At 35.8% G+C, this 72,089-nt stretch overlaps 1 protein-coding gene and 1 pseudogene across 5 annotated transcripts; both read right to left on the bottom strand.

Annotated features, from left to right (window-relative positions):
* Positions 1-13,398: 13,398 nt before the first annotated feature.
* On the bottom strand, positions 13,399-44,960 carry YTHDC1 (YTH N6-methyladenosine RNA binding protein C1). Of its 4 annotated transcripts, none has more exons than XM_081303570.1 (17): positions 44,560-44,960; positions 37,101-37,202; positions 36,473-36,801; positions 35,925-36,351; positions 32,354-32,443; positions 31,835-31,888; positions 31,113-31,207; positions 29,616-29,724; positions 29,416-29,533; positions 24,785-24,869; positions 23,587-23,753; positions 20,999-21,081; positions 19,725-19,761; positions 19,589-19,652; positions 19,417-19,479; positions 17,617-17,751; positions 13,400-15,245 (listed from the first exon to the last, which is right to left on the bottom strand). In XM_081303570.1, the coding sequence occupies exons 1-17, from the start codon at positions 44,585-44,587 to the stop codon at positions 15,021-15,023; spliced, it is 2,211 nt and encodes a 736-aa protein (XP_081159696.1). In that variant the 5' UTR covers positions 44,588-44,960; the 3' UTR covers positions 13,400-15,020. The 4 variants fall into 4 exon arrangements, with proteins under 4 accessions (XP_081159698.1, XP_081159699.1, XP_081159696.1 ...); XM_081303571.1 differs by having other exon boundaries at positions 19,589-19,628; XM_081303572.1 differs by lacking the exon at positions 31,835-31,888 and having other exon boundaries at positions 13,399-15,245.
* Positions 44,961-61,523: 16,563 nt separating this feature from the next.
* Positions 61,524-62,078, bottom strand: LOC308654255 (small ribosomal subunit protein uS2-like; annotated as a pseudogene). Its single transcript has one exon. The product of its transcript is annotated as a small ribosomal subunit protein uS2-like (transcript).
* Between the last annotated feature and the right edge of the window lie 10,011 nt (positions 62,079-72,089).

Raw genomic sequence — 72,089 nt, 5'->3', positions numbered from 1 at the left:
AAAAGAAAAAAAAAATTGCGATTAGACAGGGGAAGGGAAGATGCCGGCGATGGGAGTGCATCACCCCAGTACGCCGTGTCACTGTGCGAGAGAAAGGCGAGGTGAAACGGCTGAAGGATACCTTGTTGGGAATTTCCAGTGAAATTGAGGTGCTCCAGAATCTAGAGGACGGATTTACATCGCGCGGGGTTCGGCTGCGGGGGCTCGGTTGCAGGCGATTTCTCCACACGGAGGGTAGCAGAGCCTGGTCAGCGGACCGCCCCGCGGATGGAGTATGCGGTGCCCGGCGAGGTACCGGAGCGGGAGTACAGCGATGCGGATTCTGGGGGCTCCTGCCAGCGGTGCAATGGCTGTGCTTAGTGCTGAGTTCCGGCTTTGAGACAGAGGAGAGAAGCGTTCCAGTTCGGTTCTCGACACCGGTCGGACCACGGAGGACAGCAGCCACCATCTTGGAGAGCTGATGTAATCATCCCTGTTTTCCATTGATCTCAGCTCATTCAACTACGGAACAGGTGATTTCAGGCTGGTATTTGCCTGCGTCTCGCAGACAGATCGCTCAGGCTCGGGGCTGGAGAACCTGAGAATACTCCTCGGGGCTCGCTCCTGGCAAGGCGTGCGCCGGGCTTTGAGCGGCTGGATTCTGGTTCCCCGGGCTGCTTTGGCCCAGGGCTGGGGAACCTGCGGGGACTGCCTGCTGAGGCCAGCTCCAAGTGGAATGTGCGCTGAGGGGCAGCTGGGCTCGGACTCCCGGAACAGTTTTGGCCCGGGGCTGGGGAGCCTGCGGGGACTGCGTCTTTGGGCCTGCTCCTAGAGGAGCGTGCACTGAGCTGGGAGAGTTTGGAGCGGCTGGGCTCGGGCTCCCAGGGCTGCTTTGGCCTGGGGCTGGGGAACCCGTGTGGGTCGCTCTGTGGAGCCTACTCCTAGTGGAGCGTGGCCGGGATCGGAGAGGCCGGGTTATGGCTCCCGAAGCTGCTTTGGCCCAGGGCTGGGGAACCTGCGGGGACTGCTTCTCGGTCCGGGTCCTGCTGGGTGCTGTGGGGTCCTGGGGGGCAGAGTGGAGCTGCCGCCTGCGCCCAGAGCAGGCCAAGTGACCCGGGGCATGGTATCACGACACCCCAACTGCAGCTGGGGCCGAGGAGAGTAGCCGCCCACGCCTGGAACAGGACCAGCGACCCGACGGCGCGGTAGCCAAATCACCCCATTTGGAGTGGGGGCTGTGCAGAGCCGCCGACTGAGCCGGCAAGGTAGGCAGACCTGCGACCCACTGGCAGGACAGGCCTGGCAGCCTGCCAGTGTGGTGGACGAGTAGCACCGAGGCAGTCACGTCACACTGGTTGGAGTGGGGGTGCAGCAGAGCCGCTGCCCGTGTCCGGAAAAGGACCAGCGACCCGTTGGAGAGTCAGTCAGGTACCCCCACTGGGAGTGGGGGCTGAGCAGAACCGCCGCCCGAGCCCGCAAGGTAGGCAGAACTGCAACCCACTGGCGGAACAGGCTTAGAGGCCGACCAGCGTGGTAGACACGTCACACCAATTGGAGTAGGGGCGGAGAAGAGCTGCCGCCCACGTCCGGATCAGGACCAACGACCCGAGGGCGTGGTAGTTACGTCACCACAATTGGAGTGGGGACAGAGAAGAACCGCCACCCGCACCCGCAGGGTGGGCAGACCTGCGACCAACCAGCGTGGTAGATAGATCACCCTAATTAGAGGAGGAGCACAGCCACTACCCGCCCTGCAAGAAAGATCTCCCAACTATACAAGAGCAATATAAATAAATAGGGGGAAAATTTCAAAAACACAACAGTTTCACCAAGCAGAAAGAAATGCGAGCAGTATGAAAAGACAAGGAAAGAAAGGACCACAAGCAATGCAGGTCAACTCAACTTTAGAAGAGGTAATAGCTGCAACAGATGGAATGTCAGATAAAGAGTTCAGGATATAAATGCTTCAGATGATCTGGAGTCTCAAGGAAGACATTAGACAGCAAAATCAGACAATGAAAGATCACTTTGACAAGGAACTACATAAACAAATACAGGAAGTAAAAGATCAATTTCACAGGGAGATAGAGGTAATAAAAAACAAATAGAAATCCTAGAAATGCAGGAAGCAATAAACCAACTTAAAACCTCAATTGACAATACTACCAGCAGAGTAGATCACTTAGAAGATAGAACATCAGACAATGAAGACAAAGTATTTCAACTTGAAAAGAACATAGACAGCAAAGCAAGACTGGTAAGAAACCATGAGCAGAACATCCAAGAAATATGGGATAACATTAAAAGACCAAACTTAAGAGTCATTGGGATACAGGAAGGCACAGAGCTCCAAACCAAAGGAATAAACAATCTATTCAATGAAATAATACGAGAAAACTTCCCAGACCTGAAGAATGAAACAGAATCCCAAATCCTAGAAGCCTACAGGACGCCGAATGTGCAAAATCATAAGAGATCCACACCTAGACACATTATAATGAGGATGTCCAACATACAGAATAAGGAGAGAATTTTAAAAGCTACAAGAGAAAGGAAGCAGATTACATTTAGGGGTAAACCAATCAGGATAACAGCTGATCTCTCAACACAGACTCTGAAAGCTAGAAGATCCTGGAATAACATATTTCAAACACTGAAAGAAAATGGGTTCCAACCAAGAATCGTGTATCCGGCGAAATTAAGCTTCAGGATGGAAGATGAAATTAAAACCTTCCATGATAAACAAAAGTTAAAAGAATTCGCAGCTAGAAAACCATCTCTTCAAAAAATCCTTGGCAAAATTTTACAGGAAGAAGAAATGGAAAATAACATTGAAAACCAACAGTGGGAGGTAGGACAATAAAAGGGGGGAAAGTAATCAAAGAGGAAAACAAATCAGGTTTAGTAACATTAATAAACAAATATGGCTGGAGAAACAAACCATATCTCAATAATAACCCTAAATGTTAATGGCTTAAACTCACCAATTAAGAGACACAGGCTAGTTGAATGGATCACAAAACAAGACCCAACAATATGCTGCCTACAGGAGACGCATTTGATAGGAAAAGATATACATAGGCTGAAGGTGAAAGGTTGGGAAAAATCATTCCACTCATATGGACTGCGGAAACAAGCAGGAGTGTCCATACTCATATCTAATAAAATAGATTTCAAGCCAAAGTTAATCAAAAGGGATAAAGAGGGACACTGCATACTGCTCAAGGGATCCATACACCAACAAGACATAACAATCATAAATATATATGCCCCAAACAATGGTGCAGCTATGTTCATCAAGCAAACTCTTCTCAAGTTCAAGAGTGTAATAGACCACCATACAATAATCATGGGAGACTTCAACACACCTCTCTCACCACTGGACAGATCTTCCAAACAAAAGTTAAATAAGGAAACTATAGAACTCAATAACACAATTAACAACCTAGACTTAATTGACATATATAGAATATACCACCCAACATCAAGTAGTTACACTTTTTTCTCAGCAGCACATGGATCCTTCTCAAAAATAGATCATATATTATGTCACAGGGCAACTCTTAGACAATATAAAGGAGTAGAGATAATACCATGCATCTTATCTGATCATAATGGAATGAAACTGAAAATCAACGATAAAATAAGGAAGGAAAAATCATGCATCACTTGGAGAATGAACAATAGGTTACTGAATGATCAATGGGTTATAGAAGACATTAAGGAGGATATTAAAAACTTCTTAGAGTTAAATGAAAACACAGACACAACATGTCGGAATCTATGGGACACATTGAAAGCAGTTCTAAGAGGAAAATTCATTGCTTGGAGCTCATTCCTTAAAAAAAGAAAAAAACAACAAATAAATGATCTCATACTTCATCTCAAAATCCTAGAAAAAGAAGAGCAAAACAACAGCAAAAGAAGTAGAAGGCAAGAAATAATTAAAATCAGAGCTGAAATTAATGAAATCGAAACAAAAGAAACAATTGAAAAATTTACAAAACTAAAAGTTGGTTCTTTGAAAAAATAAATAAAATCGACAGACCCTTAGCCATGCTAACGAAGAGAAGAAGAGAGAGAACCCAAATTACTAGCATACGGGATGAAAAAAGCAATATCACAACAGACACTTCAGAAATAAAGAAGATAATCAGAAATTATTTTGAATCCTTATACTCCAATAAAATAGAAGATAGTGAAGGCATCGATAAATTTCTTAAGTCATATGATCTGCCCAGATTGAGTCAGGAAGATATAGACAACCTAAACAGACCAATAACAATAGAGGAAATAGAAGAAACCATCAAAAGACTACCAACTAAGAAAAGCCCAGGACCGGATGGGTATACAGCAGAGATTTACAAAACCTTTAAAGAGGAACTAACACCAATACTTTTCAAGTTATTTCAGGAAATAGAAAAAGAGGGAGAACTTCCAAATTCATTCTACGAGGCCAACATCACCCTGATGCCGAAACCAGACAGAGACACTTCAAAGAAAGAAAACTACAGACCAATATCTCTAATGAACCTAGATGCAAAAATCCTCAATAAAATTCTGGCGAATCGGATTCAAAATCGTATCAAAAAAATTATACATCATGATCAAGTAGGATTCATCCCTGGGATGCAAGGCTGGTTCAATATACGGAAATCAATAAATGTTATTCACCACATTAATAGACTTAAAAATAAGAACCATATGATCATCTCGATAGATGCAGAAAAAGCATTCGACAAAGTACAGCATCCCTTTATGTTCAAAACACTAGAAAAATTAGGGATAACAGGATCATACCTCAACATTGTAAAAGCAATCTATGATAAGCCACAGGCCAGCATCATTCTGAATGGAGAAAAATTGAAGGCATTCCCTCTAAGATCTGGTACAAGACAGGGATGCCCTCTCTCACCACTTCTGTGCAACATAGTCCTCGAAACACTGGCCAGAGCAATTAGACAGACGAAAGAAATTAAAGGCATAAAAATAGGAAAAGAAGAACTTAAATTATCACTATTTGCAGATGATATGATTCTATACCTAACAGACCCAAAAGGGTCTACAAAGAAACTATTAGAGCTAATAAATGAATTCAGCAAAGTGGCAGGATATAAAATCAACACGCATAAATCAAATGCATTCCTGTATATCAGCGACAAATCCTCTGAAACGGAAATGAGGACAACTACTCCATTCACAATATCCCCCTAAAAAATAAAATACTTGGGAATCAACCTAACAAAAGAGGTGAAAGACCTATACAATGAAAACTACAGAACCCTAAAGAGAGATATAGAAGACCACCTCAGAAGATGGAAAAATATACCCTGTTCATGGATAGGCAGAACTAACATCATCAAAATGGCGATATTACCGAAAGTTCTCTATAAGTTCAATGCTATCCCAATCAAAATTCCAACAGCATTTCTTGTAGAAATAGATAAAACAATCATGAAATTCATATGGAATAATAAAAGACCCAGAATAGCAAAAACAATGCTAAGCAGGAAGTGTGAATCAGGCGGTATGGCGATACCAGACTTCAAACTATACTACAGAGCAATAGTAACAAAAACAGCATGGTACTGGTACCAAAACAGGCGGGTGGACCAATGGTACAGAATAGAGGACACAGTAACCAGTCCACAAAACTACAACTATCTTATATTTGATAAAGGGGCTAAAAGCATGCAATGGAGGAAGGATAGCATCTTCAACAAATGGTGCTGGGAAAACTGGAAATCCATTTGCATCAAAATGAAACTGAATCCCTTTCTCTCGCCATGCACAAAAGTTAACTCAAAATGGATTAAGGAGCTCGATATTAAATCAGAGACACAGCGTCTGATAGAAGAAAAAGTTGGCTATGATCTACATACTGTGGGGTCGGGCTCCAAATTCCTCAATAGGACTCCCATAGCGCAAGAGTTAACAACTAGAATCAACAAATGGGACTTACTCAAACTAAAAAGTTTTTTCTCAGCAAAAGAAACAATAAGAGAGATAAACAGGGAGCCTACATCCTGGGAACAAATCTTTACTCCACACACTTCAGATAGAGCCCTAATATCCAGAGTACACAAGGAACTCAAAAAATTAGATAATAAGATAACAAACAATCCAATCATCAAATGGGCCACGGACCTGAACAGACACTTCTCAGAGGAGGACATACAATCAATTAACAAGTACATGAAAAAATGCTCACCATCTCTAGCAGTCAGAGAAATGCAAATCAAAACCACCCTAAGATACCATCTCACTCCAGTAAGATTGGCAGCCATTGGGAAGTCAAACAACAAGTGCTGGAGAGGATGCGGGTAAAAGGGTACACTTGTTCATTGTTGGTGGGACTGCAAATTGGTGCAGCCAATTTGGAAAGCAGTATGGAGATTTCTTGGAAAGCTGGGAATGGAACCACCATTTGACCCAGCTATTCCCCTTCTCGGTCTATTCCCTAAAGACCTAATAAGAGCATGCTACAGGGACACTGCTACATCGATGTTCATAGCAGCACAATTCACGATAGCAAGATTGTGGAACCAACCTAGAAGCCCTTCAATAGATGAATGGATTAAATAATGTGGCATTTATACACAATGGAGTATTACTCTGCATTAAGAAATGACAAAATCATAGAATTTGGAGGGAAATGGATGGCATTAGAGCAGATTATGCTAAGTGAAGCTAGCCAATCCTTAAAAAACAAATGCCAAATGAGTGCTTTGATATAAGGGGAGTAACCAAGGACAGGGTAGGGACGAAGAGCTTGAGAAGAAGATTAACATTAAACAGGGATGAGAGGTGGGAGGGAAAGGGAGTGAGAAGGGAAATCGCATGGAAATGGAAGGTGATCCTCAGGGTTATACAAAATTACATATAAGAGGAAAGGAGGGGTAAGAGAAAAATAATACAAGTGGAAGAAATGATTTACAGTAGAGGGGGTAGAGAGAGAAAAGGGGAGGGGAGGGGAGGGGAGGGGAGGGGAAGGGGGATAGTAGAGAATAGGATAGACAGCAGAATACATCAGTCACTAGAATGGCAATATGTAAATCAATGGATGTGTAACTGATGTGATACAGCAATCTGTATACAGGGTAAAAATGGGAGTTCATAACCCACTTGAATCAAACTGTGAAATATGATATATTAAGAACTATGTAATGTTTTGAACGACCAACAATAAAAAAAAAGAAATTGCGATTATATATATATACATACACACACACATAAAATGAGTTCTACTCATTCATTTAAAAAAAAAAAAGCAATGAAATTATGGCATTTGCCAGTATATGGGATGGAAATAAAGAATGCTCAGTCAAATTAGCCAAATAAAAAATGTTTTATCTCATATGCAGAAGGTAGAGTAAAATAAAGGGGGAAGGAAGGATAGGACAGCATAAAGAACTAATCAAATATAAACTAACAGATTCTACTAGAGGAAGGAGAATGGGAGAGGGGAGGGATAAAATGAAATTTAGCAGAAGAAAGAAAAAAATAAAAATCAGAACAAAGAAATCAAAAGGAAAACAGGAAACTGCAGGAAAAAAAATTAACAAAAGAGTTAGATTTTGGACAAATAAAACTGAAATTTAGCAAGACTAAGACTTAAAGGAAAGAGAATGCACAAATAGAATCAGAAACAAAAGTGGAGATATTACTAAGGATCATTAAAGACTATTATGAATAACATATGTCAATAAATTGGATAAACTAGAGGAAATAAATTTCTAGAAAACGAACAAGAATGAAACGATAAGAAACAGAAAGTCTGAATAAACCACAAACAAAGAGATTGAAGTAGTAATTAAAAATCTCAACAAGGAAATGCCCAAGATTAGATGATTTAATGGCTAGGTTTAACCAAACATCAAAATAATTAATACCAACAGTTCTTAAACTCGCTCTCAAAAAAAAAAAAAAAAAGGTAGAAGAAATAATCCAAATTCATTTTATGAGCCACCATAACCCTAACCCCAAAAATATTAACAAATTCAACATGCCAAAAAGTTACAGTATAAGCAAATAAGATTTAATGCCTGGCATGGGAGGTTAACATAAGCAAATTAGTCAATATGATATACTATATTTACAAAATGAATGATACAAACTACATGTTCATCCCCTAGATGCAGAGAACAAAGTTCACAATTTTTCAAGATAAAAATCTTGCAACAAATTGATATAGGTGGAAAGTTCCTATAAAGGCCATGTATGAAAAGGTCACAGCTAACATCATCATAAATGGAAAAACTGAAAGGTTTTCCTCTAAGATTCAATGCTAGGCAAGAATGCCTGCCCTCATTGCTTCTACTTACATGGTACTGGAAGTATTAACAAGAGCAGAATGACAAGGAAAAAATAAATAAAGGCATCTAAAATCATAAAGGAAAATACTGTTCCTATTTGCAGATGAGATGATCCTAAATATAGAAAAAACACACACAGGAAACCTCAAGTAATTCAATAAAGTTGCAGAATACAATATCAACACACTAAAACCAGTTAAATTTTACACTAATAATTACTTACCCAAAAAATTAAATACAGGGAAAAAAAACATAAAAACCACTTCTCCAAGAGGAAAACATAGGAGAAAATCTCCTTGACAATAATCTTGACAATGTTTTGGATAAAACACCAAAGCACAGGCCACAAAAGTAAAAATAAACAAGTGGCACTATATTACAGCAAAATAAACAATTAACAAAAGGAAAAGGTGGCCTATAGGACAGAAGAAAATTAGAACCTGATAAGAGTTAATATCCAAAATATATAAGGAACTCAGAATTCAATAGCAAAAATCATCATCCAATTAAAAAAAAAAAGGGCAAAGGACCTAAATTCTCCAAAAACATAAATAAGACCAACAGGTACATGAAAAGGTGCGGAACCTCACTAATCAGGGAAATCAAAACCCAAAATGTGATACCACCTGTTACACAGCTACTATCTAAAAGGCAAAAGATATCAAGAGTTTGTGAAGGTGTTTAACGCACTGCTAGAATGTAAATTGGTACAAGTATAATGTAAAAGATCATGAAGTTTCCTGAAAAAATTAAAAATAGAATTACTCCCTTTCGGGCTGGGGATGTGGCTCAAGTGGTAGCGCGCTTACCTGGCATGCGTGCGGCCAGGGTTCGATCCTCAGCACCACATACAAACAAAGATGTTGTGTCAGCCGAAAACTAAAAATAAATATTAAAAATTCTCTCTCTTTAAAAAAAAAAAAAAAGAATTACTCCCTTTCTCTTATATAACCAAAAGAAATAAAATCAGCACCTTGTAGAGATATGTGAACTTCCATGCTCACTGCAATATTACTCATAATAGCCAAGGTATGGAAACATCTTAAATGTTGGTTGACAAAGGACTGGATAAATTGTTACACACAAACAGAATGGAGTATTACTCTTTAAAAGAGGACAATCCTGCCATTTGTGACATGGATAAACATGAAAGACACGCTAAAGGAAATAAGCCAGACACAAAAACACTGCATGATCTGTTATGTAAGAAATCTAAAGTACAAGTCTAATACATAGAAACACGATAGAATAGTGGTCACTGGAGGTGGTGGTGGCCGGCAGGGGGGGGGTGGGTGATGGGAAATAAGATGTAGGTCAGAGAGTACAAAATTGAAGTTATATAGTCTAGAGATCTAAAGTACAGCATGAGGACCATAGTGGGTATTTTATTATATACAGAAAATTTTCTACGATTTTGAGGAACTCTAATCACACAGAGAAAAGGTAATTATGTGAGACGATGAATGTTAATTGGCTTTACCAATCCTTTCACTATATATACATACATACCAAAACATTCTGTTGCATGCCTTTAAATATATATGTGGTTTAAAAAAATGAAAAAAATTCCTTAGTTTTAGGAAAAAAACCTAAAATATTACAAAAATTCACTAAATAACAGAAACTATGAGCAAATAAAAATAACTACAAAAATGTATGAATTATTTAGAATAAAAGTTTAAAAAAAAGATTTCCTTGAGAACATAAAGATGTGAAAAATTGGAGAGATATACCAATTACCTGGATTAGTAATCTTGACATTTAAGTTACTCTCTCTAAATAATTCTATGAGCTCAATGCATTTATTTAAAAATAAAAGTATTTTCAAGAGACACAAAAGAATTACACATATTATAGAATTGCATTCACAAAAAAAATAAGAAAAACATTGAAACTGAAGAGCATCCTAATAAACTATAGCTATTAATATACTGTAGCGCTGGTATAGAAACTGATGTGCACATCAATGAACAGACTAACATCCAAATTAAACCCACATTAGAAACTGCATATGTAAAAAGCGGGGGGGGGGCATCTAAAATCATTTATAGAGACATAATTGCCATATTTATAGATATAGTTAGGGTACATTCAATAAGATCCCCATGTCAGATCATCATAAAAATAAGTTTCATACTGGATTTCACATTTAAATGTTAATATACTTTAAATTTTAAAATATCCATAGAACACTTTTCAGAATCTTCAAAATAGTACAAATCCTAAAAAACCATAACAATTTACATATTTGCATTAAAGATTCAAACTTCTGGTGGGAGGGTATTGGGGATTTAACCCAAGAGTGCTTTTACCATTGGGCTACATATTCGGCTTTTTTTTTTTTTTTAATTCTTTTTCAATTTTGAGACAGAGTCTAGCTAAGTTGCTTAGGCCTTTGCTGAATTACTGAAGCTATCCTCCAACTTGCAATCTTCCTGCCTCAACATCCCCAGTTGCTGAGATTACAAGTATGGACCACTGCTTCCAGTAGAGGCAAACTTTTATATGGAAGAAGATATCATAAACAAATAAAAAGACAACCCATACATTAGTAGAGAACATTGACAACACATATTGCAAACCAATAATCAATATCCGTATCAGTCATTCATACATACAAATTATAAAAAGTGAGCAAAGAATGAGAAAAAGGCAATTATCAGAAAAAAAGAAATACCAATGGTTAAGTTTGTGGGAAAAATACTCAAAATTTATAAATCAGGGAAATGCAAATAAATACAAAAAGCATTATGCTTTTGTCAGGTTGGCAGGAATTTAAGTGGTTTATAATTTCCCATGCTGATAAAGACTATACATAGTAAACTACCAAGGCTCACAGACTGCTAGTAAATTGTATGACTATTTGGAAGACAATCTGACAATATTCTGTCAAAATGCAAAATAACCAAACCACATTTCTAGATCTCTCCCTGACAAAAAGTGTAAGCATAAAAATACATGCACAAGATTATCCATTTTAACACTGTTCTGACAGGAAAATTTTCTAACTGCCCTAGAATCATTGAATGAATGAAGATATTTTGATACAAAGAGATGTGAGTGGAAAAAAGCTTTGTGTAGAAATATATTCATGTTCATGTGTTGCTTATAATAGATTTAAAAAAAGCAATCAGGCAATTTCTTCATGGTGTGATCCATCATGAAGAGTATTTACATGAACTAAGATGACTACAACTTTGCCAGGTGATATAACCTTAAGAACAGAGTCATATATGCAGTTCATCATTGACCAAAGCATCCTAATGTGGTGTATGACTGTATATGCCATATATATCACAAACATAACTATATATGCATACAATGATTATATAAGCTTGGAAAGAAATCTAAGGGGAAACTATCACATCCGTTACCTATGTAAATTAGAATGGAAAGTGAGACTATGACTTTTTTTTGTACTTTTTAATATTTGTTCAAGGCCATGTGTATTACTATCAAAATCTCAACAGGTATTGCTTTTGAAATTTTCCAAGGCATCACTTTACATAAAGGGAAGTAAAATCACAGCAAATAATTTCAGGCAATCTGGTCCTAACAGTTTAATTTCACTTTCATCTACACTCCTTTCCCAGTCCCATTACCCCTTTTTTATCTTCAGCATCTCTAAATCCCAACGATTTCTCCAATCAATCCTGCTTCACCATCCAAATTCATGGTCACAATTGTCCATAAGTATTTATCTCCATATGAAAATCAATCTTTAAAGGTAGAGATTCTTTTGTATGTATAATCTCCCCCAAAATGTCCCATTGGAAGCACTTAATACACTTGCTAAATTTAACATAAATTGACTGACATGCTTATTAAACATACTTTCAAAATCTGTATTGGTTCATATTTTTTAACTGGAAGCTCTACGTTTAGATAGAACCATTTTTAAAAACACGATGAAGCCAGGTGTGGTGGCACACACCTATAATCCCAGCTACTCAGAAAGGCTGGCAGGATTTCCAATTTTGAGTCCAGCCAGGGCAGCTTAGTGGGACAATATCAAAATTAAAAAGGGGATAAGGATGTTGCTCAGTGATGAAGTGCTTGTTTGAGGTCCAGAGTTCTATCCCCACAAATAAACAATAATTTTTCTTTCCTCCTTTCCAGAACATCCCATCTGGAGTATTTCCTGGATTATACCAGAAAACAAACAGAGAAGAAATGTTTTCTTTTAAGAAAATTGTGGACTAGTCAAGTAAAACAATGTGGCTCAAAGTCTGACTCCACTACATGCTAGCCTTTGTTAAGTCTACAAGCAACTACCAGAAAGATGTGATGAATGTGACACCATAGAAGTTCTGCCCGTTTCTTTCTTCCTCTACTAGATTTGTCCTTTCCAACTCCAATATATTCTGAGCATCTTTCCCCAAGTCAAAACTAGAGTCAGAAAAATTCAGTTGCACTCTATATATCCCTGTGTGACTGAAGGGCACTACTTAGTTATAAAAAGATCTACTTGTCCCTATTGATCTTATACCTTGTTTTATTCAGATCTATGGTCTCCCAATGTTCTGCTATTATTTTATCAATGACTGTACTTATAGGGTCTTTTCTCTCCCATGAAGTAGAAAAGTGACCAAAAATATCTATCTATTCTATCATACAAGTAGTTCTGGTTTTATCTATTTAATTATTCTTAAACCAATTCCCTGATACTTTGTATTCACATAATTTAGTGCCTGGAAGTGAAGGGAATCTCTTCTACTGGACCTCTTATAAGCAAGTAAAGCTCTTTTCCACAAGTCCTCAGAAAAAGTCTCCTACAGACTCATTAGCCTAAGTACCATAAACTTCCTAGTCTTAATGATCTTGCAAAAGATCTTGCCCTGATTGAATCAGAGTTCCTTAAAGGAACATGGATTAGTGGTTAAGTGACCCTGGTTGACTTCCTGGTACCTTAAAAAAAAAAAAAAAAAAGATCAGGATAGATGATCTCTGTGTCACACTACCCTTACTCTTGGGGTCAAGGAATTATAACATTACTGGAAAAGTGCTCACAATTATTCACATTTCTTTCTTCATCTATTAAACACACTTGACATGTTCAAAAAAAGACTTTTTAATATTAAAACAAGAAACAATCTAAATGTCTTTCAGAAGAGTGAAAAAGGCGTAATTTTACCACTACCAGCTTTCAAAATCAAACAACAAAAGGCAATTCCAAAGCTAGAACTCTGGTATCCTTAAGAAATAGTTAATGTACTTTCCTGAACCACACTGCACAGAGTTGACATAAATCTATAGGCTTTATTTTTGAGATAGGAAAAATAAATTTACTCATTTTAAATGCAAAGAAAAATATTCTAAATGCTGATGTGAATATGAAGGCAGTAAAACTAGAGCTTTATATATTACAGAGTAAAGCTCCTATGTTCTCCTTTTCAGACCAATAAATACAGATTAAATGTAAAGCTGCATTATCATCTTGTGGCACAGACTCTAAATGTTTAAAAACCAAAACAAAGTAGTCAAATATTCAAATAGCCCTTACATTTAGATAATTCAACTTTATACAGGACAAAATTTCATATGTAACTCAAGAAATTGAAATGCAAAATATTCTTCAACAAACTGTTAGCTTATGTTGATCTATTTCTATTATAGCTTATTACCAGTGGGAGGGACTGGCAGTTAATATATGGAAATAAGTAGGAGGGCTAAATTTTAAGTCAATTTAGGAAGTAAAATAGAAAATTCTACAAAGTACCTCACTTATAGAAGACAAAAACAGATTGAAAATCTGAAATAAATAAGAGAACAAATCAGAGATCAAATAGACCCCAAAATGTTATCAAATGTATAAATACTTAACCAAAATACCAACATAATTCTACCTCATCGCATAAATTCTTAGAGAAAGTATTCTTTTATGTCCACTAATGCATGATAAGAAACTGGCAATCAGACAAGAAAAAAGTAACAACAGGTAAGTGTCAATCTTTACCAATTTATTTTATACAAAACAGTAGCAATGTAGAATATGGGAATTATCTTCTGCTGCCACACACGCCAAGTTGTGAACATTCCAAGCCAATGTATACAGTTTAGAGGGAAAGGCTAAACAATAGCATCAATCATGCTACTGAACATAGGAATCTTTTCTTTAAAAAGATTAAAAATTAGATAGCAATGTCTTCTTAATATTGCTCTCATCATTGAAGACTAAAAAATAAAAAGTGACTTTATAAGTTTTTTAAAAAAAGAGGGAAAAGGAGAAACCAAGAGGCTGCTACAACACTGCCATATAGTCAAACCATCATACTTCAATATTTGCATACTTGATAGCAGCATTATTTTTACTGAACCGTGTGCAACTACATGTAGAAACACATCAAAGCAAAATACCATGGCAGTTATCAAGATCTGAAAGAAAACAAACAAAAAATATAACTCTAGATGAATAAGCTATAAGATGAACATTTTTGGAGAATGAATCAATATCTACATTCTTGGACTGTTCCCATTCTGCCCCAATAAAAGTGTTAACTGTCAACTGTGCATTTTTGGAGGATTTGAGATTTTCCAGTTCTTATTTTACTGCATGCTTGAAACGAAGGGGGTAATAATAAATCCTTCTACACAATGGACTTTAAGTAGACAGCTGAAAATAAATTTACTACTTGTAAACACACACCAAAAAAACAAACAAAAAAAAAACCAAAAAAAAAAAAGATTTTTTTTTTTGTATCTTCAATCAGAGCTTCCAAAAGCACATTATCTTCGATATCGACCTCTCTCCCCTCGGTCTCTGTCCCGATCACATAATCGCTCTCTTTCTCTTTCTCTATCACGTCCTCTATCTCGCTCTCTGTCTCTTCTGTTATCTCTAGGGCGATCTCGTTCTCGCTCCCGGTCTCTTTCACGGGGTCTACTTCTCCGACCACTGACAACAGCTTGTGTGCGACGAAGGAAATCATCCACTCTCATATCATAATCATGCTAAAAAGGGAAGAAAAGAAAGAAATGGGATAAACATGCCAAAATATCTGAACAACACTTATTAAGTCTGGTAGAGAGGAAGATTTCAGAAAACTATAATAATTAATTCACAGAAGATATATTTTGACTGTTCAGAGAAAAAGAATTTTGATGGCTCACTAATTAAGACATTTACCACAGATAACTCAAGCCTCATCATTCAATTTCCTTGTATTCAAGTTTAATGATTCTTCCATCTAATCCCTTTAAAGAGATTTAGACCAAAGTAAACACCTGGTCATGACAATCAACCATCATATTTTCCCATTATGCGAAACACTGTCAATGTTTTTGATGCAAGACTAATACTTTTTAATCTTCCTTCAACTCCACAAAATACAGCAAACTCTGCCCTCTTCAGGTGAAACTAAGAAGTCTTATGCTCCAGATTTTTGTTAAAGTATATTGCTAATGACAATTTACAGATAAAATTTTTAACAAATAATTTATGGAATTTAATGAACTGTAAGAAAATAAGCACTCAGTAAGACTGAAGTCTTGTCTCACACAGAGCTAAAAATGTACTTAAGGATTAAATGAATAAGGAAGGGTAAGGTGAGCAACTAAGTGAAAGGGAAAGCTGTGGTTGCTTTTAAAAGCTTAAACCTTGCTCTAGTTTTAGCTTTCTACTCTCATTTCTCAGCTCACCTTTAGTTACTGAATTATGTTTTGTTTTAAAAACAGCTTAAATATATAGAACATAAGATTCAAAACACAATCCCATAGCATATGTATTCTATGCTTATAACATCACATATTCCTTTCATATGTAAGGAGTATGTGATGTTATAAGCATACAATATACACACACACAAATTAGAAAACCTACTACAATAAAATTCCATGAAACAGAACTTGTTAAAAAGGTCAACTGTATTTCAGTAAAAGAATAGGAAAGACTTCTTGCTTTAAAAATTAGGCTATCACTTAAAAAAGGCACTTTTTAAAACACCACAACCCATCTAGTAAACTAGAATTTCATCCGACACAGGCTATATGTTTTTTTGCGTGACTAACTAAAAAAAGTCTACCAGTTTCAGGTCCATTTATTAGAATTCTCAAATTGATTTATATCATGTTAAAGAATACTAGTTAAGATTTTATTTTGAATGATTACTATTCTTATGAGAATAAGAAATAACAATACATGTCTCAAAAGATTGCCCAGGAATCTATTATCCTGGCCAACTAGAATTCTTAGTGGGAAGATAAGAGATACTTGGCCCCTGTACAAACTCCTCATCCTAACAAGACTTTTTATTGGGGGGAGGGGGATTTTGAGGAAGACACTGCTTTTGTTCTTTGTAAATAAGTATCAAACTTACAAGTATATGAATTACACTTCTAGCAAGTACCAGAAGACAATTTCCACTTTTAAAAAAATAAAGAACCGGGATCCTAATTAGAATCAGATGTATTCCATGTCTGTATAAACATGTCAAAATGTACTCTACTGTCATATGTAACTAAAAAGAACAAATTTAAAATTTTTTTAAAAAAATCTAATTCTAAAAACAGAAAAATAAATTTAAATAAGCCTGCTATACAATAAAAACCTGGAAACCTCAAAAGTAGAAATTATGGGGCTGGGGATGTGGCTCAAGCGGTAGCGCGCTCGCCTCACATGCGTGCGGCCCGGGTTCGATCCTCAGCACCACATACCAACAAAGATGTTGTGTCCGCCGAGAACTAAAAAATAAATATTAAAAATTCTCTCTCTCTCTCTCTCTCTCTCTCCCCTCTCTCACTCTCTCTTTAAAAAAAAAAAGTAGAAATTATCTTTCATTTATTCTGAAGTGATTAAAAAAAATACCTTTTATATATCAAGTACATTGAATATTTATATAATTATTAGAACCAATTACTAAAGGGAGTTATTCTCTATTTATTAGCATCTCATTGCTATTTCCTAATATCATAAGAACCAGATGAAAAGGAGATTAAACATACCTGGTTATTAATCCAAATAAAATTTGTTAAAAATTTATATAACAGATAATGAGATTATCTGTTAACATAAACCATCAATACTATAAAAATTGAGACAGAACATACAAAAAACTTAGAAATACCTAGTAGTAATATTAATTACATAGTTACAGTGAAGATTTTAGTACAGAAAGAAAATATCCTAGGTATTATTTATCTTTGATAGATTATCTAATTTGAGCTGTCTTTGATTAACAAAAAGAAATATCTGTCTAAATAATCCAAAGGCTTGATCAGCCATTTTTAAAGCTCATATATTAAACACAATATGGTATCCCCATATTTAAATTACCTACAGAATTCTAAGTAGTTCCCTCACACCTTTGCATTCTCATGCACTTACTACTCGTTTATCTCTGTATCTTGCTTCATGCGGTACTGGATGATGTCCTGAGTAAGGGGGATGGGCTTGAGGAGGTGGAGCATGGTGCTGATAGTAAGGATGGTGTGGAGGCTGTTCCATTCCCGGATAGGGGGGCTAAAAAAGAAAACCGCTTCCATAAGATTCTGCCAAGTACCCTTGAATATAAGCCATTGTTAGAATTATCCTACCCAAACCACCAACCCCAATTAATTTAATCTTCTGTACTAGCCATTAAGGTTCTTCAAAATCTCCATTTGTTGAAAACAAAGTATTTGTGATAGTCTCTCTAATCACACATTTTTAAAGATCCAACATATTTATACTTTTTAACTTATATCATTTACATTCTAATAGAAATAGCAAACATGGTATTTACTGAGAGCCAGGTAGTATCTTAAAGCACTTTAAATATCATTCATTTAATTGTCACAGAAAAACCCATGAGGCACAAATTCTTAGTTTATAAGATGGGGAAAAAAATGAGGCACCAAGTAACCTGCCTACAGTCACAGTGCTAGTAGTTAAGGGGCACCCCGCAGGAACTATCTTGAGGAAACTGTAACAGGTATACAACATCAAGCATCCTGGTACTAAAATCACTGATCATCACTTGGTAATATTGTTCATCATAGTATTTTTGGTGTCTCCAGTCCTGTTTGAGTCACTCAATTTTCAAAAGAATTTCAAATGTTAACTGTTTTTCTTTGTGAGCAGGGTAATGAGTAGACGCTCCATCTGAACACTTGCTTTCTGAGCATTCTCCAGATCATCATTAAGAGCCCCATCCATCATCACCTGCTTAAGTACTATGCATACATTTATTCTCAAGAAATAAAATAAATCCAGAAAATAATGAACCTTTGAATGCCATTACAAAATGAATAAAGTACAGAAGTTACTTTCATAGTATCAAGCTCATATATTAAATATTTTAATTTTACATTTTCATAGACACCAAAGGAAAGAAATCTCATAATTATCATGATCCACATATCTGTATATGTAGTAAAAAATTCTGTATCTTAAGTGGAACAAAAATCAGATGAAGAGGTCACATAATATAACACTTAAAATAAAATAAGAAACAAAAGCCACTTAAAGTACCAAGTTTTCCTTTCTTGAAAATTAACACTTCAGTTAACCCTTATATCTTAAAATAAACTCTAAGAAGAATATCCAGTTTTCCTAAAGAAAGGAAATGATTAAAAATCAGTAATTATCAGGATTTAATCAATCTTACTTTAAACAGAAAACTAAATTTATATCAGACACTATACTAAATTTTAGATATCTCTGGCAAATTTTTCTTCTCAACAATCCTATGAGACTGATACTATTCAGTAAATGTTAAGCTATAAATGAACAGGCATAATGTCTATTTCATTCACCATTGTATACCTAAAGAAAGCTCTGCCATGTACAGAGTATTAAATATGTTTGATGAGCCAAAGAATTTTTTTAATTTTACAGATGAGAAAGAGATACATTATGAAACTTGTTCAAGGTCAGAGTTAGAGAAAAGAATATCTGAACGTAGGCAGAGTTTACACTAACCATAATACCCTATTATTATACATCTCAATTATGCTTAGACTGTTAACACAAATCAATGTACTCATTAGTCTATAGCTTTACAAACAGCATGCAATTTACTTATTAGCTAAAGTTTGTATTAAGTCTCTTAATAGATAACTATAACCATCATGTTACAAGTAAACACTCAAAGCACTAGGAACTGTAAATTAAATTCATTGAAAAAAAAAAAAAAGGAATACAAACCATTCCTTGCCATGGTGGTGGTGGTCCCATGTTATGAAATTCCCTCACATAATCATTGTAGGACTAAAATAAAACATGATAATGTCAATAATGAATAAAAATCATCCCAGGACTACAAAACAAACCAGACCCTGGTTTTATCTACATTAAATATATAAAAGGTAATGCTTACCCCATTTAAAAACACATCTCGGCGAACTCCTGAAAATCGTCTGTTGGGAATAAGATTTGTGAAACTAAATTCAGGTAATTCATAAACTAGTTCCAAGAATGTAATTCAAAGCTAAGGAAGAGTGAACCCAACTTACCTGTCTACTTCCTGGTATCGTGGATCCTTTAAATACCCTGTTCAAACATCAAGCATTTTAGTAAATCAAATTTATATATTTTTATTATGGCACTATAATTAAGCCTTCCTTACCAATTGTTTTAATTCTTTCCATAAAATATGTACTTTAAGTGATACTATTATTATTTATTCCATTTTCAAAATTTCTTCTTAGATAACATGATAATCTAGGCAGTACCTAACTTAATGATATCACAGAATTGTTAACTAGTGGAGGGGTTTTCATGTACATCTTCTACATTCATGGCCCAAATCCTGCTATAGAGAAAATTTCTTCATTGTGTACCACAGGAAAGGTAAAGAGAAGAGGAACTATCTTGAGGAAACTGTAACAGGATTTTTCTTAAAGCAAATGTTTACCTTTCACATTGAATACATACAAGTCTTGCTAAGTAAACCACAGATATGTTTTAAAAAATGGGAACTCAAAAGGGGAGGGAAACAAATTGCAAAAGTTGCAAAAATGTATATATTTTAAATGAAAAAAACATGGTAGTAAGAGAAAGAAACAGCCTTTTTCCCAGCTTCTTTTAGTAAGAAGCCAGCAAACTGAAGCATAAAATATTGGAGTGGCCATGTTAATGGGAAAAAATTACTTGCACTACTGCAACACAAGACCCCATTTTAGGAAAGAATAAGGCTTGTATCAAAAGCCACTTGTTATAGAAGAGTACTATATTGCTAACACCAAGTCCCAAATTGCTAGTTTTAAAAATGTACCACTGTGTTCTAAATATGATATCCTTTGTTGAATAAAAAATTCTTTTATAAAAATTCCAGTGAGGAATAGACTAACTGAAAGCTGCATTTAGATTACAGACCAAGTATTTTCCATTATTCTGCAAAATCATGAAGTGTTTTTATTTAAAAAAAAATAAAATATAACTTCAGTTTCCGATTAAAGCTATATAATACATAAAACACTAAGTATCACAGAAACAAAAAACATAATAAAGTATACAGTCACTATTTACCCTAACTACATTTAAATCTTGAACTTGTGTGCAGATATATTTCCATTTTTGCAAAATTAGCAATTTCGGATAATTAAGAGATTATGATGACTCACACTGGAATAGATTAAACCATCTTTGAGAAATATTTCCTAATGTTTAAGTAGTCATGTCTTAAATTTTCTTCATTTTTAAAACTACAGGATTATGACAGAAATTTTTTGTTTTGTTTTGTTTTAATAATTTAAGTCAAATATCTGCAGGATTATAAAATATTAACCTGGTCTCTGGTGAAACTCAGGGGGATAGTCAATCCTTGGTTTCTTTCTGCTGTTATGAATATCATAATCTTCTGGTCGACGCCTACACAAATTAGACACATTAGAAATTAAACCAAAAACTTCTGGGAGAACAAACAGCAAAGCAAGAGTTTTTGATAGAGATAAGTACAAAGAATAGCCCATTACTTCCTTTAAATAACATTAATTTTTAGCAATCAGATTATCTTAAAAATTCTTAATTTTAATTTCAAATTATGTCCTATAAACCAAACCTTGAAAGTACCACTGGAAGTAGGCATTCTCTGCAATATCATGCTATGATGAGACAGCCACAGAGTAATCTGATCAAAACATGTAAATCATATTTTAGATGTCTAATCAAATATATCCAGATTAACAATAAAAACACTTTCCCAAATAAAGCCACCATTCAGGTGAAAAAGAAAGGTGGGTGGGTGGGAGAAGCATACCATCATTATACAACAGGTAATTCTAAAATCTATATATTTAAGTTATTAATGTCACGTTAGTTTAAGTCTAAACAAAATTAAAAACTGCATAAATATTTTCCCTCTGCTTTGCACAAAATTACACTTTTCATATGATCATACAGAAAGTTTGATATTTAGAAAGAGCTACTGTACAGGAAAGTTTTAAATAAAATTTAGTATTTTGAAAAACTAATTTCTTAATATTTCTTAATAGCATTTATTCTATATTTAATAACATTAAGAAATTAAGGAAATTTTTTTCCAGAAACAATATAAATTCGCAAGTAATGCTCATGAGCTTTAACAGAATTCATAGAACTAGTTCAAAGTATATTCTTTATAAGGTGAAATTGTACTGTTTGCAGAGGGTTGCTCTTTATTGTCTTTCATAAATCTTAATGGCTAATGTAACATAATAAAATACACTGCAATTTATTTGGCATTAATAAAGAGCTAAACAAAATTTTTAAAAATCCAAAATATCTAGTAAATTTGTCTTTTTAACATTAATGTCAAATAAAAATTGTAGTAACCTAGCATCACTAGTTTTTCAGCTATTTCTCTGAACACTGACTGCTTTTATTAACGTTTGCAACACAAGTTCACTCAAACTTCAGTTAAGTGCAATAACCCCAACCTCCCCCAACAGAATAAAAACAGTTGAATCTACAATAAATACTATGAAAATTAAAAGCTGGTTTAAAAAATAAACATACCGCTTTCTTGTAGTTTGGGGAGTGCATTTACGACCGGTATAAAACATGATAGTAACAGTTCATATAGTAGTCCAACTACTGACTTTAAGCTGTAAGCCACATACATAAATGGAGGCCCTGGCAGGCTTGAGAAGGTGTAGTGGTGTAATAAGTATAGTTTGCAGTCCATTGCAAAACTGAGGTAAAAACTTCACTTGTATAAATTGTATTGCACAGGAAACCTCTTAGCTTAAACTTCAAAAGACATCTTGGTGCTCAGTCCTTTTAGGCCAAAAATAAGGGGCTCTGCCAGGTTTCCTCCTACCTACTCGACAGTGTCCTTTTTAAGCTCAAAGAAATGGGGCTCTTGTTGTATTATCTGTACCTACCGCAGGATGTTTCCACCAAAAGGAAACTTAACCAAAGGTTTCATCCCATCAACCACATATCCAATAGTCTTTAGCAGAATATTTTAGATTTAGCTGTATGCAAATCTATACAGGGGAAGGTGTTGGGTAGAAGGGCTTAAATCAGTCCTTTGCAAAGACTTCTCTCCAATTCTGTAACAAGTTAAACCCCCTTTTCCTGGAAAATGCTGTTAAGTTCATAAAGTAGTGATCAATAACCATGGCGATCCTCTAAAAAACACTTTAAGTCCACCGGTACTGCCAGCATCTGGAAAAGTTGTAAACAGACACAGCAACAGCCCTTCGTTTTGGTTTGTTGCCGGGTCTCCCAGGGCCACTTGATTCCCTTTGGAAAGAACCTATAGTTTTCAGAAGCTCAGCAAGATGTATGATTTCACTGGGTACATGTTAGAGAATATTTGGCAATGGGGTTAACACATCACGGTGACAAAATTTCAAACAGTCCCAATAATGCTCTTCTTGAATATCAAAATAACTTAAAAAATATTTTATCCTCTAAATGAGGCGTCATCTTCTGAAAAAATATTAGTGATCCTTTATAAAAGTCCCATATCTGATAAGGATTATCCAGAGACACACCTGAAAGAAAAGGCTTTTTACAAAATATTAACAATTTTTGCAAATAAAGACTTCCGCCTCTTCCTCCTTTCTAGCCTGTTCTTAGCAACAAATGCCTACCTCATTTCACTTGTGTACTGTGTTATCAGAGTACTAACTAATCTAAACTGGTTATCACTCTTTAGCAAATAATTTTTTTCTGCATAAGGTAAGATCCCCATTTTCCTCTTGAAAAATGACTGAGACCAAGGTGACCATGTGAAATCCTCAATGAAGCCACAAACTAGTCCATGCAGCTTGATTTGAGGATTTTCTCTTTCTTCTTTACCGCAGGAAAAACTTTTGACGAATCATATTCCTCCATCATGTTATCCTGATACATGTGCCTATTATCAGTCCAAAGAACGTTTCTAACCTTCCCACATCCCGGACTGGTTCTCGACGGGATGGACGTCCTCTTGATCTGGGCTGAGAATGCATTCTTCTCTTGTGACGCATTTTATGAATGACCTGATACAAGTCAATACTTTCATCGGGGGGAAATAGAAGACAAAGCTGGGTTCCACATTCAAGTTCAATTTCCTGGAATAGGAAAGTAGCAATTTTTAAGACAAAAACAGGAGAACCCTTTTTAAGACTTGCATTTTCCTGATGTATAAGAACAAAACTTGACTTGGAGGATTCCTTCCCAAGGCTGACGATAATGAGATTCCAATAAAATTTCAAAAAGTATTACACAAAAGATTCAGAAAACCTTCTCAAGGTATTTCATGAAGGGTAAATTAAAAGTATAGAATCTTCACAGTAAAATACACAAATGCTACTGCTTAACTCTTTTAACAATCATCCTCTAAAATTAAAGGAATATTTCTTTGTGTAAAATATAAATACATCAGGACAAAGCCATCAATCTTAATACAGTAAAGAAAAAATACATGTTAGTGTGTGTGTGCCAACAACTTTGATAATTATGCACTGAAATACATCAGAATAATTATAAAGGCAGACAAACTTGCAGGCTTTTAAAAAGTCAATGCTATTTTCAATTAATATGCTGAAATAGACTAACCACAAAGCAGATTTAATCATAATTTCAAAACTTTAGTCTTAGTTTCAATTACCAACATTTTCATTTCTGAGGATGAAACATTCAGTATCATCTGTGAAAACTACGAGGATGTCAAAGGTTTGTTTAGAAATCACTATTTACATCACTACATACTCTTTTAGACTTTAATATCTGAGTGTGTGTCTTTGCAGAAGCCTACTCTCTATTCAAAAAACATCAGCAAAGATGTTAAATGGCCATTCTAAAATGTGTTATACAAGTGTGGAATTTGTTTAAAAAACGACAATATTATGAAAAAAATTAAAAACATGCCACATCAATCATTTTCCTTTTAATTTTATCAATGAAAGTACTACATAAAGATACCTATATTTCAACATAGATGTCTTCTTAGTTAAAAATCATCATAAACTCCAAATAAGATTTCTCCTTAATTTTTTATAGTTCATTTCTTTCAGAAATGGTTTTAAAATATCCTTCAATCAAGATTTCTAAAGCAGTTGGTTAAATTTATGTTTTTAAAGAATTAATCAAAACAACAAACCTGTCCATCGCGTCCTATCTTTACTGGCTTATGTTCATTCCAAGGATTGGTGAGATGAGCCGACTTAGTAAAGGGTAATTCACGCCTAAATACAAAATAATATCAATTACTTTCTTTTGTGTAATCTAGTAAGGACCTTACACTACTACAGTAATGAATCCCTATTTTAACTGTGACTTAAATGTGACTGAAATTTTTAAAAATCACAGCAGTTCTGCATATCCCCTACAAAGAGCCCCAGGGACAGCCCCTTCTTCTACATTCTCCAGTTTCCTCAAAAAAAAAAAAAAAAACAAAAAAAAACAAAAACAAATAGATGTTCCTTGCCTTTCTTTTCTTTTTTTTTTTTTTGGTACTGGGGATTAAACTCAAGGTGCTTTGCCACTGAACTACAACTCCAGCATGCCCCCTCTTTTTTTAAATTTTCAGACAGGGTCTTATTAAGTTTCTAAGGCTGGTCTCAAACTTGTGATCCTTCTGCTTCAGAAACCTCAGTCACTGGGATTACAAGTGTGTGCCCACCATGTCCTGCTGCTCCTTTACCTAAATGAGATTAAAGCCTAATAACCCTGGTAAACTGAAAATATCTCAAATCAAAAAAACATTTAATACTCCCGGTCTACCAAATATAGCTTAGCAATGAATATGTTGTAGAGTATTGGTTGTTTACCCTTACAATGGCACCACTGGCTGGCAGCTCACCAACCTATCTAACATAAAAGAGTACTGAATATCACTAGACTGGGAAGAGATCAAAATCAAACTTGAAGTATGGTTCCCACTGAATGATTATCATTTTATAGAACTGTATCAAAAAATTCAAGCTACCGTAAGTCAAGGACCATTTGTAGAGTGTTTAAGAGCATGGGCTTAATTAAGAATCAAGACAATTTAGAGTTTAAATCCCAGCTCTCTGTCAACAGCCTGAGCTTCTTCATTTTACAAACAAGGATATAACTATTTGTATTATTGTTGCTTATGTAGTTTGCAAATGAAATGACATATAAAACAGTTAATATATCCCTTGTGTATTCAAACACTTGTACTTAATAACTAACATGAAATTGAACTTTAACCTGGCTTTAATATCAAATGAAATACAAATTTCCCTCTCCTTAGTTCAGGGTTTCAGGACTAAGATGTCCTCCCCCTCATTAATACGGCAGTATTCACAACTCAGAGAACAGTTTTTGAGTTGTACAACAAATTATTTATGAAGTTTCATATGCTACATTTGTACTTATTATGTTGTTGACTTAAAACTAAATGGCATTACCTATTTAAACACTAATAAGTTGGGGATCTAAGCTCTCTCCATCACAGGAAGGTCCAAGGCTAAATAAAACAAGCCAATCCCAAAAAAACTAAAGGATGAATGTTCTCTCTGATATGTGAATGCTGACACAAAATAAGGGGAGTGGAAGGGGGAAATAGAAGTTCACTTGGATAAGAAAAAGGGGAAGAAAGAGAAGGAAATGGTAATGGAAATGGGAAAGACAGTAGAATGAGTCAAACACAATTTTCCTATGTTAATATATGAGTACATGATCAGTGAATCGCCATATCATGTATAACCTCAAGAATGGAACCCTAATTAGAATAAGTTATATTCCATGTATGTATTTGTTAAATTACACTGTCATGTATATCTAAAAAGAACAAATTTTTTAAAAGTATAATTTAGTATTTTCATAGCTCTTTTTCAACCTAGCACAATGCTAAACACAAAGATGACACATAATAAGCACTTGTTATTGGGGGTTCATAACCCACTTCAATCTAATGTATGAAATATGATATGTCAAGAGCTTTGTAATGTTGTGAACAACCAATAAAAAAAATAAAATTAAAAAAAAAGAAGCACTTGTTATTTGCCAATTAAAAAAATCAGTTTATAAAGGTTTTACTCATGCATAAACAAACATCAAATTAATGAACTTTTCACTCTACCTACAATACAAACAAAACTGCTCAACAAAAAAGCATACAAAGATGAATAAGATAAATAGCAGATAATTCTCCCCAACCTTTATTCCAGGTAGAAAGACTATCTTTAATAACACATCAAAAGATCAAAACATCCAGAGGCAGAGCTCCATATTTATTTGTACTTTGTCCTACTATTTTTTTTTTTTTAGATTTTTCTTCTAAACTACCTATCAATTTAAAACAATTACAAGAAAAAAATAAATGAAAACCTACAGTCAACAAAATATAGGAAGGTTACAGATTATTACTCAATGAAATTCTCAATTATTAGCAACAAAATGCCCAAGATCCAAAGCAAAAGCATATGTCAACCCAGATGCATCATTTGGGGTCAAGATTCTTTGGTGGCATTGGCTCTAACTAGATTCATTTTGCTCATTGTTTGGACAAATTAGTTTAAATCTCAGCCAGTTTATCAATGAAAACGGCAAACCCTTATTTTGAGCTAAATCCAGGCAGCAACTGGAAGTCGGTCATTATTTATGCCTTTCTTATCTGGTCTGAAATTTATTCTGTGACTAGTACCTAAGCCATTAGGAATTTAACACATATCGAAGGTAGTGGTCCTCAGTACTACATTTTATAATCAGAGACTACTGATGCAAGTAGTCCCTGAACTACACCCCCAAAAAACGTGAGTTATGATTAAATCCACAAGGCACTTAAATAAAAGTCTAATGATTACCATAACTGAAAAGAAAGAATATTACTAGCAATCACTGTTATTAAAGCAAAGCACTGAGCATTCATACTCATGAAAGTTTAACTCTTTTATTTCTGAGATAATCAAATGTAATTCTCATTTTACATAGAAAACTTAACTTGGAACATTCAAGGTACTTATACCAAGGAAATATCAAGTGCCATCCAAAACTGTTAAGTATTCAAATTACACTTAACAGAACTTAAGATTAAAAAATTAAAATCAAAGTCTTATTTACAATGTCATTTCTTGACAAACATATAATTTATTATTAAACAGTTAAGAGCCCCAAAGCTTTTCTACCCAAAATTTTACATACAATATTAGTGCAATGAACTATTTGGCCCTATCTTTATGTTTTCTGTTGCCCTATGTGTTTCAAACTAGTAAAATAGCCAATAAGTTAAGGAAGAAGAAAGATTAATTAGTTAATAAATGAAAAGCATCTTCGAAAACTAAGAAATAAATATTTCCTCAGCAATGAGAAAATAAAGGTTAATAAAAATAACATTCAAACAAAACCTGCTCCAATCTATCTAAAAATGAATAATCATTTTTTACTCTTTCCCCAAGAAAGCACTATCTCCAAATATTTTACAATATCACCAACATTTCCTTTGGCTTTATAATTTCTCTCACATACATACAAAAATAATAATAATAAAATATCTCTCTGCTAAAGAATCATCACTAACTCGTTTCCCCTGAAAATTGTCACATACTTTAGGATTACAAATCTAATTTCTAACAAATTATATATATATATATATATATATATATATATAAATAAACCCAGGGAAGCAGTAGAGTACAGGATATTGGCAAGTCTCATTTTTTATTTGTTTTATCTTTCTATGTTGGTAAATGAACAATTTTTTCTATAATAATATTATATTTAAGAAATAAATCACAAACTTAACCAATTTCCTATTTATGAAAATTTAGATGACTTTAATATTTTTACATAGAAAATAAGATGGGATAAGTATTCTTTTGCATAAAGCTTTTGGCTATTCAACAATCACCCTCACACTATTTCTATTCTATCATTACCCATGTATCTTCATCATTCTTCACTATACATAGCTGAGGATGGTCCATACTACTTTTCATCTCTATCCTTTGTTCTTCCTGTCTACCTCCCATACACATAAAAAGGTCCCTATCCAACTTCTACATTTCCCCCACTATTGTTTCCATGCTCATGCTGCTTTCCTGATATAAATAGCAATTTTTTCTCTTATTTCTTAATTAATTATTCCACTGTGTTTAATACCCAGGACCCTAGATCAACTTATAACAAAGAATTCATATAGTGCTTTGTAGATATTTAAAACCAATTTTACAGGTAATAAGATTTGTGCATGCCATGAAAAGCTGGATTACATAATTAGCTGTTTATGTGCAAAATAATGGTAAATAACTCAGTGTTCAAATAAGCCTGATTTTTTCTCATAAATAGTTAAGCCTTACTTAATCCTGTTTCAAAAATATTTATTTTAGTAATTAAAGACTAAACAAGACGTGGAAAGATCTACCCACAAAAACCACCAACTGATCATAACTAAATCAGTCATCTCCAAAATTATTAGCCAAGTCAGAGTAATTCTTTTTCCCATTCCACAATGACATGTGCATTAAATTTACAAAAACATGCCAACAAACTAAGCAACTGAAATACACAAAACTCTTCAATAAATAAATCTTTGCATTCGATATTAGACAATAAAGGCAGTGAGGTAGTCAAGCAAGTTGTTTTTAATTTTTTAACACTTCTAAAATTCATGGATTCTTATCAATCTAGGAAAGACAAAAAAAAAGGGGGTGGAGGAAGAATAAAAGATTAAATGAAATTACTATTGAATTTTAACATTCCCAACTGGTAGCCCATTCAAAACAATGGCAACTCTAATTATGTACACTAAACGATAAAATTTACCTGCAAATCCAGTCAATTTTAAAGACACCTCCCAGCATCTTAGCACTCATTCCTGCTGGAAGTACCCAGTGTATAGGAGATCCTCCGTGATGTGATTCTGAAGAAAGTCTTGCAAACCCTAAGGGAATGATATCACAAAATAATATGAAGATGCTAATACAATTAATGTTTCTTTATGTCCAAATTATTTTTATTCTTACCTTGAAACTTTCCACTTTCTCTGACAGAAAATATTAAAATAACACTCCTCGCAGATCTGAATGCAAGATTTAATTTTTTCTCATTTACAGGGAGCGTAGACCATACACCCTACAAAACCAATGTAAAGACCACAAATTAATAGTAAATTCAGTTAGTTACAAAAGAGCAAGGTTACTGATTTCAATATGTTTTAAACTCAACACTATATTAAATAAAGAATTACTAGCTGTCAAAATAATGTAGGAATAGATCATGAGAAACTCAGAAAAAATATGGATAAAACTACCAACTTTACAAAATCATTAAAGGAACTAGTAGATTTGGGGGGCAAATTTTATAGGCTGGGAGTCTATATAATAAAACGTCACACAAAATTACTTTAAAATCATAACCATTTACTATAGTAAAATACATGATACTTTAAGGTTAATCACAACTTGTATGTTTGTCTTTCTGAAATTATGTACCTAAACTAAATAATTTCAAATTATTATCAATAAAACCATATGATGAAATTCTGTCAAAATTCTCATATTTTTCAAGTTTTTCTACCTAAGTTCAAATTTTTATGTATCAAAAGACTGAAGCCTATATCTTTACCTAGACCTAAAACAAACTGAATTCTGAAATATTTTAACCAATATTTCTTCATGAAAAATTAAAAGATAAAGTAAGGCAAGAGCTAATTCAGCTCACACAAACTACATTTTCTAACTCACACTAAGTGCTTAATTTACTTTACCTTAATTCCACTTACACTGAATAACAGAATACATTATTGCTAGATGGAATATTTGGTGTACTCGCATGTGCTTGCAAAGTTTTACAGGTAACCCTGGACTTCTTTTAGAAACAGAATATTAATACTAATAGAAATTCAGTTAGAAAAATGTTTATAATGTTTTGATGATTAGCTGAACATCTTGTTACTCAATTTGAACTACAAAACATTACAATAGCTGGTGTAACACAAAAATATATTTTTGATTTCTTTAAAAAGAAGATTATGTTCACAATATCCTATAGGAACCAGGCATATCTGTTTGTGTAAAGTCTTGGGTGGGACTTTAAAGCTAACCCTTTTCTTCTAAATGCAAGTAATTAACTTCTAAGAAATAAAACAAATCTCCATAAAGGAATGTTCTTTATAAAGCTCAAGGTATATAACAAGAACATCTACAGAAAACAAAAACTATTAACTGAAGAAACTTTTACAAGTATTAGTACAATATATTAGCAACTGGATATAGAAATAAAAATAGTCCGTTAAGAGTATGAATTATACAGTCCTTCAACCTTGAATACTGTGCCTCCTCAAATCATTACCATTAGTTGCCTAACTAGCAATAAACCAGACCCCAGAGGCAAATGGGCTGTAGATCTTTAAAGCTTTAATGAAAATCACAGTATCTTATTACACTGGAGATAAGTCAAGTCTACCTTTCAATTTAAAAATTTCAGGATTAGGACATTTTAAGCAGAACTGATGACAATACCTTAGCTTTCGCAAGAGACACATTCTCATGGTTGTTACTCTTTATGAGGAAAAATCTTGCATCCTGAAGTACATATTTGAGTTTACTGGTTTGATCTGGGGGGAGGAGAGGAAGAAAAAAGAAATCCAAATTGATTACCCATAGATGATTATCATACAAAGTGATTTAAACTGTACTAAAATCAGACCTCCAGAACCCAGCTAAACTTTTAAAACTCAACAATCACCCACTCAATCTGAAAAGCTCAGCCACAATACATAATACAGCAAAGCTAAGAAAAGACAACCAGCACTGTGCAAGAAGGTAAACCTAATCTAGTGATGTTCCGATATATCAGATCAGTAATTATAGTATAAAAATAGCTATTAAGTTATGATGAAGTTTTTATAAACTTTTTTATCAAAGACTGATACTAATTCATTAAAGTTGTTAAATGTACATAGAAATAATAAAAAAAAATACACACACCCACACACACACCCCCCACACCATCTCACCATGTGTGTCCAAAACTAAAATATCCTTAGTTGTTTGGTAATATGCAGGAACATGGAGCTTTCTATGGACATGAAACATGGACCTTACTAGGAAAGATACTTTTTTCCTAACTCAATATATCGGAACATTACTACATTAAAAACAACTATTAATGGAGAACCAATAAGGCAAAATAATGACTTTATGAAGCATGCAATGAAAACAATTTCAAATTTAAATGATACCTTTTCGGACAGCACGAACGGAAGATGATAATTTCTCATGCTTCTTTTCTGAACCTGTATTTAGCCAAAGTACATTTGTTCAGATTGAGCTTTAATAGAGATAAGACAAAATTTCTACAGTCTTTGTCACATAAAATTCTCATTCAAGACAAATTATTCTTCCTGGCGCACCCACACACACAAAAAAAGTATTTCTCAATGTGTACGAGTGTTTTGTTTTTTTGGGTTGCTTGAAATTTTTTAAAAATATATTTGAACAGTTTCCCACTCAGAAAACTAGTCACTGAATCATCATCTTCCAAGGGAAAAAAAAAAAGTGAAAATTCCACTTAAGCAGTAACATAACAGGATTAAAATAAGAAAAAGCTTAATTTCCTCTAGAATTATTACACTGAACATGCCAAAAATCAATACTAATAGACATCAACAAGTTCACACTAAACTACTGCCTCCACACACTTTCTAAAGCAGATTACATTAGAATGGTCAGATATAATCACAGAAGTAAAATAATATTACCTGCATATGACTCTGATGCAGAGCTTCCACTTCTATCAAAAACAATTGGTGATATGCCTCTAGCTCTCTTTCTTTCCTTCTTTTTCTCATCTAAAAAAAAAAAAAAAAAAAATCCAAACAATAGTTTTTAAAATGTCACAATATAAAATGAAAACTAACACAGGTATTCAAACAAGAATGTTATCCTTATATATCTGGTTTTCACAAAGGTCTTACATAATCCCTTCTGTTGCCAATGCTCATTACATTTGTTTCTTCAATGCCATTCCTTCTAACAATTTTCTCCCGGGATTCCTTATTTTCTAATTTAATTTAAAATCATGCTTAAAATCTGTGAGGTTTAGGGTAGTGGGGACAGAACTCAGAGGCATTCATTCCACCACTGAACTACATACAAGCCCCGCCCTCTTTTTTTGAGACAAGGTCTTGCTAAATTCTCCAGGATGGACTTAAACTTGAGATCCTCTTTTCTTGGCCTCCCCAGTTGCTGGGACTACAGGATTATACCACTGCTGCTAGCTATACCTAAAAATCTTAATGAAAGAAATATAATCTATGTATTACTATAGGAAAGGCAGGAATCTTCAGAGTACAGAAAAAGTATGCATAACCCATCCTGTAAGAACAATTTCAAGCTTAATTTGGAACTTTATAAGAAGTCTTAAAATAGAAAGCTCTTATGTTTCTTGCCATTTTAACTATATAATAATAAGCTCCTTCATTCTTCAGTTGGGAGATAAGGGGTATGAAGAAAGAAAATGTACAAACAACTTTTATAAAAACAATGGGAAGCTGAAAAATAATTGTTGATCATCCATACAATATCCTACTATATAGAACCCCATAGCTAACTACTTCAAGCTTTAAATATATATTATCTCCTTTAATCCTCAGGGCAATCTCATGAGTTTCTCTCATTTATACATGAGGAAATCTCTGCTTACTTGACCAGGGTCCAATAGTTCCTGAGCAGCTAAACATTCAGACTCATGGTCTTTTGACTTGGGATTATAAGCCCTAAACTCTATTCTTACTGAGCAAAAGCAAAAGATACCTTACTACTATAGTCATAGGTTTAGCTAGCTTAGGGACTTCTTTAAACGATTATATTTTCTCCTTGAATATTTCCTTCCAAGATTCTAAGCATTAGGAATTAGTAAGTTTAAGGGTAATATTTCTTATTGACTTTTTAAAAAGAATGCCTTGTGGTCCCAAGTAAAAGAATTTCTTATTGATAATGAAATCCTGCCCAACTGTTTCTATACAATGTTAAATGTGGTAACAAATAAGAAATCTCCAAAGAACTTTCATCTTTTTTGCATCAGTAACTTAAGTTTATAGTCCTGTGCCTCAATTATTACTCTCAATCAATAGAACATTCATCTAACAATGCATTATCAACTACTGTGTAGTCTGTAAATTACTAATAATTCTGAGGAAATACAGATAAAGTAACTGGTGTCTAGAAATGTCACAGTAACTACAAGTAAACTATGATCCCTTGTATTTCATTAAAATCTGACATCTAATCAAGGAGTTCCAAATCTATCCTTTATTTTGTTATAAAGAAAAACTATAAGAAAAATAACTGCCTGCATATTTATGTAGTATCTAAAACAGGTTCAGCATAAGGAATTTTCTAATTAGAATTTTCCAAAAATAAGGAAAACAAGAATTCCAGGGTTGCTAGGAATTGACATTTCCAGTCCTTTTTATTTTGAGACGGGGTCTCACTAAGTTACTGAAGATCTTGCTATGTTCTTGAGGCCAGCCTCAAAATTGAAAGCCTACTGCCTCAGCCACTCAAATTGCTAAGTAACAGGTATACCATGTTCAAGCCAGGTATCTTTTTTAACCAAATGTTAATAGCAATTCATTATAAAAATTATAGATTACTTTTCAATTTGAAAAGTATTATCAAACACCTAATATACAACTGGCTTATCTTGAAACTCATTTAAAATTCAAATTATTTCAGATCCTACCCATTTAAAAATAAGTTCACATTATTTGACTTAACCAGAATTCAAGACTAAGAAATAAATATTCCTAACAGAGATGGCAAAAAGAAATTTAGAAAATATTCTCAGCTATGCGAAGTGGTGCATGTCAAAGACTCCAAAAACTAAGGAAGTAGGATCCAAAGTTAGAGGCCACCCTTAGTAACTTAGGCAGAATCTGTCTCAAAATAAAAATAAAAGCAGCTGGTGATATATTTCAGTGGGAGATCCCCTAGGTTCAATCACTAGTACAAGCATATGAGCAAGCAACAAGCAAGAAAAGGAAGAAAGAGAAAAATATTCTCTACTTCTGTGGGTGATGGAGAACACACACTTGCCACAATAGGCCATTCATTCATATTACTGATGTATTATTTTATTCCCTATCCATTATAAAATATAAAATATGCATATTCCATTAGTTTGCAAATGCATAATAGGAAGAAAGATTGGAAATTTTTACATCAAATCCAATTATTCATCTATTTGGTTAAACGAATTTTTAACCCTTTAAAAATAAGTCTAAACTCTAAAACCTAAAACTCAAATGAATAAAAGCTGAAAACACTTTTAGCTGTCCATCAGCTCTAATATTTGTACCTATCAAGAGCATAACTCACTAACAATGTACTATCAATAGCAAAATTCTACTATAATGAAACTAAATACATTTCAAAAAAGAATTTCTATTATATTCTAATTGTTAGTACCTTTTGCTTATGTAGCAAATCTGATTACACCTGGCATAAGACAACCATTAGGCCAAAACTATACAGTGCCCAGGGGTCTACAAGTACTCTGACCTTTCTTTCTTACTGTACCCTCTAAATTTCCCTCAAAGAAAGGGTCCCCTCAGCTTAGTGACTGCAACTACCAACAAGACAACATTTCTGTCTCATGGATCAATTAGAAGTAGAGGAAGGATGATACAAAACAGCTTACCCAATCTTTTCACAAAAATTTTATATTCTTTTTTTTCCTCCATCATAAACCTTGACACCTCAGCCCTCTATAGCCCTGTCTCTGTCAACTCAGAGGTACAGAAATGGAAGATGAAGTTTGTGATCCCAAGGAAAAAAGAGGAAGAAATTGTTTGGTTTTGCTGCCGCATAATGGAAATCTAGGATTGATCTACCATGCAAATGTTGTAACACCTTGTGGGAGGCTTTCATGTAAATATACTTCAAGTACATCAATATTAAAACAAGTTGTTGTCAACTGTATTATTAATCCTAAGAACACTACATTGAAAGCTGAAATAATTCTTCCACATAAACAACTGGATTTGTGCTAATTTATAATAAAACCAGTTTGTAGCTAATTTATAATAAAACCAGTTTGTAGCTGAGAATACCTTTACTGATGATGCAAATCTTATTCAAAATTATTCACATATATTGCTAATACCCAATAATATACAATTAGCAACAATACAACAAAATCACAAAACTATCCTATTCATGTTCCCTATAACCTCAAAAATGCATCCTTTAATTTTAACACGTTCAAGAACAAAACCAATCAGTTCCTTAAAAAATTTTTTTAAAAATTTTACATATAAAACAGTGTACCTGATCCATCTGTGCCTGAGCCAGATCTGACAGAACCATCTGTAAAGGAAACAGATTCAGAACCAGAGTCACTGGCCTCACTTCGAGTATCATAATCATTTCCCTCTTCCTTCTGGTCTCTCTCATCCTGTTCATATTCTTCCTCTTCCTCCTCTTCTTCCTCCTCTTCCTCTTCTTCTTCCTCCTCCTCCTCCTCCTCTCCATCTTCATCCACCTCCTCATCTTCCTCTGCATCTTCTTCTACCTCTTCATCTTCCTCTACATCTTCTTCCACTCCTTCCTCTTCATTTTCAGTGTTATTGCCTTGCCCATCAGAAGAACCACTGCTGCCGGTCTCATGGTCGGAGCCATATTCTTCAGAGTTCACTTCTTCCTTAGAAGATTGGCTGGATCGGCTTGGACGTCTATCAACTTCAAGCCCAATTCTCTGATGTTTAAAGAAAAAGGGAATCAGCAGTCACATAACAGACAAAGTCAAGATGAATAAACAGTTCTAAAGCCTCAAAAAGAACTGCTTTCTGTTTTATAATTGCAATAATATTTACTACCTCAGAACCATCTGGTGTAGGAGATTTGCCTCTCCTTTCAGGATCTCTTTTCCGTAGACAAGTTTTTTCAGGTTGACTCTTATAAGGTTCTCTGGAGGTACTGCTCGATAGACGAATTTTCCGGTCAGCATCTAGACGCTTGTTTCTTTCAGATCTTTGATATTCCTCATTTTTATACTCTGTGACCGACTTTCCTTTAGTACTAACTATTCTTTTGTTATTGCTAACAGATGAGCTTAGGGGTTTAGAAACCAATTGTCTTGAATGGACAGAAGGCTTTTGTCGTTTTGTGTCAGTAGATTCCATCCGGTCACTTTTTCTTTTTGACCCTTTAAAATACAATTTTAAAAGACATATAAAAGCATTCCATTAATTTCACCAAAGATTTACAGACTCACAATGTCTTCTGAAATATTTTTACTCTAGAATTAATCTAAAAGAAAACTAATTATTGAACTAAATTTGTACACTTAAAAATAGGTTCTGTTATGTGGAACACAGTTTATGTGCTTTTATGAACTGCGAAAAGAAGTTATAAAAGCACCTTCAGCACCTTCATTTTCTTAAGAAATTTTATTTCCTCTACTTACACTGTTGCTTTGACAATAATAATAGAAATATCACATACCCTTTTTTTCATTTTTATCTTGTTCACTCTCTGGATTATAAAGTTCATCATCCTGTTCTGGTACTTCAGTTAAAATATCATCTAGAACATTAAGTTCTCCATCTGCAAATAAATTTTAAAATTAGGGAAAAATCATTATCATTAAGCATTTGACTACTTAAAAACATAACCCTTAAAAGGAAATTTTATTTCAGATCAAGACACAAAATAAATTTCTATAGAAAGCAAAGTTTATGTACTTAGTACAGAGCTCTGGTCTACAAAGTTAGGAATATACATATCTCATAAAGCATGAAAAAATGGTAAATACCAACTTGTTTAAGTAATCAAACTTGGCATTACTAGTAATGGGACAAATCAACATCATGAACCTTCTGGTATAATGCTCTAAGAATAAGAAAAACTTCTATGACATTCCTATACAAAATACAATATCTTAACCATGGGAGGAAGCATCAAAATAAAAGGGCATCTAGGGTTGGGGATGTAGCTCAGTGGTACAGTACTTGCCTAGCACATGTAAGGCACTGGGTTTGATACTCAATACCACATAATAAATAAATAAAGGTTTAGTGTCCATCTACAACTAAAAATTTTTTTAAAAAGGACATTGAAATACATTTACAGAGATTAAGAGACATAATTGAACACAGTCCATAATCTGAAAGTAACTGGAAAATCTCATGAAATCTAAACAGTTTGTAGATTAGATAATCAATGTTAATTTTATAATTTTGATAATACTATAATTAAGAAAATTCTTAATTTCAGGAAATATACTCAAGGAAAAAATTGTGCCTGTGTGCATATATTCACAAATATACACGGAGAAAATGAGAGAGATGGAGGAAGACAGAAAAAATGAGATAAAATGTTGACCTTTACAGAATGTGATTGAAGCTTATAAAAAATTTCTTTGTCATATTTCTATAGCTATTCTATTTATCTGAAATTATATCCAATTAAAAAGCTAAAAAAACCTACTAATACACTAAACAATCAAATAAATTTAGATCCTGCTGGTATAGACTATAAAAGTACCATTTGTTCAGAAAAAGCAACTGTAACTACATTGACACAGTCAATGATCACAAAAACGTGGAACTCAGTTTTGTCTCCCTACCCCATAATGCAGAACTAAAATCAATATTAAAAATACATATAAGTGCCACTTTCAATTGATTTTTTAAATATAATGCACTAAAGATAATGGTAAATGTTTTAACATTAAGCAGTGGCAAAAGGATGTATAAAGTTATGAAACTCATAAGACAAAATAAGTATATTTATGGCTATAACCAAAAAGCAAAGCCCATTCAAAGTCAAGTTTATTAGCTTGGACTCTATAGTCAAGTTAAATGGTTTTCAAATTTCCCCAAAGGGGAAATAAACAGTGACTGAAGATACCTCAAAAATTAATACAGGCAATAAGAAGAGAAACAAGGTTACACAGAAAATGCAAATAGTAAGTTTCTATTTAAGAAAGATATTTGAAAATTACTGTTTAGAATGGCATAACACATAATTTTTGGGGAGGTATAAATACTAATCTGTATTTCACCAGATTAGTATTTTATGAGTTGTAATTCTGTTCAATTATTTTTTAAATGCAATTGAAAATCAAGATAAGCCCAACAAAAAGGCTTTTCTCATCTGATTTGTATTATACTAAAAAAAATTCAAGATCTGAATGGTGGCAAGTACCATTTTTAAGCTTTATCTGGTAAAAATAAAAACACATTAAATAGTTTGATAGCAGCAAAACAAATTTTGCAAATGTTTAATAATTATTGGTTCACAGTTCTATCAGTAAAGAAAGTGGAATCAACAAGTCTTAACAGAATCAAATACATTTGTAAAAGACAAAAAGAAAAACTGAAAAACTATCAAAAACATATAATACAGTGATACAAACATCTTTTCATGGAGTCATTGATTTCAATTAGAAATATCAACCCAAAAGCCTAAACATTCACATGAAATTATATATTATGTGCTAAATAAAGAAAAATTATGGTAAATTTCAGCAGCATGCCTAAATCATTGTTATCCTTTAAAAAAGAGTATATTGCTCAAAAAAGTTTAAACATTCAAATTCAGATACTGGTTATAGTTGTAGAAAGCAACTACAGACGTTTTCAATGTAACGAATATAAACCAATGTTTACGTAATAAAATATCTTGTCACTTGAACATTTTAGCACTTTCACACATATCACATAGACATCATATGAAGCAATTAAGAACTGTTTATCATTCATTACTTTGCAGATAAAGAAAGAGCCCAGAGGTTCAAGTTGACCAAATACAGTTGTTTAGTACAGATGGATGCAAGTTCAGGCTTCCAAAACCTATAGTCATTTATGAAGGAACATTAAACACACTTTTTTAAGAAACATATAAAGGGCACCACACAAATGCAAACATCAAAAGGTAGTATGCACCAGATTAATTTCAAATTAGAACATCAGAATGTTCTAACATCAGTATTTCCTACATTGTAACAGTTATGTTTTAATTTACTTAATACTAAAAAAATACTAAAAAATCATCAGTAGCATCCACACTCTATGGTGTACATAGTTTTATCCATGTTATTCTTAGATTAATAAACCTGTGTGGTTTTATCACAAATTAGCAAACTAAATCTTGAACAAATTTGGCCCATGACTTGTGTTTATGTATGTCCTGCAAGTAGAAAGCGTGTATTTAAGGTGTCTTTGAATTTCCTGAGCCATTTTTTCAACCAGATTCTAACAAACCCTGTCCCTCTTGATTATATAATGATCAGGCTACATGATACATAAATCCTGGTCCAGAAGGCAAAACCAAATCCTCTTTCTTTGATAAAATAAGTACATGCATGCCCTAATTATCTACGGCTGCATAAGATATCACCCCAAAACTTGGTGGGTGAAAACAGTAACAATCATTTTTCATTACTCGTGGTTTTGGAGATTAACTAGGGTTCTCTCATGTGGTTGTGTCAGATGACTGGGGATAGAAGACTTGCTCATTCACATGTCTGGCTAGGGTCTAGGCTGGGATGACTAAAAATAGGTAGAGCATCTTAGACATTTCTCTCCAATGACAACTCTCTATTATGGAAGTTTTAGGGTAGGGGTATTTCTTACATGGTGATTTAGGAATCTAAATGTCTATGTTCTAACACAGAAAAGACCAGGCAGATCCCAACACTCAGAATAGTATTTTATTCACAGAGGTAATTATAAAACAGCCTATTAGGTTCAAAGATAGGGGGTTTACACATCCTTTATTATTGGCAGGAGTGTCCATCTTCATAGACTAAGGTACAACATCACTGATAGAATATTATGGAACCATCATCACATATGTGGTCCACTGTTGATTGAAACGTTATTTTAGGGCCAATGACTGTACTTTGTAAAAGTGGAAGAAGGCTAAAGCAGACAATTCTATTCCAGTGGATCTGCTGCACTAACAGAATGCAATCACTATTGTCACATTTCCAAATTTTTCAATTGAAACACGCAGTTCAGATTTTATTTGGAATTACCTGACTTTTAAATAATGCCTCAGCCAGGTGAGGTGGTACAGGCCACCTCAGAGTCCCAGCAACTTAGGAAGCTGAAACAGAGCACCTAAAGTTTGAGACCAGTCTAAGCCCTGCCTTGAAAATAAGTCTGGGGTTGTAGCTCAGAGGTAAAGTTCCTTTTGGGTCAATCCCCAGTAGCGCAATAAATAAAGTAACTAAATTAAAATGTTGTTTCAATTGTTTAAAAAAGTAGACTGCTAGCTTTAATCTTTACTTTCACAGTATTTTATGCTTATGCGCTGCATTATGTTTACTGATAACAAGCTAGCAGAATCTTGGTTAATTTTACCAACTATTGGCAAACAGTTTGAGATGAAGATACTGATTTCCAAGTATAGGAGGTAAAACAAGGAAATAAAAAGAACAAAACCCATTATTTTTAGAGTTTATTAAAACTAAAAAGATACTAAAAGGCTTTTCTGTTGCTTAATTGTGGGATTTTTGTTTTAGGAAAACATGTGAACTGCTTTTTTAATTCATTCTCCATTATACCAGAAATTTAGTTTAATTTTGAAATTCCTGGCCCAAGAAAGTCACAAATCTTAACTTCAAGTGTAGAAAATTAACCTTTATCTGAAACAAAGTCATTTTTCTAATCACTGAAGCTTGTGGGTCTCACAAGATACGGGGTGGGGGAGACTATTTCAAGGTCTAGCATTAGATAGACCAAGATTTAATACTCAAATTAAAAAAAAGAGGTTAAATATATTACACAAACCAAAGTACATTATTTTTTTGTTGTTGTTTATTTCAATTCACTTACTTAGTTGCAGGGTCTGGCAATGGGGCAAGATTTCCTGGAACATTCCCTTGTATTATCTTGCAAAGTACATTTTACATTGGTTTCTCAGCTACTTGGGTACTAGGGATTGAACTCGGGGTACTTGACCATTGAGCCACATCCCCAGCCCTACTTTGTATTTTATTTAGAGAGAGGGTCTCACTGAGTTGCTTAGCACCTCATAGGTGCTGAGGCTAGCTTTGAACTCAAGATCCTCCTGTCTCAGCCTCCCAAGCGGCTGGGATTACAGGCACGGCTGAGAATGAAGTCCAAACTTGGATCTCCATCCCAATTCAAATTTCTAACTTCAACTGAAGTTACTGGATAGACAATTGTATTTTAAGGATTTAAACAGTGAGGACGGCCAGGTATGTATATATGTGTGTATAACAACATACTTTCATGTGCTTTCCTGTTTTTGTCTGTAACAAACCTCAACTTTGGGCTTTATATTTCACACATCATATAACTAGTCATTTCTTTTTCCTTTGTGATACTGAGGATTGAACCCATGGGTGCTCTAACACTCACCCACATCCTTAGCCCTCCCCATTTTTTTTTTAAGTTTTAGTTTGAGATTGGGTCTGCCTCTAAGTTGCCCAGGCTGGCCTTGAACTTGAAATCCTCCTGCCTCAGCTTCAAGGCACAATCACTGCATCAAAGATTCAGGGTAAACATGAGAAACATACTTCCTGCCCTCTTGAAGCTTCCACTCTGGTAATGTGGAATGCAAGTTACTTTAGAAAGTGGAAGGACATATACATTTTGGATTAATTTTTAAAAAATGTCATCTATAGAGAACTCTAAAAGTATATGCAATAAAATTTATACAGATGTTTATGGTGACAGAAAAGATGTGTATTTCCTCATTAAAGAAAAATGTATATACTGTTAATTAACATCAACATGGCAACATCTTTCAAATCCACTTTTTTAACAAATAATCACCACAGGAATCACAGGGAGCTGACAATTTGTCCGGTTATACAGAATTCAGCTTCTAGGTATGAGTATCATAGAAGCACTATAGAAATTAATGTGTTTATAACATAGCTCATACACAAAGCTCAATAATTCAAGAACTCCATGACAGTCTAACTGTTCTGTAAATAAAATATAGTTAGTGCAAATTTCTGCAACTTACACTCATTTTTTTTAATCAAATTTTAAACCATTTGAGGAATCATTTAAGAAGGGACTTAAGGTTTGCAGTGTTACTACAATTCTTAGGGAGTTAATCTTTTACAAATTTTCTAATGTTTTGTATAACTCATGACACTAAAGTACTTATGTTCCCACTTTTCATTGTTTAAGAGACAGATGAGTCAAATACTGATCCTTTATCTATAATCATGGGTGTGACAATGATCAAGTGATGCATGTTGTAGATCAGAACTCTTTAGAAATTAAATAAATGTCACTTCCAGTAGGTATGTGCTATTTTCTGTGTTGCCCAGAAATAATATTTGTTATAAACTAAAAAATATAAGCACTTATATCAGAATTTTAAAGAATTCAGTTATGGAAATTAAGTTTAAAAAAAAAAAGAAACTTGGTAACTAACACAAGGCAAAACCCTTTCCAAAAGGTGGAAAGTCATCATAGGTAGCACTGATAGGTTTCATTACTATCTCTCAGTAATAAACTTCATGTATTTAAACTGCACCATCATCACTAAATCTATTTGTAAAATAAATCCTTTAAGCCAGTATCATTTTTCTTCTTCAATGTGCATTATTGTCTGCACTATGACTTTAAGCATCTTCAATTACTCATTTTTGTGTTTGGTTAATCTGGTCTACCACAACCACCAAACCTTCCACACATATAGTTCATAAATTACACCCTGGCCATCCAATGTTGAATGACTTCTTGTTGCTTAAGATCTTCTCACTTTACTATTAAAAAGAGGTTTCCTTTACTCACCCCATGCCCTCCCCCCCATGTTTATATTATTCTGAATTTCTCAAGAAAGTGGGAACTTTGGGGAGTTTCAAGGTGTGGGGGGGAAATCAAATTGCTATAATCTAATTAATGAAATTATTTAGGACAAGGGCATTATCTTAAACATAATCCATTCCCCAAGCTTACTCTTCTTATCCAAGAACAATTCACTGAAAACAAAGACTCTCCTGAGACAGCAACCAGAAAATTTTAGGAGGATCATAGGCTTAATGCAAACTGATTCTAGAATCCACTTAAAAGATACCCAGCCCAATGAGCTAGCCATATAGAAGAGACCTGAGAGATACAGTGCAGATACTCTGCAATGTTTTCATCAACTAGAACTATTGCAAGGCTATCATGATAATCTATGGGTTGAAAATGATCTTCAGGCAGTATCCAATCTAGACCACTCTGAAGACGACATTCACTGGTTCTTCCCTCCAACTCTCCATAACTTGTAACTTGCAAATAATTTGTTCCCGGTTGTACCCTCCCTGTGGGAGCTACGCACGTTCTAGCAGAATGGTTGCCAGGGTGCTTTTTTTTTTTTTTTTGGAAAGGCTTACGAAGTCGCATAGTTATATTTTCAAGCACCAGGCTTTCAAAAATAATAACTCTAGGAATAAAACGGGATTATCCTTGCCACTTCTGCTATTTAACAGTAACAGTCTTTAATTATTTGTAGCTATTTCTCGAGAATAATACACCTGTACCACTTAAACACATTCATTTAACTAGACTACCAGCGTTGATTGTGGCATTAAGGGTTTTTGAAATTTGGCCTAACAAAAAGGTTATTCGGAAAATACGCATTACATCCGCATAACCCTACCAGGAAATAAGCCCAGGGGCCTGCAACTCTGAACAAGCCCTTGCTCAGCCACTCCCAACACAGCTAAAAGGAAAGTCAGGGGTGGAATCTGGATCAAAGAAAAATCCTGTGCGAAAAGAAGTGTTAGGCCATATGGAGACGGAGGACGAAAGGACAGGCCTGGTACTCCGCCAATGAGTCCAAGTGTGTCGGTGGGGGGAGCGGGGGTGACCAGCTCTGCGCCAGACAGGCTAAACTCCCCACCCCCGCCAGGCGGCCACGACCACCGCTCCAGGACCGCACTCCCGACCCCGCCTCCGCCCGTCACCTTTCCCGCACTAACCTTTCTCCTCCCGGCTGTCGGCCGCCATTGCTCCCCTCCGGCTTCCGCTGCTGCCGCCGCCGCTACCGCCACCGCCGCCGGGACGCGACTCACGCGGGCGCCGCAGCCGCGGCAGCAGTCGCACGCGCCCGTCCGTCAGTCCGTCCAACGAGCTGCGTGCTTCGCACTTGGCCGCTATCACTCACCCTCCTCGACTCACCCTTTCTTCCCTCTTCTTTCCGTTCTCCCTTATCCCCTTCCCTTTTTCCAGCCTCCGACGGCCTAGGCCCAGCTTTCCCGTTGAGGCTCAGATACGGGCGGGGTAAGGGGGAGGGAAGAGAAACAGATGGCGACGGCGGGCGGCGCTAAAATGGAGCCTGCTTCCTGCGTGAAACAATCCCGCTCCCGAAATGCCCTGCGCTGTTTACGCTCCGTTCCTCTTTGGAAACGTCACAGTGCGGACAGGGGCGAAGAGGCAGGACGGTAAGGGAGCGTGGCGTAGCGTCAGCACGTCGCCCCGCCCACCGCAGCCCGGTTGTCCCTGAACCAGTCTTATTTCTAGTAATTTTAGACGCAGGTTTTATACGGGCAGGGTGTTGTGCTGCGTACCCCGTAGTGGTGCAGATTTCCCACCCGAAACTCTTAGTGGAGGCCCTGGTAGGCTTTGAAAGATTAGGTGAGAAGAGACTGAATCAAAAACAATGTCGTATAATGCTCTCATTGAGTTAACTATTTAGTTTTTATTTATTCCCAAATATTGATCTCACGCGGGTGCCGTAAGAAAATATATATACATCGTTTTTGTTTTAATAATCTGTTCCTTGCCTTTAAGGAAACCTAGTTTACAATCTAGTTAGAGACAAGGTATAAGTAAACAAATTTAAAATCGTGAATTCTATGAAAGAAACATTAATATAGTAAGAGTAGAACCATATTTCAGGGTTATCGAGCAAGTCCTTGTTGAAGAGAAGTGTCTATTGAAGCATTACAGCTAATACACGGTCAGAGCAATGCATTAACAATTAGGACATCACCATTTACAAACATTAATGAAATAAACTGATTAATGCATTTTGGGGGAGGTACTAGGAATTTATCACTGGGGCACTCTAATACTGAGTTTCATCCCTACTCCTTTTTATTTTTATTTTTTTATTTTGGGCAGGGTCTCTCACTAAGATGCTGAGACTGGTCTACTACCTGGGATTCACCTACCTCAAACTCCTGAGTCCCTGGGATTAAAGACATATTCACTGTGCCAGCTGCTAATTAATAGAACAAAGTCAGTCAGATGCTATGTTCCTCCTGATAGAAGTACATATACTATCTACAAAGTAATCTTTCCAAAAAAGTAAACCTGGATGTCATAAAGTCTGTGGATTCAGCTTGACATGATTGCAGCCATCGTGAGTCGTTACAACTGTATTTTCAACCACTCAGTAACCCTAGTTGGTTTCCTCTGTTTAGTTTCCCAGCACACTATAAATAGACAAAACCATTGAAGTAGAATGTAGAGCTTTTGTGACCATACCCTAGCCCCAGGAATGTACCTGATACTAGTTTGAAATTTGGCCTAACCAAAAGGTTATTCGGAAAATACGCATTACATCCGCATAACCCTACCAGGAAATAAGCCCAGGGGCCTGCAACTTGTTAAGCCATCTTTATTTTCTCTGAAATAGAATCAATTGCTAGATCTTTATTTGCCCTTTGTATTTCCACTTAAAAAATACCCAGCCCAAATGAGCTAGCCATATAGAAGAGACCTGAGAGATACAGTGCAGATACTCTGCAATGTTTTCATCAACTAGCACTATTGCAAGGCTATCATGATAATCTATGGGTTGAAAATGATAATTCTGGCTTGAATGAATTCACTTTTGTCCTGAACACTTAATAAGCCCCAAGTATACTGATTCAAATCATGAGAATCTGGTCTTGCCCACAACCATGATTCTGTCAGTGAGTTCCTAATAACACTCTACAATTTTGAATCTATCTGCCTCTTTTCTTAGGTCTCATTACACCTTGGGGCCAGTTCTCATAAACTGGGACCGGGTTGTTCAGAACAAACACTTTAGGTTAGTGGGTCTAGAAGTTGTAGGTTAGTGTGAGTGTGAGAAGAGATGGAGGTTATCCTACCCCCAGGAGATATTTTACAATACTTGGAGAAATTTGTGGTTGCCACAACAGGGGAGTGCTACTGGCATATGGATGGTAGGAACCAGGGATGCTGTTATACATCCTATAATGCATCAGAAAGACCTCCATAAGCAATAATTATTTCACCACCAAATGACAAGTACCAGTGTATATGTTAAGCAATTCCACAGAAACACCATTAGCAAAATCCAGACAACAGAAAACTCTATGGGACAAATAAACAAGTGTCTTCAAAAATAAAATACCATATAAAAAGATGGAAGAAGATGGGTGCTGTGGCACACACTGTAATCACAGCTATTTGGGAAGCTGAGGTAGAAAAATTGCATATTTGAGGTCAGCCTGGGCAACACAGTGAGACCCTGTCTCAAAAAGGGCTAGGAAGGCCAGGTACAGTGTGCATGCCCGTAATCCCAGTATTTTGGGAGGCTGAGACAGGAGGATCTCAAGTTCAAAGCTAGTCTCAGCAACTGTGAGGCGCTGAGCAACTCAGTGAGACCCTATCTAAATAAAATACAGAACAAGGCTGGGGATGTGGCTCAGTGGATAAAAAGAGCTAGGAAGAAGGTAGCTCAGTGGTAAAGCACCCATGAGTTCAATCCCCAATATTGAAAAGAATGTAAGGATAACCTATAGATTAAAATTAATGGGGCTGGGGATGTGGCTCAAGCGGTAGCGCGCTCACCTGGCATGCGTGCGGCCCGGGTTCGATCCTCAGCACCACATACCAACAAAGATGTTGTGTCCGCCGAGAACTAAAAAATAATAAATATTAAAAAATTCTCTCTCTCTCTCTCCTCTTTCACTCTCTCTCTTTAAAAAAAATTAATTTACTAGAAGATAAAAGTTATACACCAGTTGTAGTGCATGGATGTCATGTGTTGCCTTGTTCTCCCAAAATAATATGTTGAAGAACCTGTACTACCTCAAAATTAAACCTTATTTTGAAATAGGTTTTTTTCAGATACACTTACTTCAGATGAAGTCATACGAAATAGGGTGGACTCTTAATCTAACAAGACTGGAATCCTTACAGGAGAAGAGACAGGCAAAGAGGGAGAAGACTGCCATGTGACAACAGCATTAGATATTGGAGTGATACATCAAAGAAACACCAAAGGTTGTAAGCAAAAACCGGAAACTGAAAGAGGCAAGTAATGATTCTCTTCCTTAGTAGATTCTGAGGGAACATAACACTGTGGACAACTTGATTTCAAACTTCTGGCCTATAGAAATATCAGACAATACATTCTTGTTGTTTTAAGGCACCCTGTTTCTGGTACCGTTACATCAAGAAACTAGGGCATTGTTTGGATACTGATTGGAATATACGACCGCACATTTATAAATACGTATATATTAAATGCTGAGTAAATACCTGATGGTTTTAAGGAATTATTTTTAGCTATTTTTAATAGTAACATTCGTTTTTTTGAAAGTTCTTATAATTTCAAGATACACACTGAAATATTTGCAGATGAAATTATATGATAACTGAGATTTGTTATTAAAAAATTGGTAGAAGTCAGAAGGGTATGGCTGGAACAGTGGCATATTCCTGTAATACCAATGACTCTGGAGGCTGAGGCAGGATTGCAAGCTCACAGCCTCAGCAACTTAGCCAGACTTTGTCTCAAAATAAAAAATTGAAAGAAAAACAGAGGCTGGTGATGTAGCTCAGTGGTAGAGTGCCCTTGGGTTCAATCTCCAAGTCCCAAGGCAAAATAAAAAATAAAAAAGGAAGGAAGAAAGAAAGGGAGAGCATTCCTTTCCATACCTTTAAGGAAGGCACCTTATCATGTCCACAAAACAGGTTAGAAGACTAAGTCTTGTGTGTTTGACCCAGAGACCATAAGCCAGCCACACCAGCTTCAGTTTCTAGAGTACTTGAACTAAAAAACCTGGCTAGAGCTGTTGAAAGAAATATCAACAGTACTTGGGGGTTTTTGTTTTTGTTATTGTTTTTATTAATAGAGAATGAAAATAGTAAATATCTATAGACAGGTCTCTGACTGTCCTGAAACTATGGTACCCTTCAATTAAAAATCAAAGTCTATAGATGGAAATCACCTTAATATTGACAGGTTTTAAAGTCTCTCCAAACCAGAGTTATCTGGTACTCTTGTTAAGCCATCTTTATTTTCTCTGAAATAGAATCAATTGCTAGGTCTTTATTTGCCCTTTCTATTTCCATTGTTACCACTCAAGTTGATTGCCTAACTGGTTGTTCTGCTTCCTTTTGCCCCATACTATCATGCCTAAGACCACCAGATCAATCTTTTTGAAATATTGCAATCATGCTACTTTTCTGTTCAATATATAGATAGCTCTTTTCTTCCAAATAAATTATTAAACCATAAACAGACTTTCCACCTAATCTTTTACTTTTGTCTTGAAAGGGTAAAGTTTCTAAGCTGCAAAGCCTGAATTAAAATGTAAAAGACTGGGCATTGCAAAGTTTCTAAGCTGCAAAGCCTGAATTAAAATGTAAAAGACTAGGTATTGTTAAGTTCCTCTGCTACACCCAGAACCTGAAATTCCTGAGATAGTTAAGACAACGCCCTACTGGCCATTTAGCCTAGGGCCCTGTGCAGTTTGTCATAGGGCCTGAACCAATCAATTTGAATGTGCACCCCCCCCCCTTAGGAGTGACCAATCACCCCCGCCCGACCTGTTCCCGCCAATGAATGTGCTAATCATGTCTCAGAGTTCTTGTTCAATTTTCCCGTGCCTCATGATGATTTGTTCTGATGTATGCAAAGCCCCCCCCCCCCCCCGCCCTCTCCAAAATGTACTTAAGCTCTGCTTGACCTCTGCTCTGGGCTCTGGGCTGCTCTCCCTTCCTGAGTGAGCCTTGAGCCCCAGCATGCTGGTTCAATAAACTCCCTCCTGCCAATTGCATGAAGCCAGTCTCTTGTGTGGTCTCTTTCTCTGACGCTTCGCCAGACCCTTACAGTCTCTCAAGTCTAATCAAGTAATGTAGTCAAAGTAACTTTTCTCTGTGCTCTCTTTTAAGTACACCACATCATTATTTTGCATATGTACAAAATTTCTCATTGACTTCTACCTAGACCCTCATGTCTCCTATTTTTTTTGCCTGGGGTGGTTCCTGAGGATTGAACAAACTCAAGGGTACAAGGTGCTTTACCACTGAGCTACATCCCCGATCTTTTTTATTTTTTATTTAGAGGTAGGGTCTTGCTAAGTTGTTGAGTCTCACTAAATTTCTAAGTGTGGCCTCCATCTTGTGATCCTCCAGTCTCAGCCCCCCAAGGAGCTGGAATTACCAGCCTGTACCATAGCGTCTGGTTTGGGAGGTATTTTCTAGGATTGATATGAAGTCAGCAAAACTCTTGTGAGATAATCAAAAAATTCTGTATTGTAAATTATCCTCCTGTTTATTTTTTTGTGGCACTTGGCTAAAAGGCTATGAAGTAGGTATCTCACTTTTCTTGTAAAGGAGCCCAATCTGCTTCCTGATATTTAATTTTAATCAATTTTCTATAATAAATATGTATACCTCGCACAAAACTTTTTTTGAAGATATCATTCAGATCCGTAAGTGAACAGTGCCTCCTCTATATTCTCAAGACATTTGCTTTCTGGTCCTCTCAGACTGTTCTTATGGCTGCTTGTATACTGGATATCCAGACTGATATCTGTCTTGACAAACTTGGGTTTATCTTCTGGTGGACAGTAACCTCTACAAAAACTGCTATTCTGCTTTCTGACCAAAACTGGGATACATGTAATCTGAGTCTCAAATGGTACAATTTCTACAAAGTATTTATAAGAAAAAAATGGTAAATAATTTTGAAAGTCTTTAGGAAAATAACAAATATGTGATCCTTATACTAATGTTGTTTTATTCTTTTCAGTGCTAAACAAGGCAATAGCTGCTCAATAAATATTTGTAGAATGCAAACGTGAGAACTCCATTAAAGTGCATTTTTTGGTAAATAAATGCATGAGATTCTAACCCTGAAATCTTAATTAGAGTACTGACCTATTAAATTGAGGCTATAGGTTAAGTGAAGGGTATACATTTATATACACACCCACAAACACATGTGTGGGGAGAATTAAGTAAACTAGAGATGAAAGAAACACACAGAGACAATTACATGTTAAAGTAACTAGTTAATATTTACTGAGTCTTCCATATTATTTTTTGGGGGGGTGAGGGGATACCAGGTATTGAACTCAGGGGCAATCAACCACTGAGTCACTTGCCCAGCCCTATTTTGTATTTTACTTAGAGACAGGGTCTCACTGAGTTGCTTAGTGCCTCACAGTTGCTAGACTGGGGTTTGGGGTTTTGGTGTTTTTGTTTGTTGTTTTGTTTTGTTTTGGTACTAAGTTTCACTATGTTTTCCAGGCTGGGCCCAGTGATTTTCCCACCTCAGTCTCCAAAGTAGCTGGGATTAGGGTGTTTTGGTCCATTTTTTCGTGGCTGTGACTAAAAGACCTAACAGGAACAATTTTAGAGGAGGAAAGTTTATTCAGGAGCTCACAGTTTTGGTGGCCTTAACCCATAGACCACTAACTCCATTCTTCAGGACTTGAGGCGAGGCAGGACAACTTGGCAGAGCAAAGTGGCTTCTGATAGGGCCATCATGAAGCACAGAGAGAGACTAAGCTCCTCAATGACCCATTTCCTCCAGGCACACTCTACCTGCCTTTAGTTACCACTCTGTTAATCCCTATCAGGGGATAAATTCACAGATTGGGTTAAGGTTCTCAACTCAACCATTCACCTCTAAATCGTCTTACATTGTCTTATACATGAGCTTTTGTGGTATACTTCACATCAAACCATAATATTCCACTCCTGGTCCCCAAGTTTCATGACCTTTCTCACAATGCAAAACACACAGTCCATTTCCAAGAGTCTCCAGAGTCTCAGCAATCTAAGAGTGTTCAAAAGTTCAAGTCCAAATTCTCCTCTGAGACTCAAGGCAAACTCACATTGTGAGCTCCTGTAAAAATCAAAAGCAATTTACAAGTAACCTAATATATAAAGGTACAGAGCAAATATTTCTATTAAGAAAAATAGGGGCATAGAAAGAAGGGATGGGACCAAAGCAAGACCAAAATCCAGCTGGGCAAATAATTCCTATAGTTCCAGGTTCTCTGCAAAGGGCTTATATACTGTGTACCTCCTGAGTTTGCTGGTTGCCGTCCACATGACCTCTCTCTTGGCTTGTCTGTGCTCAATTCCTGCAGCTTTCCTCCAGAGACATTCCATGGTACTGCATTTCTTAATCTTGGGAGTTTCTACTACAACTTTGGCTTCCTCCTCACATCTTCACACATTGTGTGCTCAGGGGAAGCCTGCGGGGACTTAGACCTTGCTGCACTTTACCTGGCCTCCCAGTTCTTCCTTTTTACCTCCTAACTCAAGCACCCTGCATTCCTGCAGAACCAGCACCACTTGGTTCAAGCCAAAGTCTGTCACTAATTCCAGCTCCAGAACCCTGGCTGTAGAAACCTTTGAGTGCCTTGGTGGCTGAGAATGTTTAAAAAACTTCCGAGGCTCTCTTCTAGGCAAGCAGGGTTCCCCACTCATCTCTTCCCAAAGGAAGTTTTACTTTTACTTCCTTGAGCCTGAGATAGGTGTGATCTCGCCAAATTCCTGAGATGCCTTGGAGCCATTATTCTTGTTGTCTCTGAGCAAAGTCTTTAGCATTTCTTTAGTGCTGTGAATGTCTTTTTTAACAACTGCAACTTTCTTAGCCTCAATTTTACTCCCACTTTCTTCTTGCATTGTTTCACACATGAGATTTTAGAGAATACCTCACATCAACCATAATAAATGGGTATGAACCATGATGCTGTACTGAGTCTTTATTAACTACTAAACCCTATGAAAAGAGTTTTCTCTATTGTCTCATTTAACTTTTGTTTTATTTTGTTTTATTATGTTTTAAATTTATTTGATACTAGGGCATGAACTCAGGAACACTTAACCACTGAGCCATATTCCCAGCCCTTTTTTTTTTTTATTTTGAGACGGGATTGCTAAATTGCTTGGGGCCTTGCTAAATTACTGAGGCTACGGTGCCGGACTTAAACTCCCAACTTTAAAGTAAATAAACTATTCTAGATTTACCCATGTTTTCACCAACAAAATAAATAAATAAATAAATTACTGAGGCTAGCTTTGAACCTGTCTGTGATCCTCCTGCCTCAGCTTCCTGAGCCACTGGGATTGCAGGCATGCACTACCACACCTGGCTAACCTTCGTTTTAAAGATAGATCCATTAAATGTCTCATGAGCCATTTCACGAAGGAATGCTACCAAAAGAAATACATTTGTATGTGAGTGTATCTTAGTTTTTTCAGACTGCTAAAATAACATACCATTGACTACATAACTTATAAACAATAGACACTTATTTCTATCAGTCTTGGAGATTGGGAAGTTCAAAATGAAGATACCACCATATTTTGTCTGATAAAGGCCCACTTTCTCATAGAAAAAATCTTCCAGCTATGTGTTAACGTGTCGGAAGGGGCAAACAAGCTGCCTAGAGCCTCTTTTATAAGTCACTAATCATATTCTTGGCGTCTCTACCCTATCATCTAATCACCTCTGAAAAGCCCTACCTTTTAATATCATTGTCTTGAGGGTTGGAATTTCTACATATGAATATTGGAAGAATATAAACATTCAAATTATAGCAGAATTTCAAGAATGATATAATTAAATATCATGAAGAAATAAATTTTCATGAATAATTCAATTCTACTTAGGTCAGCCTGGGAAACTTAGCGAGACCCTAAAAGGGCTGTGAATTGTCACGAGCGAGCTATGTCATTAACATATACCAAAACATGTTTCTGTCTTTCCACAGTGTCAGAACTTATTAAATAATAATAAATTCACAGACTACACCACTTTAATCAGTGGCAGTTCACTGATGAAAGTCAAAAGCCAGGCAAACACATATCCTTTTATTAATTACTAACATCTGTAATATTCAAGTAACACATCACACTTCACACAATTTGTATATAAGTTAAAGAAAGACTAAGAAAAGGTGAAAGGGTAAAGTTTCTAAGCTGGAAAGCTTGAATTAAAATGTAAAAGATTAGGTATTATTAAATTCCTCTGTTACACCCAGATTCCTGAGATAGTTAAGACAACGCCCTACTGGCCATTCAGCCTAGGGCCCTGTGCAGTTTGTCACAGGGCCCGAACCAATCAGTTTGAATGTGTACCCAGTTTAGAAGTGACCAATCACCCCTGCCCAGCCTGTTCCCGCCAATGAATGGACTAATCATGTATCAGAGTTGTTGTTCAATTTTCCCGTGCCTCATGATGATTTGTTCTGATGTATGCAAAGCCCCCCACCCTCTCCAAAAAGTGTACTTAAGCTCTGCTTGACCTCTGCTCTGGGCTCTGGGCTGCTCTCCCTTCTTGAGTGAGCACGGAGCCCCAGCGCGCTGGAACGGATCCCTAATAAATCCCCCTTGCCATTGCATGGAGCTAGTCTCCTATGGTCTCTCCTTCTCCGACATTTCGCCGGACCCTTACAAAGGTTTAGGCAGCCATAGGAGTTCAGGATGCTGAACTGAGAGCAAAGGCAAAAAACAGATAAAACTGCAAAGAGTCACTGTAGGTAATCAAGTAAGATTATGAACCAACCCAAGAACTTGTTTGGCATGCAAAATTGTCAAAGCACAGGAATTTATTCTAGGCCAAAGTCCAGAAGGATAACAGTTTCACACTCTCAGCTTGAGATGTCAACTTAGAGAAGGCTGTATGTGTTCATCACAGGCAGGAGAAATAGCACTCTGCTAAAACCCAAGGACAGCGATTTGGAGGTTAGTCACTGTTGCAATATTCCTGGGCAAGGTTCATGATGAGGGACCAGGTGATGCAGTCAGGGCACCACCATGAACAGTCTGGTGTGTGGGGGGGTCCTTCTTTTATGGGCTCTGAGTCAAGGGTTTGCTTCATTCAGTAGTCTGGTGTGTTGGATAAGCTCATGGGCCTAGCTTTTCTGAACATGAGTTTAATATGCCCATACATCCATGTATTTATGATTAATTTGATAACTTCACAGGTGGTCATTTTTGTTTGGTTTGGTTTTATTTATTTATTTATTTATTTATTTATTCTAATTATGTATATATGACAGCAGAATGCATTTTAATTCATTGTATATAATTACAGCACAACTTTTTTATTCTGTTGTGTCATAGCTTTCCTTTTATTGCATATATTTAAGGAGTACAGTATTATGTACACATATCTTTCCTTTTTTCTTTGTTTTAATTAGTTATACCTGACAGTAGAATGCATTTATATACTTTGATATATCATACATATATGGGATATAATTTCTCATTTTTCTGAGTGTACTTATTGCAGAATCATATTGGTCATGCAGTCACATATATACATAGAGTAATAATGTCTGTTTTATTCTACTATCTTTCCTATCCCCACATCCCATCCCTTTCCTTCCCATCACTTCCCTCTACCCTAGTGCCCCTGGCCTTATTGTGAATTAGCATCTGCATATTAGAGAAAACATTCAGTCTTTGGTGTTATGGGATTGGATTATTTCGTTTAGCATGATATTCTCCAATTCCAACCATTTGCTGGCAAATGCCGTAATTTTACTCTTCTTTAAAGCTGAGTAATATTCCATTGAGTATATATACCACATTTTCTTTATCCATTCATCTATTGAGGAATACCTAGGTTGGTTCCATAGTCTAGCTATTGTGAATTGAGCTTCTATAAACATTGATGTGGCTGCATCACTATAGTATGATGATTTTAAGTCCTTTGGGTATAAACCAAGGAGTGGGATAGCTGGGACAAAAGAAAAAGAGAGAGAAGAAGGAGGAGGAGGAAGGGGAGGAGAAGGAGGAGGAGGGAAGAGAAGAGAAGAGAAGAGAAGAGAAGAGAAGAGAAGAGAAGAGAAACACACACATACACAGAGACATATATATTTGTACCTGTGACTCTACATGCCTCTAAAGGACTTCACTGCAAGTGTGTTCCTGCAAGTTAACGTTCCTATCTAAACTGACTCATTTGACCAGAACAACCAGTTCACATGCCAGTGCAAGTGAAGAAAGAGGCAATAAAAAGAGGGAAAGAGGAAACGCATTTAAAAGCTGACTAGTTACATTTACATATAGTTAATGATTGCTTTTGTTTTCCAAGGGCTACCTAACTTTTTGGAGAAAGAAAAACAGAGTCGACTGAAGTATGAAATTAATATTTCTGTAGAAGATCTAGTCTGCCCTCCTTGCCTTCTTCTTAAGACTTAATTTCATCCACAATTTTAGTAGCATAACTAACCATCTTCACTTCCTTCCCTTCCTGCCCCTTCATTTTTCCCCCACTAGGAGCATTTGTTGAACATTTGTTACATGGCAGGCACTGAGCAAGGCCTTGTTGTTTTTATGCCAAAATAAGTTAGTTTATAATTGATCCTCTTGATCAAAAGTTCTCAAACTATAATGTTTAAAGATTCATGAAGAAACTGTTTTGAAAATGCCCATTCCTGGAGATCGGATTCAGATGTTCTGGGTCTGGGAATCAGTCATTTTAACAAGCATCTTAAATGATTCAAGGGAATAACTTAATTGGATTTGCATTTTGAGTGATACTTCTATCAATCTCTGTAAAATTATTAGAACAACTTGTTATTAGGTTTGTGGACAGCTCAACTCTGAAAGATTTTTCTCTCCTTAAGAACTTTGAAATTAGGCTTTCTGTTCAAAGACAGACTCTGCCACTTAAAAGCTGTTTAGTTGGCTGAATCAATGAGTTAACCTCGTTTTACCTGTGTCCTCATCTGTAAGGGTGCGTGGGAATCAGAGCCTCTTCCTTAGGATTACTATGCAGATTTAGCAAATAAAGCATATGTGTTATCAAGACAGAGCAGTAAGTTCTCAAAAAATGATAGCTGTAATAATACTAATTATTATTTTTATACTTAGCATTATAATATAGCTCCATTTATTATTGTTTTATTATTATTATTGTATTGGAGATGGGATGTAGAGGCACTTTACCACTGAGCTTCAATCCCAATTCCTTTTTTTTTAATATTTTTTTTTTAAAGAGAGAGTGAGAGAGGAGAGAGAGAGAGAATTTTTAATATTTATTTTTTAGTTCTCGGGGGACACAACATCTTTGTTGGTATGTGGTGCTGAGGGTCGAACAGGGGCCGCACGCATGCCAGGCGAGCGCGCTACCGCTTGAGCCACATCCCCAGCACCCCCAATTCCTTTTATTTTATATTTCAAGATAGGACTTCACTATTTTGCTGAGGCTGGCCACAAACTTGTGATCCTCCTGCCTCAGCCTCCTGAAACTGTCCCATTTTTAGATCGAAAATGGGGGGGGATAAAAAGTGATCAGATTCTTGAAACATGACGAGCTGCTTCAAAAGGAAGAAGCATTCTGAATGCTAAATTATCTTCTTTGAGGCCAAAAATTTTATTTTATCATTAATATTTTATTTTATTTTTTATTTCATTAAAATTTTATTATATAATTAATAATTAATTATATCATTAATAATCATTTCATTTTTTTAATTTCCATAGGTCTACTTATTGAATTCCTGAATAGTAAGTACTACTATTAATGCTGTTCTGAAATTTTCTCCTCATTGCTTATTTTAAAAGAGCCAAGTTTATCTAGTCCAGAGAAAGGAAATAATTTCTGCTCTCATCAAGAATCTAAAAGATGTCGTTAACAGAGATAAGGAATATAGAAGGAAAGTCAGGATTAGAAGGAGGTTCAATTTCTTCATCACTTACATACAGCTAGGGTCTTATACTTTTATATACCAGAATTTAAATGTATTATTTCTACTGCATCTTCATAATCACCCAGGAGAAAGTACAATTATAATTCCCATTTTTAAAGAAGTCTTCATCTTTTTTTTTAAGAGAGAGTGGGAGAGAGAGAGAGAGAGAGAGAATTTTTAATATTTATTTTTTAGTTCTCGGCGGACGCAACATCTTTGTTGGTATGTGGTGCTGAGGATCGAACCCGGGTGGCTCGCACGCCAGGCGAGTGCGCTACCGCTTGAGCCACATCCCCAGCCCAGAAGTCTTCATCTTTAAAAATGAAAGTTTTCAGTCAGGAACCCAGAACTATTTGATCTCAAATCCCACCTTAGTTTCCATACCAAACTGCCCCCCAGACAATTCAAAGGACTCAAGTAAAGGTGGTTTCCTGAGAGGACTAAACAGGACTTCAGATTAGCATTTCCACTTCTCCTGAGCACAAAACACACTTATGTAATATTCCAAAATCTTGAAGAAAAATTAAAAAAAATTTAGAAAATGTTTTCCAATCCTTCCTCTGAATGACTGACCTTACCTTTGATACACATTCCATATTCTTTACACCAAATGTTCCACAAATACACCAAGAAAATACTGAAATATTCTCTGGCTTACAAAAGTGTTTTCAAATGAAAAGTGGCAGTTTTGGGTAATGGAAAATTGAAATCATTTGCAACTGAAATCAATCAATTGTGCTGCTTCTACCTGCTAAGGAAAGTGGTGTATTTTGGAGCAGAGGGGAAAGAAACCTCTACTCTTCCTTTTCTCTTTTGTAAAGTATAAGGACAGCAAGCAGATGACTCAGATTAATGATCTACTCACATGTGTTTGCTCTAAAAGATGCAGAGGTCCTTTAAGAAAATAGTGATTGACAAATTTTAAGTCCGTAAATAAATCTGAGTCAGTAAAAAGTTGCAGAATTTACTCCTGTACCATTGAGTGTTATTTGATAGTGTGATTTTCAAATGGATGTGCCGTATTCTATCATATAGATACTCTATTGGATATGGCTCTTTTGCACACCACCCTAGAGGAGACATAAACAGGAATCTGTTACTGGGTATTAGATGTCTTACAAACTCTATGAAATTGTACTTAAGTGAGCTTTTGGGAAGAATTTCCACAGCCAGAATCACATTGCCAGGTTTTTGATCCCGAGTCGTCACTGCCACAGGAAACCATCAAACTTGAAAGACAGTGGCAAGCAGAACAAAGCAGCAGATTGCCACCTTGAGTTTTCTGCGCTGAAAAGGTTCACTGTTGAAGGTCCCGTGAACACAGATCCCCTGTGTCTGATTAGTGGAATCCCAAACTGTCTGCAACCCTGTGAAGGCACCTGGGAAATGTAATTTTTTACTCTCCAACATCCAAGACACAGAAACAATAAGTCGATTATAATTAAAACAGCATAATGTATTACAATTTATTTAGACATACTTTGAATTTTAGATTTTTAGGTTCCTTGCACATTTTTTCTCTACCCTAAATAAATACAATAAATTCCTTAGTCAAATAATATGAATACTTTTCAAGTTTTTGATGATTGCATAATTTTCCTCTTGAAAACGTAATATGATTTTATGCTCCTCCCAGTCAATCTTGTTCCATATGGTCAGTCATGATTAATATATTTGTTAGTACTTTTAAACTATAAACTGATGCATTATTTTAAAACTTTGAGTTTCTTTTGCTAGTAAGTTTGAACATTGTAATTCTCACAACAGGTGAATTATAATTAAGTCTTTAGCCTACTGTTTTTCCTAATATTTCTCAGCAATACTGTTCTAGTCAGCTTTTTCACTGCTGTGAATAAAAGTCCTGATCAGAACAATTGTAGAGGAGGAAAGTTTATTTGAGGGCTCACAGTTTCAGAGGTCTCAGTCCATAGAAGACCAGCTCCATTCCTCAGGGTGCAAGGTGACACAGAATGTTATAGCAGAAGAGCAGTAGTAGAGAAAAGAGGTAGAGAGAGACTCCACTGTCCAGATAGAAAATATATACCCCAAAGGCAAGCCCACGTCTCCTCCAGCCACACCCTACCAGCCTTCAATTGCCACTCAGTTAATCCCATCAGGATATTAATTCACTGATTGGGATAAGTCTCTAATAACCCAGTCACTTCTCCTCTAAACCTTATTGTGTTGTCTCACACTTCAGCTTTTGGGGGACGCCTCACATTCAAACCATAACAAATACATTTATAAATAATCTCATAGGGTGGGAAATTAACATGGTTGTTTTGTTGGGTCATGTGTAATTGTTACTAGTGAAATAGATAACTCTAAGATCTAGTGACACCGGTGTTTGTAGCCCTGTAACAATCCTCTTTAGCTCTTTCATGTACATATCAAGGAAGTTTTCTTCTCTTTATGGACTCCATAATTAAACTTGGTTGAATTCTGTAGGTCTTAATTTAAAAGCAAGATTATATAACTCAATTATGATACAGTCAGTTGGATTTAGATGGAAATTGTAGATTTGCAAAAAAGTATTTGAATATCTATCAGTATAATTTTATGCGTTTGGATTTACTTGTGGTGAGACCCAGGCTATAAATGTCTAGATATTCATAGAAAGACCGTAAGAAGAAGGAAGTTCTGTAAGGAAGAGCTCTATGACTCCGGGAAGTCCAAAAGGTCTAAACATTCAGAGCTACCATGGAATAACTATTCTTCCCTGATTTAATGAGACCAGATGAACTCTCTGGAAAACTTCACACTGTGAGTATAACACCTCCATGATCCATTTCTTCTAGCAGGTACAATATACAGCACCCTGTCAGAAATGGTGAGATGACGATGATAATTTCTGGGGTTAATCATCTTGCATTTCCTTCCCAAAAAAGTATAGGGAGATTTAGAAGAGATACATGAGAAAAGCCTTGTTTCACTCCTATTTAGTGATTTAGAAAAAAAGGAACTTGTTCTAAAATCACTTTTGAAACTAGAATACCTTTTACCAGATTAAGACAGAAATCCTGAACATACATATTATACTTGAACAGGTGTTTTGAAAGACTAGGTTAGCCACAAACCCACAAATTGTCGTCATTCTCCATCTAGTGGCAAGACAAGCTAATTGAAGCAAGCCACTAAAAAATATTCTTACTCTTAGATGTTGGACCCAGTATTTTAAAAGATTGATTTTATAGGACATATTATAAAACCTCACCACTATTTTGTTAAATGTGATATAAATAAACTCTATGTAAAATAATACATTATTATAATTAGGTTCTATGATTTTTCTTTTAAAAGATTGATTAAATTTCTGATAAAACTGGTCAGGAAAAGGAAAGAAGGTGCCATGAATTTTTTATTCTATTGCTGAAATTAAAAACAGGAACACACAAACAGCTGCTATGCAAATGAAGAGTTACACACTTTTGCTATTAGAGTATTAATGAAAATTAAAACAACAATTAGAAAGCTTAATCATATTAAGTAGGAGTAAGGAAGTTAAGACATAAGAAACCTGTATAACTTAAGGGAAAATAAGCTAGTGCAACCATTCTAGGGAAAAACCTGGAAAACTTGATAAATTAACTATACCTATACTTTGTATATGATGTAGCAATTTGATTTCTTGTGCATGTTTATAAGAGTATTTTCACAGCAATGTCTGAAAGGCTACATGTTCATCAGAAGAGGAAAGGGAATAAAATGAGAGATAGACACAAAAGTTATATGCAGCACTCAGAAATAATTTTCCAGATTAATGTATATCTGGATGACTCTTAAAATATCATGATAATGATATGAGATGTATAAAAGAATACCTATCAGTGTGATAAAATGTACACACATAGAATACAACTTTACATTTAAAAAAATATTTTCAGTTGTAGATGGACACAATACCTTTATTTTTACTTATTTATTTTTATGTTGTGCTGAGGATCAAACCCAGTACCTCACAAGAGCCAGGTAAGCACTCTATCACTAAGCTATAATCCCGGCCCACAACTCTACAGTTTTGTTTTTGTTTTTTTTCAGAAACTGGTGCTTATTTCTGCAACTTTATTGCCATTTTGCTTAAGTGTTTCCAGAAAAACAGCCCAAGACCATTCTGTGGTTGTTCCTACCTGCTCAGTGGCTTGAGCAGTGGGAGCTGCAGACCAATCTTCAGTGCTTGACTAGTTACTCCAGGTTTCAGTAGGGAACTGCTGGTTAGGCACAGAGGGTACCTTGAATGCCTTTAGAGCTGTCTCTGACTTCAGATTGAGTATCAGTGAACACTGGAGCTAGAACATTTCATATACTCAGAAATCCCTCCTTGGTCACAGCTTTTTTAGCAGCTGCCTGCTTTTCCTGTTCGATCTTTCAGAATCTCTGTGAAAGTAGAGATCAGGCATAGTCAATCACCGGTATTTGTGGGAAATGATGCCAGGCATGCACAGAACTTCTTAGGCCAGCATCCACCACATCAGACCCACAGAGTAAACTATTTTGTTGTTGCACGGAATGGCAATGTCCTCATAGCACAAAGGAGAATCTGTGTTACCCAGAGCAGTTGTAGGCAGGTTTACAAAAGCCACTCCTGTGAGAGGTCAGAAGACATGACTCCCAGGAGGCTGCCTGGATCTGCTTAGTGAAGGTTTCCTGACTGAAGCAGCCAGGGGCTGGGGATGTGGCTGAAGCAGTAGCGCGCTCGCCTGGCATGCGTGCAGCCAGGGTTCGATCCTCAGCACCACATACCAACAAAGATGTTGTGCCCGCCGAAAACTAAAAAATAAATATTAAAAAAAAATTCTCTCTCTCTCTCTCTCTCTCTCTCAAAAACAAACAAACAAACAAACAACAAAAAAAAAAACTGAAGCAGCCAGAGATAGGAGTGCCTCTGTGGCAGCAGCAAACTTCATCACAGCCTGTTGGTCAGTGTTCCTGGAGGATATGACACTGATATCAGCAGAATTTTCACTGGCAACACTGGCATCAGAAGCTTCTCCCAGGTCCTCTTTAGATCTGTGATGTAGATGCCATCTCCTTCCCTTTTGTAGATATATTGTTCCATCTGCAAATCAGGGTTGCTGCCACTTAAGCGGGTTCCTGGTGCAGAAATTTGAGGATATCCTCTTCCTTCATTTGCAGGACATCAAGGGCTCTGGACATTGTGACACTTTGCCTTTAATTTATGATAGGAATCAAGAACAACAACAGCCAGAACAGTGGTGTAGGCCTGTAAGCCCAGTGGCTTGTGAGACTGACGTAGGAGGATTGTGAATTCAAAGCCAGCCTCAGCGACTTAGTGAGACCCTAAGCAACTTAACAAGACCCTGTCTCTAAATAAAATACAAAAAAAATAGGGCTGGGGATGTGGCTGAGTGGTTGAGTGTCCCTGAGTTCAATCCCTAGTATTAAAGGGGAAAAACAACAACAACAACACCATATAGACCCCTCCCTAGGTAGTACATCAAGACTATACATTTTTGAGGATATATGTGGTCTAAATAAACATAGAAGTGATAGACTGCAAAGACATGAATACACAAATGTTGGAGCTGGGCTTAGTGGCACATACTTTGAATCCCAGAGACTTGGGAGGCTGAAGCAAAAAGACCAAAAGTAAGGTCAGCCTGAGAAACTTACTGAGACCCTGTCTCAGAGTAAAAAATATAAAGGGCTGAGCTAGAGCTAGAGCTCAGTGGTAGAGCACCCCTGGGTTCAATCTCCAGTAGGTTGGAAGGAAGGATAAAGAAAGCAGCAACTATTGCAAGGGTGCTGATAGTGTGAAATGAAATGGAAAGCAATTAATTCAATTTTGTGTTCTTAGTCTATAAGTTAAAAATACAAAGTAGAATCTGAATACAAACAGCATATCTGAAGAACTTATTAATCTTATTTTCTTGATATTGCATTATTACAATCATAGCAATAATCTCAATTTTGAGATCTTTATAATTTATAAAATGTTTTCATAGACAGCTTTGTAGAGGCAGGAACCTCCATAGAGTTTTTCAATAGAATACTATTCATTCACAGAAGAGTATGAAATCCTGTCTTAGTGACAACATGATGGACCTGGAGGGCATTGTGTTAAGTGAAATAAATCAGGCACAGAAAGGCACATACTGCATGATCTTATTTATGAGAAATCTAAAAAAGTTGATCTCATTGAAGTTTACAGTAGAATAGTGATTGCTAGAGACTGGGGAAGGATGGGGAAAAGTTAATCAAAAGGTATAGATATGGGGCAGGTGGTACACACCTGTAATCCCAGTGGCTCAGGAGGCTGAGGCAGGAGGATGGTGAGTTCAGAGCAATTTAGTGAAGTCCTAAGCAATTCAGCAAGACCCTGTCTCTAAATAAAATAATTAAAAAGGGCTGGGGATGTGGCTTAGCAGTAAAGCGCCCCTGAGTTCAGTCCCCAGTACCAAAAAAAAAAAAAAAAAGGTTACAGTTAGGAGAAATAGGTTCTCGTATTCTATGGCACAGCAGGGTGAATATAATTAACAATCTTGTATTATATAGCCCAGAATATTTTTAAAAGAGGATTTTGAATGTATTTTTCATAAAGAAATTATAAAAGTTTAAGGTGATGAATATGCTAATTACCTGAGTTCATATCACCCAATATACATGAATCAAAACATCTTATTATATCTTATAAATATGTACAAATATTATGTATCAATCTGGGCACTGTGGTGCACTCCTGGATTTCCATAGACTTAAGAGGCTAAGACAGGAGGATCACATATTGGAGGCCAGCCTGGGCAACTTAGTGAGACCCTGTCTCAAAATGAAAAATAAACAAAAATTCTGGGGATGGAGCTTAGTGTTAGGGTGACCAGGTGTGCTAAGAGCCATAGCCAAGTAGTATGATGCATGGCATTTTTGTTGAAAGGTGACTCCAGCAAGCCATTGAGATGATATGATTATGTTAAGATCTGCATTCATATGGATATTAGACTCCTGCTGTCCACCTCGGCCTGCTACAGGACTCCTGAAGAGTTCCCATTGGTTGGGGAAGTGCGGTAGGAGGGAATTCCAGAGGAGGGACTTCCTGTTGGAGGGGTCCGGAAAAACGCCGCGTGTGTGTGGGTCTGTCGGCATTTTTCCCTGGGAGCGTCCGGGGCATTGGCGGCAGTTTCAAAAATAAAGTTTGTTCCTGCTTGAGTGGCTCGTGATTTTGTGCCCAGCCAGACTGCGGCACAGGTGCAATCTTCAATAAGAAAAAAGTCCAAAAAACTATATTATGTATTGATAACAATTTAATTTAATATCATTTTTATAAGCCCACTACAACTTAATGATTAAATAAAGGTACTCACAGAAAATATCAGTTTATGGTATGTTCCCTATATATCATTTTATACTGAAAGACTCAAGATATCTTAACAACCATTAAGTAAAAAAAGGAACCATGATCTAGGCATGGTGGCTCATGCCTATAATTACAGCAGCTCCCAGAGGCTGAGGCAGGAGGATCACAAGTTCAAAGCCTGCCTCAGAAACTTAGCAAGACCCTAAACAACTTAGTGAGACCCTGTCTCTTTTTAAAATATAAAAAAGGGCTGGGGATGTGGCTCGTTGTTAAGCACCCCTGGGTTCAATCCCCTTAACAACAACAACAACATAAAGAGGAACCATGGAGTGAAGAAGCAACACAAATCTCATTGGAATCATTTCAAGTGGGGAAAAAAACTATATGTGAGGTTACAGGCACATGAATCTGATTGGAAATAAATAGAACTGCACATTGATTAACAACAGGGATATGTTCTGAGAAATGCATCATTTGGAAATTTCATCTTTGTGTGAACATCACAGAGGGTGTGTACACAAACTTAGATGGTATAAGGTCAATCACTCAACATGGATGGTTCATTATGTTATTAGCAAGAGACACAAGCTGAGACTGCTGCCAGGGTATCACAGCATGCTGTCTCATAGTAAATTTTTTATGTAAGTTGAAGGAGTAAAGTATAATATAGTAAATATGTAAACTAGAAATAATAGTTGTTTATTTTAATTATCAAATATTACATATTGTGTATAACTGTATATGTTGTACTTTTATACAACCACAATGTAGGAGGTTTTTTACACCAGCAACAACACAGACATGTAAGTAATGCATTGTACTATGATGTTATAATAGTTACAATGCCACTAGGTGGCATTTCTGCCAGTTCCATTAAAATCTTTTAGGATAACCATCATATGCAGGACTGATTAAAAAGTCCTTATGCAGTGCATGACTATAGATTGAAAATTGCCAAATTTTTGGAGAAATTATTTTGGAAAAGAGAACTATGAAGCTGCAACAAAACCCACTAAGAATATTAAGATTTAAAACAACCTGCATGTGCCCAATCTTCAAGCTGGCTGCAGGCTTTTAGATATATAGAGCCATTAAAAGGGGCATGTTCCTCAGTGTCCACACCAGATGTGGACAAGGAGAATAATGGGTGAGTGGGAACCTTCCAGGTTAGAACATTGAACAAAAGAGTTCAACTCAAAAAACACAATCATGATGTAATCAAGAAATTTCTTCTGTTCCCAAGGCCATCCCAACAGGATTTCAAAGTTGTCCCCAAACAGTTTTCCAATGAAAGTATTAATTGTGATTATCTTATCCCAGGTCCATCATTATAATGAGAAATGTGTTTGGGAACAATTCACTTACCTGTCTTTTTATTTCTTGGGTCTGCAGAACCTGAGGCATCACATCTTAATCAAATGGGGAGGACCATATAACAATTGGAGAGACTGGATTTGGAGCTAATGTAGTCAGTGATTGGGGTTTGGTGTTAGTGATGGGATGAATGTGGCCCATGTGTGGGAGTATGAATAAAAGGGATAATGAGTGGCCAAAAAAGAGGACTGTGGCAGAGACTACCTAGATGCTCACCAATATTATTTCCACTTCTCTTTTTTTTCACTAATCAAATATATTTAATATACTGATTTGAGAAGCAATGTTTATACAACTCACAATAAACGCTGATCATTGAATTATAAAATTTTTCATAACAGTTAAGTTTAATTGTAATCCCACTATTATTAGTTAATCTTGCATTTGTTTGGGTCCCAAACCCTCACAAGTGGAGTTAATATTTAATTAGTTCATTCTATAAAATACCCTCTCTAGTGATATTTATTTTCTTCTTTCTTGTGTGATCTCACTCAAGTGGCAAACATCACAGGGGAAGTAAAACTACTCCTACTAATATAGAAATTTAGCACCAAGAAATTAGCAGAAGTCTATGTTCCATTGATAGAGGAGAAAATTATTTAACCTTGCCTTCTACATAGTTGATTTTTTTTCTTACCAAGACAAATTTGTTTTTTTATATGTTCTTTTTAGTTAGCAGTAGAATGTATTTTGACATATTGTGCATACATGGAGTACAACTTCCCATTCTTGTGGTTGTACATGATGTGGAATTACACTGCTGGTGTATTCATACATGAACATAGGAAAGTCACATCTGATTCATTCTACTGTCTTTCCCATTCCCAGCCTCTCTCTTCCCCACATCACTCCCTGTCCAATCCAGTAAATTTCCATCCCATCTCCTGCCTATCGTGAATCAGCATCCACATATCAGAGAGAACATTTGGCCTTTGTTTTTTGGGGATTGGCTTATTTTACTTTGCAAGATATCCTCCAATTCCATCCATGCCATAATTTCATTCTTCTTTATGGCTGAGTAATATTCCATTGTATATATGTACCATTTATTTCCACTTCTTGAGCATATAGGAATGCTGTAGTTGAAAGCTTCTCAATTAGATCAAACAGATTGCAGCTATATGACTGAGAAATAAAATGTCAGCATAAATAATTTTTGTGTCATTTGAAGAACTGGACTCTCTCTACTGTCCTAAGGCTACAATCAAAAGATTTCAAGACAGTAGAAATTCACCAAGTCAACATTTGGAAGCTTCAGAACACAGCTGCCAGAACAACTTGGGTCTGTGACTTTAAGTCACTGAAGTTTGGGAATAATTGTTCATAGCAGCTAGCAAGTTTTACCATGACAAATACAATAATTTCCGTATTCAAAGATATTACACAGAATCAATTATGTGACCAAATTTAATATATCTGTATGTGTGATTAAGAAATAATAATTGGGGGCTGGGGATGTGGCTCAAGCGGTAGCGCGCTCGCCTGGCATGCGTGCGGCCCGGGTTCCATCCTCAGCACCACATACCAACAAAGATGTTGTGTCCGCCGAGAACTAAAAAATAAATATTAAAAATTCTCAAAAAAAAAAAAGAAATAATAATTGTACCAGGCATGGTGTAACACAATGTAATCCTGGTGGCTCGGGAGACCAAAGCAGAAGGATCACAAGTTCAAAAACAGCCTGGGCAATTTAGCATGATCCTGTCTCCAAATTTAAAAAAAAATGGGTTTGGGGATGCAGCTCAATTTTACAATGTCCTTGGGTTCAATCCCCAGTACCATAAAAAATAAAAAAACTGGTATAGTCTGAATTTTATCTTTTGGAATATTGGAAAATAAAGGAGATCATACAAAAATGAATTATTGGAATGCAGAGCATATTCCATGCATAAATAGGATCACTAGTGAAGCAACAGATTGAAAATGGAAATCAATAGTTTTTCAAAAAAAGAACAAAATCTCATAGTAAACAAGGAGGAAGTGGTTTTAGGCAGTGATTCCCAACCCTAGGAATGGGAGTGCAGGATTCTCACCTAGGGGATTTTAGTAAGGAGAGAGGAAACCATAGGAGTGACATGAAAAAGTTTGAGGAGGAGAAGGGTAAAGTTTTGGAAGTCCTACAGATGAAAATTATGTGTTACCTGGTATTACCTGAGCAGAATCTTTTTGGAGAGGAGGGGGGAAACATCAAAATTGCTCATCTAAATTCTGAGTGATTAATGACTTGCAAAGAAAAATTTATTCTGTTAGTGCATAAGATGATAGAAAATTGGTTTAAGAGAAGTGAATCACTGGGGAACTTGTAAAGGAGAAATAAGAATAAAAATTTTTAAGCAGAGTCATATTTGATGATTTTTTAACTTTTACATTTCCTACTTAAAAAATCCATTTACATTTTTCAGAATTGGCTACCCTTCCCTTTGATGAGATTTATCCACTTTATAAGGGTCACAGCCATTCCTTCATGTATATTTACAGATTATGCTCAGTGTGCAAAGCACTCAAAGTACACTGAATACAGTGCATGTTAAAAGAATAAAGATCCTAGCTATTGAAGAACTTGTAATTTACTTCAACAAAAACTATGGACCTCCTAACTCTACTCAAGATATAAAGATAAGCAAGTTACAACCTCTACTCTCAAGGAGTAAACATAAAGAGGATTTAGCAAGCCAGGGTTGGTGGCACATGCCTGTAACCCCAGTGACTACAGAGTTTGAGGCAGGAGGAACTCAAGTTTAAGGCCAACCTCAGAAAATTAGGAAGACCCTGTCTCAAAATAAAAAACAAAAATGGCTGGGGATGTAGCTCAGTGGTAAAACATCCCTAGGTTCAAGTCCCCAGTACTAAACACATAATGAAAGAGGACTTAGACATGTAAAGGTTCTGTTACAATCAATATGGTCATAAACAGGGACCCAAATCCAGATTGCTTGCTTCTAATATCATTTATCTGATTTACTGAGTGTGTTACCTTTAAAAAGTTGTTCAATATTTGTGTACCCCAATAGAGATAGAAATGAATTCCACATGGGGTTTTTTGAAGTTTAAATGAATTAATTTATCTAAAGAAACTATGTCTAGCACAAAATTAGCACTATATGCATTAACTATGATTATTTATTTAGAGGTACTTGGGATTGAACCCAGGGGCACTCTACCATTGAGCTACATCTCTAGCCCTTTTTATTTTTTATTTGGAGACAAGGTCTTGCTAAGTTGCCCAAATTGGCTTCAAAGTTGCAATCTGCCTGCCTCAGCCTCCCCAGTTGCTGAGAACACAGGTGTGCACCACTGCACCTGACTAGCTATGTTTATAATAGAAGATTCTATCAGATAGACTGAGCAAAGAGAAGGAAGTGGCTAATGTAGTCTCTGAGCACAGAGATGGACTCAGAAGAGTTGGAGTTTACAGACTGAGGGGGACACATGTGTATTAAATCACATTTGAGGGGCTTTAGAAAGTCTGTCAGCCTTTAAAAGATGTGGTTTGGATGAATTCTTTAGTGTGAACTCTTCATCCACAGGATGACTTCATCCCAACTGAGTTTTTGTGCCTGTGAGAGTCTTAAAAACAGCTCTATTATACCTGCCTTAATGGCCACAATTTGGTCTACAAAGCCAATTCTCTCCCTCTCTCCTTCCCTCCCTTCTTATAGATAACACCTTATGAATATAATTCTTATCAGGGGAATTGCAAGTTCAAGGACACTATTCACACACACACACACACACACACACACATATACACACATCAGCGTGCTTTCATAGGTCAAAATAAATGGAAGGATTTGGGATTTACCAATCAACTAAAAAATGATTGCTTCTTCCCTGTATAAATGAGATTCTTTGTTTTCTGAGAATGAGAAACTTCTAGTTTCTCAATTTCATTCTCAAGGACATTCAACTTTTCAGACATTATCTTTAATGAGTCTGCTAGCATTTAGGGAGGAAAGCCAAAGAACACAAGTTTTCAGCATTTACCCTAGGGTTTTTTGCAACCAAAACATCACCTGTGCTAGTGGCTAATGCTTCTTTAACTTTTTATTTTATTTTGTTTTGATTGACACATAATTGTGCATGAGTATAGGGTGAAATATGATATTCCAATTCATGTATGTATTGTGTAATATTATTTAGAAGGAAGAAGTTCTGGCAATCTATTAAAGAGCAGGATGACTATAGTTAATAATAATGTACCAAATATTTCAAAATAGTCACAAGAGAGGATTTGGAGTGTTCTCACCACAAAGAAATGTAAATGTTTAAGTTGATGGATATGCTAATTGCTTTGCTTCCTTTGAAGTGACTGTGCATTTGAGTGCCTGTGAAAGCATTTGTCTTAGCAGTTTCTTTGTCAGAGAGTTTCTAGATTGGGATCTCTGAGCTAAAAATTACAAATTATATGCATCTACCCACCCTTATATTATAATCACTATCTATCTTTGGGCTTTTTAAAATTAAATATGGACATCAAATTCAACAGTTTCACAACTGCTTCTGTGAGTGTTGAGTATAGTAGGCAAACTCCTAGAAGATTATACAGGTGACTACAGGTACTAATGTACACATAGTTAGAAATATTTGAATATTGTTATAATGCGATCAAGGGGCTAGGCTCAAAGATTCCAACAGTAATGCTGTGTGTCAAGTCTGCACTTCAAAACTAATTCAAAAGCATCTGTGAGGGTTATTATCTGTTTGCTGTTTGCTTTGGGGGTTTTCCCTCATAAGACCATCATATGGAGAAACATTAAGGTATTTTCATTTTAACAACTTCAAGTAAAATTGAAATCTGATAACAGCTTTCTTATGTCCTTATTTGATTACTAGACATCAAGAAACTTTTCCTGTATTAATTTCACTTTAGTCAAATATTTTCCAGAATGAAATTAGAAAATGTGAATTTCCCGTATATATGTAAACTTGTTTATTTTGAAACAACACACAGCATTATAGAATATGAGAATTGAGGAAGACTATAGAAATGTTGATTTTATAAGTTTCAAATTTTCTTGAAAAATGTTGATTTTAGTAACAAATAGACTATTTGGCCCAGGAAATGAAGGGTTTGTTTGTTTGTTTGTTTGTTCTGGGTTTTTTTTTTTTTTTTTGGAAATTTTGGTTATATAGGGTGTGCAATTTTCTTTCAGTTAATTCTGGGCCCTTCCCTCAATTTCCAATTTGAATTAACACCGAGAACAGCTCATTGAATACTACTTGATCCTATCATTAATCAGCACATGCTTTCTCAGTTCCAAACATTTTAGCTATCTGTCTTGCTAACTAGGCGAATTGGGTGTATGCAGCCCACTTACAGTGCTGCCATGGTGAATTTGCCTTCCAGCTGGGCACAGAACATCCTTCTTTACTGTTGCCATAACATTTTTGTATTTGTTGATTCATTATTTTTATAGTGTACTTAAGCCTTTTTATTGTGCTTTTCTAAATTCCATCTTTAATGTGCTATTCAGCATCAAGGTTATAAAAATGAACAGTTTCATAGCTAAGGTTTTTTTAAAAATAAAATAATGATGACTTTTATCTTCTTATAATATCTGTTAAAATTTGGAAAAAATTCAAATATATTAAAAAACATTTCTTTTCAGGATAATCATATTTTGTTTGGAGGAAAAATAAACTTGATTTAGTCTTAACCTAAAAATTGTAAATGTCCACTACAAAAATTTCAGTTGATACTGATAATCTGAAAAATTAGACATAGACAGATATGTGAGGAACTGATTGAGCTGGAATATGAATGATGGTCTTTGGATTGGATCACAATGAGGACAATTACCCTTTGGGAAAATGATTAATTATAATTTTGATACTATAGCCTCTAATATTTCTACCTCTGAAAACAACCTTTAAGCTGCTATCAGCATACTTAAGTCACAGTGTTCCTACGGTGCCA

This window comes from Spermophilus citellus (genome assembly GCF_964194105.1).
Source record: "Spermophilus citellus genome assembly, chromosome: 8".
Lineage (NCBI taxonomy): Eukaryota > Metazoa > Chordata > Mammalia > Rodentia > Sciuridae > Spermophilus > Spermophilus citellus.
Note: the sequence above shows the minus strand (reverse complement) of the source record. Positions and strands in the feature narration are given on the sequence as shown.

Coding starts and splice junctions, on each gene's coding strand:
- YTHDC1 (XM_081303570.1), bottom strand. CDS start 44,587: ATGGCGGCCGACAGCCGGGAGGAGAAAG. Junction 29,725..31,112: donor TGTCTCTTGCGAAAGCTAAG/GTATTGTCATCA, acceptor TTGGTTTTGTAG/GGTGTATGGTCTACGCTCCC. Junction 15,246..17,616: donor GATACAGAGATAAACGAGTA/GTAAGTGCATGA, acceptor TTCCCTTTTTAG/CATGATTATGATATGAGAGT.